General features: G+C 40.5%; 1 protein-coding gene across 1 annotated transcript; it reads left to right on the top strand.

The window, feature by feature from the left end:
• Positions 1 to 26,986: 26,986 nt before the first annotated feature.
• Positions 26,987 to 36,000, top strand: LOC124089308 (melanoma inhibitory activity protein 2-like). Its single transcript, XM_046439290.1, is given in 4 exon segments — positions 26,987 to 27,043; positions 27,045 to 27,714; positions 34,584 to 35,954; positions 35,957 to 36,000. Coding segments are annotated over 4 exon segments (2,142 nt in total).
• The last annotated feature ends 36,089 nt before the right edge of the window (positions 36,001 to 72,089 follow it).

Raw genomic sequence — 72,089 nt, 5'->3', positions numbered from 1 at the left:
TGTGTACCTGCATTGTGTACATGTACATGGCTGGCTGGCTTTTATTATTTAATTTGTTGCAGTCATGTAAAAATAGATAAATTTGAGCTTCTAATGAAAAAAATCACAAGATCATGTTGTCCTAGGCCTTGGACCCAGGTAGGCCTCACCTGGAGTTGAGTAGAGAATACCCTTTGTGTAAGGCCTGCACCTCCCAAGCTCACCAGTCTTCACTACTCCATCATCTCCCCCAAGGAGGTGGAGGGACATTTGTCACTTTATATTATACTTGTGAGGCTGGCTTTCTGATTTTAGATTTTAGATGAAAGTGAGTTTTTCTTGCAGTGTGTTCTCATTCTATCTTCCTGATGGAGATTTCTGTCTCTTTATAGCCCCTAAGAGGAGAAAATTGGATTGTGTTCTGCCAAAAAATATCTGGGTGGACAAGGGTTCCTGAAATCAAATCAGAGGAGAAAAGACTACAGCAAGTGCTAGTGTTTATCCTGGTGACAAGAAGAAGAGGGCCAGGGGTGAGGTGGTGACAGCGCTGTTATGTCTTTCAAGGGCCATCATGTGGAAGAGGGAGATTTGTGCTTTTTGCATTCCTAAAATGGAAGTTAAAAAGGACCATTTTTAGTTCAACATAAAGGAAGGACTGCAGAGGTAGTGAGTTTTTTGGTTAAGCTTTCAGTCAGATGATGGGGTTCAGATCTTAACTCCACCTCCTTTACCACTGGACCTTGGGCAAATTCCTTAACACCTGTGAATTCAGATCCTTATCTACAAATGGGGATGATAATGGTATAGTGAAAAGTTATCTTCTATAGAGATTTGTTCTAATGCCATGTGCAAGGAAAAATGAACATCCATCAAAATAGTCCTGGAAAGTCATTTAGAGGAGACCTGGGGTTTTGGAAGTTCAAAAAGCAGTTGATTAAAAAAGGTTTTTTCCTGCTTTAAGCCATAGGCAAAGGGAAAGTGTTAGTTTAAAGGAAATGTTGAGGGGACCTGAGCTAAGATGGATTTGGGTAGCTCCCTCTTATTCTTCTCTGTTTCTTCTGGTGAAAGTTTCATCTGGTGGCAATCCAGGTATTCTGAGCATGTCTAATGGAATTGTTATATCTGTTTGTTATATCTGCATGTGACAAAGTCCTAATGTGGAATTTGGGAAATGATTAAATGATAATGTATATCTAAAGGACATCACAAAGTGTTTGACCTGTCATATTTCAATGTTGCATGGATAGATGTGCATATCTGTATCTATATTCATACACATGTCCACAATCACATCTACAAATCTTAACCTCTACTTGGTTGTAAGGGCCACAGTATCCATGGCTGTGTCTATGCTGTTCCCAGCCTGAGCACAGTCTGGAAAAAGTAAATGTTGGTTGAATATACAAATGAGTGAATGCTAGAGATTCCTGGAGGTGAGATAAGATACCATTCATGAGTGGTTTTCTCATCTTTGTGGGGCATCTCCACCAAATTTCCTGTTACTGGAAATCTTCAAGGAGAGGTGGAGGGGGCTCTAAAGCCAGAGGACTTGGTGATGGGTGGAGACCTGAGCCTGGCCTTTGGTTCACCTTCTTCTGCTCTCCTGGGGATATTCCATTCTGCAACATGTCTTGATCATCTGCTTGTGGAGGGCAGTGCATACAGAGCCCCCAGGAGCTACCAAGATGGAGTGCATCTGACATGTTCCCTTAGCAGTTTTCAACAGCATATGAGTATTAAGAGGCACTATTTGTTGAAAATTTACTAAGTGCCAAGTACTATCATGATAAGGACATTAGCACTGTTGACCCTCTTCATTGTCACATGGGCTTTTAAGTGAGGCAATATGAGGGCCTGGAATTTGTACACAAGGAAATGGCATGTAGAAAGGCAATGCCACTCCCTCAAGCTCTAGTGGATATGGGGATTGCAGTCCCTTCCAGGGCTCTCAGACCTTCACATAATGAGTGTCACTCTAATGTCATGTACAACATTGTGTGTGGGAGGGCAGTGACCATCAGGGAGTCTCTTGATGATGGCTTTCTCTGGATCTGCAAAGGACTTGTTTCCATCCACAGCATCTGGAAGGCATATATGTTACTTCCTGTTGCTATAGCAGATCACCGTGAACTTGGTGGCTGCCTGTGGTTCTGGAGATGGGAAGCCTGGGAGAGGCCGATAGAGCCACCTCCTCCTGGAGGCCCAAGGAACACCTGTTTACTGCCTGTTCCAGCTTCAGAGGCAGGCTGCCTTCCCAGATCATGTCCCTCCACCATCTCAAAGTCAGCGGTGTGGCACCTTCACCTCTCTTCGTGGCCTCTGATCCCATAATCACATCCTCTTTGGCTGTAGCTCTCCTCCTACCCTTACAAAGACCTGCCCCAGTCAAGGTTCTTAAACATCTGTGACATTCCTTTGCTACACATACTGCTCTCCTAGGGCTGGTGTCACAAGTTATTACAAATGCAGTGACTTAAACAATAGAAATTTATTCTCCGGTAGATCAAAAGTCTGAAAGCCCTGCTTTCTTCAGGGACTCTAGAGAGGGTCCTTCCTTGCCATGTGCAGCTTCTGGTGGCTCTGGGCATTCCTTGGATTATGACCAATTCACTTTAATTTCTGCTTTCCTTGTCATTGAATTTGGAGTCACTCTGATTCAGGATGATTTCTTCGTGAGATCCTTAAGGTTTACATCTGCAAGCCAATTTTTCCAAACAAGGTTGTGTGTGTGTGTGTGGGGGGGTCTTTTTCTTTTCTTTTCTTTTCTTTTTTTTTGCATTTGCAGTTGTATCATGTCAATGAGTTGTGGCTTCCAGAGCCACTGTGGCCAGTCATGTTCCTTAGCAGGGGATGAACTCTTACATGCTCTTAGAGAAATAAATATAAGCACAAGCATCTCAAAATGGTGCCTTCAACTTATGGCTACTATCACTAAGTTTCTGGCCTCCAGGTATCAGCTGGACTCATAATAATGAGATATTAAAAGGCCAATGAAAGAATATTAACATATGAAAGCCTTACCTACCCAGGAAGGATCTTGTTTCCACAGGTGGTCTGTGAGGGGTCAGGTAAGGCAGTGGATGTCAGGAGAAACAAAGTCTGATGCTGAGTAGCCTGTGGGCTGCTGGTCACCAGACAAAGCCTAGAGGGCCCAGGCAGCACCTTGGAGAGCAGCCTCACTCCTTGGATCAATGTATCCCTTTGAGGGCTGCAAGGAATTTCTCCCAGAGGCTGGACTTTCAAAACAGGATGGGCTGGATGATGGTGTGTTCTCAATGGATCCCTTACAGAGAAGAAATGGCTGAGCCAGGCACCTCACTCTTCAGTTGTCAGTGGTACTGGTCAGGGTGGCAGGTCTTGGGATCAGGCAGAGCTAAGCTGCACTCCTGGGTTGGTATGGATTGTTTTTGTTGTTGTTGCAGATAAGAGAAAACACGATCCAACTGCCCCTGACTAATGCTAATTCTACTTGGAAGAACAGAGAAAAATTCCGTAAAAAGATTGAATGTCATTTTTTCTCCTTTAACAATGCTTCACAAAAATTCCTCCCAAATCCTTAGTTACTCTATTTCTGGGCATGATTTTTTTTTTTTTCTTCATGCACTGCCAGGAGCCATGCAGCCCAGAAGAAGTTGTCAGGCAGTTTTGAAGTTATTGCTTAATTTTGTCCTTCTTTATACTGGTAATTTGGACTTTTATTGTTCCATTCTAATTGGAGATGTGTCATATATTTTCTGTTGGCCAGGGATGGGTACTGCTGCCTTCTCAACCTTCTGTTTCTGTCAGCTTAATTAATATTTCAATATTAATCAGATCATTTGTTCATCTCTGTCTTTGGCATCTTAATTAAAAACTAACACCCTAGAGCTTTTTCTGGATAATTCTGGGAGATCCTGGAGCAATCCCACATGAAACTGCACACCTCTGCCTTCACTTGCCCAGGACGCATGTCCATAGTCCCTCTCTCCCCTCCTGGGAGACCCTCATCTGCTCTTCTCTGGCTAGGCCCCACTTTCTACAGGGTTGGGGATTTGCTGGAGATGTGGGGCTGTGACTGCTACAGACTTCAGGCCTGGTCAGGTACAATCCCTAGTGTCCTGTGTCTCCTGGGGACATATTTATTCTGTGTTCAGTAGTGGGGAAGAGAGCCCTCCATTGTGCTTGGGTTCTTGGTTCACAATTTAAACTCATGCCGTTCAGCTTTGGTGGTGGGAAGGGTGTGCTGCCTCACTGGGCTTCCAGAAAAGGTTCAGAGGAGCTAAACAAACTTCATAAATTAACTGTATTATGGAACTATGAGACCTAGACACAGGTAGGCATGGATCCAGGCATAGAGGCCATGTGTTGAGGCTGCTGCCTCCCTCTGCCATTTTCCTATCTAACAGCTTCATGACAACACAACTGACACTCAATGAACTGTACATATTTCATCTTGCTAGGAACCCATGATGTGACAGGACATCTTCCAGGAGCACCCACCCCCAGAAAAGGAAAGTTCCCCTCCCTGAAGTGGGTGCCATAAACAGGGAAGAGCACTGTGGAATGTCATGCCTGGCTTGGGGTGGCAAGTTTTGCCCCCCAAATCATGACTTTGGTCTCATGAGCTCATAGCCAGGTTACATGAGTGAGGCTCTGTGACAGACACTCCTGAGACTCTCATGCCTTCTCAACTCCTTTGGACCATATAAATAAAAAGCATGTGTGCAGAGCTGTTTGAGGGGAGGGGAGCAGTGGTTGGCAATGTGAGGGAGAGCACAGGTTGGCCTACAGACAACACAGTGGGAAAGTGCTGCTTGGGTGGTTCTTGGCTCCTGTGAACCTGGTTTCAATCATCTGTAATGAGGAAGCAGCCCGTGTGCAGACTCACTCACTTAAGTAGACCAACACAGGAGACACTGGTGTTCGTCTGCCCAGGTTGATAATTATCTTTCCCCCTTTCTTTCTGGTAATTTGTTGTTTGGTGTGATGCTTCACTGAGCCAAACTCCAGGCTTTTGTTGTTGTTGGCTTACTTGTTTATTTAGGGTCTGTAATTAGAGCCTCTCTCCCCTCCTGTGTGGGGTTCCTACTGCTCCTCAGAGGGCACAGCCTTGGTCATGCTCATAGCCTTCTGGTAGGACAATGGGATCTGCCGTGCTCTTCCACTGCCTAGTACTAGAAGTCTCTGCTAAGCTGTCTGAAATTCAAATTCTAGCCTTGCAAATCAATCTATAGATGTTGCTTCAGAGTTTCTTCAAGCCTGGCATGTGTGCCACTTCTGGTACATAACGTGAGACTTGGTGGACTTAAAACAAATAGCTATCGGATTGTTTTAATGTATTCAGGAAATGATGTATTTAGTGCAAGAAGCCCATTCCTGATGGATGCATTCCTTCTGGGGGCTTAACTACATGGTCAGAACTGAGCTATTACTGGTCATTCCCAAACTGAGTGATCTGGAGGGACAGGAACAGGTCATGTCTGTGAAAATTATGAACCTACAGCAAGTGACTTCCTGTGAAAATTATGAACCTACAGCAAGTGACTTCCTACCGGGATTGTTGGAGAGATGGAGAGATTGAGGGTATGGGTCACCAGCAGAATTCCTCCTGCTTTCATTTCAAAGCATTTAAAGCTCTGCTGGGTTGTCTTTCCCAGTGGGAAATGAAAGTTGTTTATGATGCAAAGACATGGCAGAGCCTGTGACCACACCACACAGATAACCAAAGTTTGGGAGACTTGGCCTGAGAAGCCATTAGTTCAAACCTCACATGAACTTAAATCTCCATTAATCTTGTTACTTTACAAACACGTACTATGCTGCCAGGTGCTAGAGCTGCACAGATGATTAAGGCCTGGCCCTTAGCCTCAATGGTCACGATTTAGAAATGCTCCTTTAAGATGTGTGCAAAGTGATATGGGGACAGGAAAGTAATGGCTGACAGGCAATAGTGACTTCCTGGAGCAGTAGTGTTGGAGCTGTGTCTCAAGGGAAGTGTAGGAGGTGTGCAAGTCATTTACAGTAAGAATCCCTGTAATTTCACCCTGGGGGCTACTTCTCAGTTGAGCCAGAATCAGAAATGTAGCCAGGTTTCAATCAGCACGTCCCATACTAGAAAGGAAAGAGTCAATCAAGGGGTGGATTTTGGTGACTGACTGGGCCACCAAAGCCTGCCTAAGCACCAGGCTTTCCTCTCTGACCCTGGTTGGGTTCTGGTTTTCTGGACCTCCCCAAAATCTTTACCTTGTGAGTGTGGGTGTCCAGACTTCTCTTGGCAGCAGGAAATACATCTTGCCTCTTCCAGGTGTTCAGCATGGGCCTTTCTATGACCTGGAGTAGGTGGTGTGAGGCTACTTTGCTTCTTTTCCTAAAATCTCAGAGATAAAAATTCTTAGCTTCTGATTTTACATGTTGACAGTTCACACCATTTACACATTTACACCATTCTTTTTGCAAATCTTACTTTTCTTAAAATTTCTTTTTTCATTGTGGTCGTACACATCTAATGTACGACTAATGTAGTGGCTTGGGAGGCTGAGGCATGAGGATCACAAGTTCAAAGGTAACCTCATCAACTTAGAATTTAAAAAAAGAGCTGAGGATGTGGTTGAGCACTCCTGGGTTCAATTCCTATTACCTCCCCGCTAAAAGTAGTTTCAAAACAAGTTTGAAAAACACAAATAATTCTATCCTTCAGTATTCCTCTCTTTCTAAGACTATGCTAATCCTCCAAAATATTTGTCTTTTATATGACTGATTATATACCGACCCTGAAGACTTAAGCTTGTGGTCCCAACACCTGTGCATGTGGCACATGGCACCTATGCTCCAGAGATACTTCCCAGAAGCCCTGGACCATGGTCACAACTGTGCAGGATTCTGGCAACACCTTGTGCTTCTGGACTCATGAGGTGGACACTCTGTCCTTCCAGGCATATGAAGCACAGGACTCTTAAATGAATCTGTAAGTGTTGGTGGTACATTTTAAATCTTCCCTGTGAATGGATAAAGTGCTTAAATGAAGACATCTCATATATAAACACATGATAAGGTTTGCACCAAATCAAAACCTTGGGCCTTGGTTGCTGGCATAGTCTTGATAAGGGGCACTATTTTGGTAGTGCTTGTCTAAAAAGGTAGAATTGAACTTTGCTGAATGCAATTTGGGCAGGGATTTCTTTAGAAGAAAAGAACTAGCTTTTTGTCCATTTTTTCCTCTTAGAGGTGGTCCAGCAGTAGGGGATGAGGGACAAAGAGTCTCTTTTAGCAGGAGATGTCATGGGCATCTTAAATTAAGGTGAGAAGCATCCCCTTGTTGTTTGGATGGACTGAATGTAGCCAGCAAGGCCTAGGCATCTCCTAAGCACAGAGAGTGCACATGTGATTCCATCTAGGTAAAATTCTAGAGAATGCATAGAAGTCTACAGTGGAGAATGCTCACCAGCAGTTACATGGAGCTAGGAACTCAGGGAGTGATGGATTAAAAAGAGGCATTCAGGGTCACAGGAATGTTCTGAGCGTAGGGTGATTTCATAGATATGCACAGCATCAAATTCACAGTCCTGTACCCTTTAAACATATGCATGATATTAATTATAAATTAATTTTAAATTATATATTTGCAAGGTTGGCTAAAGGTCCCCATGTGTGCATGTAAGTCTTGCCTTTCCCCATCAGCCTATGGTCCTCTAAAGCCAAGGTCACATCTTCCTTGTGTGGGCCACACCAAGGTGGCAAAGCATTGCACCCAGAAGGCCTCTGACACAGAGCCCCAGTGTGAACTCACACTCTGCATCTCCCAGCTGTGATCACTGGAGAGGCAGCCTAACCTGGGCCTCAGCTTTCCCATCCATAACATCAGGACACAAACCCTAATAGAATATTTGGAGAGCGTAATTGGTATGATTCTAAGTAAACCTTTGAAAACAATTGCTATATAATAAAAATACATGATAGCTATTATTATTCCTTTTTTATTATTTGGCAAAAATTCAAATAAAATAAATAGTTTGGGATCTATTGTACCTTAGAATGCACTTTGCTAAATAGTATTACATACAAAGTGTTCAGATTTCAATTGAGTGCTTTTTTTGGCTGTTTTGATATGAAATTTTAATATATTCTGGGAATTTTGTGAGAAACATACTACCTGATTCTGTAGTGTTCTTTCCTTCTAACTTAGTGACACAGTTCTTAAGTTGTAGGAGGTGTCATAAGGAAGAAGTTTAATGCACAATCTCCCATTTCAAACTGATGGGTCAATGGTTTGGCAAACACAGAGCATGGGTAATACAGATGAAATCCCTGCTGCTTTCCCAAATAGAAAATGAAGAAAATTATGTGTTCTCTGAACCACTGTGTAGAGAGTACACACACCCATCTCATAGGCTTTAATCTCAATCCTAGAAACAGCCTGTTCTGGTTTTTTTTTTTTTTTTACTCAGGAGACAATTCAGAAGTGAATTGCTTGATGCTACCCACTACCGTGTGCCAGAGCCGGGATTCAAACCCTGTCCTAATGGCATGAGCCTCCTGACCTGTGCTGCACTGCCCTTCCCTTCTCTAGTCGTCTCTGCAAGAGTTGAAAAAGAATGCAGAGTGTCTATCCCCATGGACCTCCTCAGCTGGGAATGTGTGCGTGGAACAGATGACTCAAAGTTTTCACTGCAGTGTACATTTCCACCAATGACCACAAAATCTCTCTGAATGTTTCTTCTGGGGTTACAAATAATTTTTAGAAAGTGTGAATTTACAGAAACAGAATCCATTAGTAATAGGGCATGCTGTAACTTGGTGAACCCTTGGAGTGGGGAACTCTGGTTTTTGTATATCTGATATAGCCCCTGTATGTTATCATGTACTCAGATGTTAGCACTCAATATGATAAGCCTTATTTGAGCTGATTTTTGAATTACACAGGGATAGAGAACATACATATATAAAGGGTATTTATGTCTTATGAGAGATAAATGATAATAACATACAGAATTGCTAAGTTCATTCACTCTGTTCCATTTTTAGTTAATGAATGAATTAATTATTTTTCCATGTCATTATAGATCAATTCCTGAAATACAGGGCAGGGTTAAGTCTGCATGTGCTCTGAAATGATGCAGAGTCACTTCATTATGATTTCAATTCAAATGACAGAAAAAAACCTAATGGTTTCAAAATATGGTGTGTTCCTGGCAGTGGGATGTGGTTCAGAGTGATCTGAAGTGGAATTAGTTGGGGGTGGAAAGCCATTGACAAAGAAGAACCAGAATTTTCCATAAATGCAGGAGAGTTGAGGTCTGTACTCTAGAAGGTAGGATTGGGGAAAGTCCTAGCAATAGGTGACAACTACTTATACCAGGGAAAAGGTGAGGGCAGAATGGAACTTTCTAGTGTGTGCACTGCAGCCTTCTGATTGGCAGGGAACCTGATTCTCTGGATATGGTCTGCATGGCATGAACAGATTACATTCTTTTTCTTGCTGCAGAGGAAGGGTTCTTCTTGAACTTCAAATTGCCCCAGAGCAGTGCTCCCATAGGAAGAGGATTTGCTCTGTAATGGGACTTCTGTTACCATTCCTAAGTATACAGATGAATGACATCCAGGCTAAACTTTGTGTCAGCATCTTGGGATTTAAAAATAAGAGCATGACCCTCCATTCCGTTATAAATAAATTAAAATTGTATTCTGATTGTTCCCTTTACAATACTGGGCAAAATAATACAGATTCAAGTCCCTCAAACATGCCCCACAAAACTGCTGATTTTCTTGGTTATTCATTTTCTCCCTTTAAAAGAGTAAAGCAGAGAAGATGTGAAAGTATTTTTCCCTCAAATTTGAAGAGTCAAAAGAGATGCCTTCTTCAGCTCAAACTGGGATTATGGGGCTAAGAGACATGTTAGTTACCACTATACACTAACATCTTTTTTAAAAAATTAATTTGTTCTAGTTATTTATACATGACAGTAGAACACATGGTTTATAACTTCTCATTCTTCTGGTTGTACCTGATGTAGGGTTATACTAGTCATGTAATCATATATGCACATAGGGTTATAAAGTCTGATTCATTCTACTATCCTTCTTGCCCCTACACCTGCTCCCCTTTTTACTCCCCATCTAATCCAAAGTCCTTCCATTCTTCCCTAGCCCTTTATTGTGAATTAGCATCCACATATCAGAGAAAACATTATACCCTTGGTTTTTGGGGGGATTGGCTTATTATTGATATTCTCTATTTCCAGCAATTTACCAGGAAATACCATAATTTCTTTCTTCATTAAGCTGAGTAATATTCCATTATGTCTCTATACCACATTTTCTTTATCCATTAATCCATTGAAGGGCACCATTTTTAGTTAAATCCATAGATTATTAGGAATTGTGCTATCATAAATATTGATGTAGCTGCATCACTGTAGTATGCTGATTTTAAGTCCTTTGGGTATAAACTGAGGATTGGGATAGTTGGGCCAAAAGGTGGTTCCATTCCAAGTTTTTTGAGGAATCTCCATACTGCTTTCCATAGTGGTTGCACCAATTTGCATCCCCACCAGGAATGTATGAGTGTACCTTTTCCCCAGCATTCTTGACAACATTTATTGTTGCTTGTATTCTTGATAATTGCCAGCATCATCATTTAAAAACAGTATTATTTATTTTACGAATTCATGGGTACTATGTGATAATCTGATGCTTATATATAGAATATAATGTTCAAATCAGGTTAGTTAACATTTCCACCTCAAACATTTCAAACTTTAAAGTAACACAACAATTATACATATTTATGTGCTACAATGTAATATTTCAATACATGTGTACAGTGTGTGCTGATCAAATCAGGACAATTAGTATTTATGTTCCTCTCATTCCTCATAATTGGGGCCTTTTAGCTCTTCTCTGGTTAGACAAAACAAAATAAGTTATTGCAAAGAATTGTCCCCCGACTATTTTGTAGAGTACCAGAACTTATTACTTCTATCTAACTCTGTTTTGGTACACATTATCTAATCTCCCACTATCCACCCCTTCAACACTTCCAAGTCTCTAGTAATCACTGTTATACATTTAGATTGACTTTTAAAAACTCACACCTATAAGAACATGCAGAATTTGACTTATTTCTCTGAATATAATATCCTCCAATTCCACCCATTTTGCTGTAAATGATAGAATGTCATTCTTTTTTAAAATTTTTAAAAATTTATTTTTAGTTGTAGTTGGACACAATACCTTTATTTCACTTATTTAATTTATGTGGTGCTGCACATCAAACTGAGAGTCTCACATGTGCAAGGTGAGTGCTCTACCACTGAGTCACAAGCCCAGCCCTAGAATGTCATTCTTCTATGTCTGAATAATATTTCATTATATACAACTGTGTGTATATAGTACAGTATCTTTAGCCATTCTTTCACTAATGGGCATCTGGGTTTATTCCATATCAGCTATTGTGAACAGTACAGCCATGAACATGGGTGTCAGGTATCTCATTTCCTTTGGAGATATACCCAGAAGTGCATTATAGAGTAGATCAACTTTAGTTTCTTGAGGAAGTTCCATCTGTTCTCCATATAGCAGTGTTAGTTTGTGTTCTTATCAATAATGTATGAGAGTTCCCTCTCACTCACACCTGCCAGAATTTGTTTTCTTTTTGGTAATAGCAATTCTATCTGAGGTGAGATAGTGTATTTGAATTCTTATTGCCATGAAGGCTAAGTAAGTTGAGAGCTGTTTTTTCTTTTTCATGAATTTCTTGGCCATTTGAATTTACCCCTTTAAAAACAGACATGCAGAGCAGTGGAACTGAATAGAGTCAGAAATAACCCTGTGTACTTACAGGCAAATCATTCTCAACAAAGGTACCAAAAACATGTTGGAGAAAGGAGAGTAATTTTGATAAATAGTGCTGGAAAACTGGATATTCAAAAGGGGGAGATTTAAATTTGACTTCTATTTCTCACTATGAAAATCAGCTTGAGGACTGGGGTTGCAGCTCAGTGGTAGAGCACTTGCCTGGCCTGTGTGAGGCCCTCGTTTCCATCCCCAGTAACACAAAACAACAACAACAAAATGACAATAAGAACAGAATGGTCAAAAACTCATATGTAAGACTTGAAACTCTGAAACCACAAGAAGAAATCAGAGGAAATACCTTGTTACATTTGTATAGGCAATTAAATTTTTCATAAGCCCCCAAAAGTATAAGGAATAAAAGTAAAAAGAGATAAATAGTATTAATCAAACTAAGAAGCTTCTGTACAGCAAATTTTCCATACAGGAAAGAGAGAGGCTGCAAAAGGAGAGAAATATTTTGCAAACTATTAATGTGACAAAGAGTTACTATGTGGAAAATGTAGAAACCTAAAACACTCAATAACAACAACCACATCAGCCACATCATCAACAAAAAATACTCCACAAATAATCCACTGTGGTGCTGGGGACGATTTGCTGCTTAGAAGAGCAGATACTGGAGAGAAGGGGACTTAGCTAGACCCAATTGCTCTCTGGCAACCTCTGTGCATTGCTTTGTGGACCAGGGTTACCCAATCAGGGTCACTGTGATTTCAGCTGATCTTCTAGATAATGACTTAAGTGAAACACACTTACAGATTTCCTAAGATGATACTGATTTTGTGAAGTGGAAATGACAAAGGTCCTTCTCTGTAACTGGGATGAAGGTGAGAGTTTGGTTTCAACCTATGGTCACCTACTACATCCAGAAACATGGCTGGTGGTTAGTGGAAGGCCACCACTTCCTCCTCAGGGAGCACATTTATAATGGTACCATTTTGCAGGGGAAGCTGTTAATTTGTATCAAAAGACTTGGAGGTTTTCTCTGAGTGTGGAAGTTGGTATTTCTTATGTCACTCTTGAGCCATTCACCTGATGATCCTTAGCAGGCAGATGGGCTCCTGGTCTGAGACTTGGAGAGGTCTGAGCTGCAGCTCTAGATCCAGGTAAAGAGGGGAGGAAGGGAAGTGTCAGATCCTAGTTGCTGTCTTGTCAAACTGGCTGTGTGGAGGCATCACTGGTTGAGTTGTGAGCCTTGCCAGAAGTCCTAGCCTGACACAGACTTTTTAGAAAACAGCTCTGCCAATTTTAACCAAGACTAATTTTTGGACTTTTGACTTCTGGAACTTCAAGATAATAAACTTATTTTAAGCTTTAAAAGAAGTAGTCAGTGGGGCCGGGTAGTGGCTCAGTGGTAGACCACTTGTCTAGCATGTGTGGGGCGCTGGGTTTGATACTCAGAACCACATAAAAATAAATAAAATAAAGCCATGTGTCCAACTATAACTAAAACAATGAAAAAAAATGTATTCTGGGACCTTTAGCCAATTATGGCATATTGCTAACCTCAGTTTCTTCATCTGCAAAATGAGATCATGGCCCCTTTGTAGTTTTGTGATTGTGTTGTGAATTGATGGTTTATTTCCTGATGTCTCTTCATGACATGATGCCTACTCTTTTCTTTTTGCCCATCTATATATTTTTCTGTTGGGCCAGGAGAGCAAGGCAGTAGCATTTTTTTTTTTTTTTTTTTGCTTATCTTGAAGACGTAAATTGAAATGGAGCTTTATATTGCCTAAGTCTGAATCTATGAATGGATCAATTAGAGGGGGTGCCTCTAAATGCTGAGACAAAAGACCAGGCTAAAGTGCTACATTCTTACCACTATTCTGCAAAATTATAGTTTAATGGGGCAAAAATAATTGCATCTATGTTTCTAGCACATTTCATGAGTGTTTTGCCTCATGGATTTACCAGGATTTTAATCTAGTGCAAACCTCTCTTGGTTTTTCAGAAGATGGTCTTTATGGCTTGAGTTAAATATGTTTTTACATGACAAAAACCTTTTGTGCATCTTCTAATGTGGTGACAGAGTGAAATAAATTGTACCTGGGGTTTTATTACTGGTAGTTTGAGTTAATGGGAAAAGGTAAGATAAAGAAAAAAACACATTGCAAGGTTATGTGACTTTATTAAATTATGTTTACAGGTTTACTTGTTGGAATTTTGTAACAAAATGGTTTTTCTGGCATCTGTTTATCAGTATTTGTCACTAATTAGTGCCTGCAACTTACCTTTTATGGGAATCATGTTCTTGCAATCATATTGGTGTCTAATAAATCAGAGCTGTCACAGCTCACGTGCTTTCTGTTGTTAAGTTTTGCTTGTGCTTTTCTGGCTGGTGTATCTCCTGATTCTCTCTTTCCCACAGGTTTCCAACAATGGTTATTCCATTTTTGTGAATGGGAAGGAAATGGAGAGTAAAGTGGAGAGGCCATGGTTGTGACTCAGTGGTAGAGCACTTGCCTAGTATGCATGAGGCACTGAGTTTGATCGCCAGCACCACATAAAAATAAACAAATAAAATAAAGGTATTGTGTCCATCTACAACTAAAAAAATTTAATAAAAAAAGAGCAAAGTGGACATAATAGTGAACTCCACCCACCAGCATTTTACCTCCCAGGTGGAGGTCATTGTCATGGTGTCCTGACTCCTCTTGCAGATTGAGATCTCAGACACAGAGCTGAGCCAGATCAAGGGCTGGAGGATTCTGGTGGCTTCCAACAGAAGGTGAGGATCACATCATAGTGGGTTAGAGTGGTCTGTGCTTGAGGTTCAGATAAATCTGACTTGAGACTGACTCACACTTTAATATTAACACTTCCTAGGGTAGTTGTGGGGATGAAGTGAGATGACAGATGCACCTGGCATGAGATCTAGCATTGGCTATAGCTGTTTTCCATCCCCATCTCATTCCTGTCTATTCCTGTGTTCCTCTTCCTCAGTCCCCCTGTTAGTGGATGTTGACCATTTTTCATGCACACAGTGCAGATATTAAGACTGTGAGCACTGGAATGAGGCTTCCTGAGTTTAAACCCTGGTTTTCCCACTTAAAGCTTTGTGAACTTATGGCTTCACCTATCCAATCCTCAGTTTATTTGTCTAAATTGAGAAAAATAATATTACTGAAAAGTTGTCTCAATAATTCAATGACATGATACATACTCCAGTAGACAGAATTCTAAAGATGAACTTCTTGCTCGCTAAGAATCCCATCTCCTGCTTTACCAAACACTGATCTGATAGTGTGGTGAGGGGACTTCACAGAAATAACTACAAACAACTTATCAATCCTATGGAGAGTACCCTCCTTGTGGGTTGGACCAATCAGATAAGCCATTTGAGAGCAGGACATTCTCCCTAGCCTCATGGCCACACCATCCAGTGTATGGCCCACAGGCTTGGTCCAAGAGTGTCTTTGACTTCTTCCACTTCATTTACTTAGTAACTCACTTTCATTGTATGTGACACCAGTGTTGGTGTGCAACAGTTTGGAAGGCTTAAAAGTCATCCTTCAGCCTGGAGACAGGAGAAACCCTGGACTAGATGTCCTGTCACTACACAGCAACTGGGTGTTCCTTGCAGCAAGACATTAGGAACAGCAACTCTTTCTAGCTCATTAACAGCACTCAAGATGGCTTCTTCTACACTCACAATACCATGATGTATATCAACACTAGCCTTCTGAAGACAGAAATTGGCAGCGATAGAGCAAACTTGCACACCTTACTCTTTGGCAAATACTTTTCCCATTAAGTCCCAGAAATTGACTGTACTAATTAAGTTCATCTTGGCTAACCTCTGTAAATAGGAAAGCCTCCTCCTAAATCTGATCAGGAGCTAGAGAAGTAGCTCAGTGGAGTGTCTGCACATAGCATGAAGAAGAACGCTCAATTCAATCCCAGCACCAATAAATATTTTAAGTATTTATTAAAAATTTAATTTTAAGCAACTTCCCATTATGGTACTATCAAAAAGGAAAGCAAAGCATTATACTGGATTCCCCATATGGCCCCAGGACATGACTCAAGGGAGTCAAAGCCAACCTCACAGGTGCTACAGACACAGGAAGTGGGTCAGACTCCACCTTCAATGTTCATCTTCCTCCCACACAGGCAGGTCTACTCCTGATTTCCAAGAGCTTCCCCATCAATAAAAAGTCATGAGGCCAGGCCCATGAACAAAGAGCCTTTAGATGCCATGGTCTAGTCCCTGTTTGCTGCTTACTAATTGTGTGCTCATTGCCAAATCGAAGCACATCTTGGGGCTTCTATTTTCTCTCCTATTCAATACAGTTCACCATTATCCAAGGTCCTTAGGAGGATGGCAGAGCACAGTGAGTGCAAAATCCTGCCACAAGGGACTACACACAGTGGTCACCAGGACCATCCCCTAGAGCCACTGACACACCACAGACAGCAGCTCCCTGAGCTGAGTGTGTGAGGGAGTGGGTCAAGAGACAATGCCTGAATTCAACCCGGGTTGACCCACTCCTGAGATGTGTGACTTGGACATAACACAAGTCATCTCTCAGTGACAGTTTCTCTTCTATTACATATGATTCTGCACATGCCAGAATCTAACTGTTAAACTCAGAAAAAGGTCAGAAGTCCCAGAATAAGAAGGAGCTATTTGTATCAGATTGTATCTCTGCCCTTATCCACACTCAGGGTCTGGAGAGCTTAGCTACCACCTCTTGATTCATACCAGTGAGTGCCAGCAAGCCTGACATCACTGCTGGACCCTGAAACCTTCCCACCAACACCTGAACTGCTCTGGCCATCTGTGCTTCAGTCACCACTTAGCAGTTGCCACTGCATGAAGATGTGGCTTTTAATCTATGGCTATTGAGCAGTAATGGCTCATGAGCTGGTGGGTCAGGAGCCCTGCCTCTCCTATTGGCACCTCTCACCAAGTGTCCCAGGAAGGTCTTCAGAGGTGTTTTCAAGCTTCCCCCACACCCCTGTGTACCCCTAACCAACAATTTCTTTATAATGTGCCCAAATATGCTTTCTCTAGCTCAGGACAACAGGATTCTGGGTCAGTCTCTAGCCACAAATGACAGTGGATTTAAAGGAATTCCTGACTGCACCCATCACAACCCCATTGTCAAGATGGTCTAGAAGAAAACGTGCAGGTGATTCCTATCACTGCATCCTCTCAGAACAAAGGTGTCCCTTTGCAGAATGCAACTAATCTTTAAAGCCTCCTGGGTCACCTGGGCCTTGGGCAAAAGGCTGTGAGAGAGAAAGCTGATTCTGATACCAGTGGGCAGAGGAAGTGAGAAAAGTGAGTGGCTGGCACCTAGATGGCCTTCAGCCTCCATCAAAGTGTAACTACTGCCTCAGCAAGGGAGATCCTGGGTGCTACATCCGGCTAATGGAGCCGAGTCTGGCGAGGGACGGCGGGGTTAAAAAATACACAGGACACCAAGGTTCTTCATCCAGGAGGGAGCGTGTGCGCGCTTTATTGCCAAATTTGTTCCCCTTATATATCTTTTGAACAGCTGCGGGAAATCACTCAAAAGTGAGGAGGGAAGAGTAATAACTGCATCCTTGGGTTACCGTCACGTCACCGTCCCCTATCAGGAGGCTCGAACAGGTCAAGATGTTCCCGAGAGACACATATGCTCCAGGCAGATAAACAGGGAACCGCAAGCCCGGTCACGGCCTTGTGAGCTGGCCACATTGACATGCATAACAAAGAACTGGGGGTTGAGTCCCCAGGGGCCAGGGCGGGCCTGCTACCAGCAAGTCCCCCTTTTTTGTTTTTTGCATGTCAATGGGAATCAAGTAGCCCCTGTCTTAGGTCGTCCACCGCCCCTGCACTGCTTACCCATCTCTGGGGAGGCCGCATTCCCCTGGCTTAGGTTGCAGTGCAAGCGTGGAAGTTGCCCGTCACTGGGTACTACAAGATCAGCTCTTGTCCTACGTAAACGGACACTTTTCAGTTAGGATGTCATGGCCAGCAGGACACAACTGCGGATCCCAGTCATCATCTTTGCCAGTGGGATAGCTATGACCAGGGAGCTTTCTGAACGTAAGGGTCTGGGATGACGGCACCAAGTCGGCAGGGTAATTAGGGACCTGGGCAAAAGCAGGCATACATAGGAGGGCTCGGGTATTGGCTCCTGTCCAGTTACATCTCATCTCCGGATGGGTCGTAAGTACACCTCGTGGGCGGAGTCGTCCATCTCCAGGCGTTGGTAGTGAACCTGTATTGGCTTGGAGGTCAAAATGTTAATCTGGTCCTTAATGAATTGAGTTATCCTATTTGCAACACAAGGTCCCAAGGTTGCAATCAAAAGAAGACCCAGTAAGGGCCCCAGGAGGGGAAGAAGGTAGGGCAGGAACCCATTCATCCCAGTCCAAAGAGGGTTCTCGAATAATTCTTTTCTCCTTTTCTCTAGGTCTTCTTGAAGCTCCTTGATTTTAGTGCAAACTATGCCCGATTTATTGGCATAGAAGCAGCACCTTTCTCCTAAGGCTAAACAGATTCCCCCCTGATTGGCAGTCAGTAAGTCTAGGCCTCGCCTATTTTGGAGGACCACTTCTGCCAAAGAGTCAATTTGGTCTTGTAGGTCCCTAATAGTGCCAGATAGGGTCTGCACATCATCTATAAGCTGCTGAGATAGACGGCGATAAGAATGTATCACTGTACCTAGTCCAGCTGTGCCTGTGCCCACAGCAGCGGTTATCCCCAGTGTGGCGAGTAACGGTAGAGCCTGTATAGCTCGCCTGTGTCTTCTCACTAGAGTGTCTAGGCTGGGGATGGGCAGGGCCTCATCTCCTGAGATAATCGTGATATCAGGAAGCAGTAATGCCAGAACGCAACCGCCAGTCCAATTTGCTGGGAGCCTGGGAAAAGCTAAATTTCCACCACACATAAAAACTGTACCATTAGGGGGACAAATGGGCGGAGTAGGTGAAGAGTAATTCTTTACTAATGAGCAGTTCCCAAAGGAAGAGACTCCAACATCAACATCATAGGTATTATTTTGCATCATGCCCAGAAGGCAAGACATAAAACCACCTAGAGGCTGCACCTTAAAGGGTAGCCCAGATTGACATGTGTTGTCATCATCAATGGTATAATTAATGGGGATTGCCAATGGCATGACTGCACCTGCCGTCATGCAGAGCCAGCAATCACCAGCAAGAGTAGGATCAGAGTTGTTAAGTAAGAAAAGGGTGGTTTTTAAGATATCCCACGTGTTGGCATCCAGATCTGGGAGCTGAGACTTAGGCAGCACCAAGGGGTGGTATATGAGGTCAGGGACCTGTGGTTTCAAAAGCCTGATGATTTGAAGATGTTTAACAGAATCCGTGCCCCCCCCCCCGTCAGAGATCCCTGTGGGGGCTTCAGTGGGCCAACAGGAGGGCTTACCGACTTGACCCTGGCACTCAGCCAACTGAAGATAGGAGTCAATTTCCCCCTGAAGTCCCAGGGTCGTTGCTCCTTCCCGAGTCTGCGTCTACCGGTCTCGTGCAGCGTTCCGGGACCCAAATGGGTTTTTCCGTCCCTGGAGGGAAGACACATACAGCTCCTCTCACTCTAGCCAAGAGTGGAGCAGGGGGTTGCCACTTCCCTGTAGCCAGATCCTTCCATCTTATCTGTGCTTTTTGTATGGTGGGAGGGGAAAAGTGACGCTGCGCCGCTGTACGGCCTTCGGCGTCAGTGAGCAAAAAATTTAAAGTGAATAGAGTTATGCTTAGGAGTGCTTGTGGTCCCTGACAATTCTGGTATATCTCCCCCTCTTTTGTTTTTTGCAAATAGGTTTTAAGATGTTGATGGGCCCGTTCAACAATGGCCTGTCCTTGGGGGTTATATGGGATTCCTGTTTTGTGTATAATATCCCACTGTGAGCAAAATTTTGGGAAGGTTTGACTAATATAAGCTGGGCCATTATCTGTTTTTATACATCGAGGGGTTCCCATAAAGGAAAAGGTTTTAACATAGTGCTGTATCACGTCCTTAGCCTTTTCTCCTGAATGTAAAGTAGCGGAGATAAAACCAGAGAACGTGTCTATACTGACATGCACAAAAGACAGTTTTCCAAAACTAGGAATATGAGTTACATCAGTTTGCCAGATGTCGTTTGGCTGAAGGCCCCTTGGGTTGACTCCCAGAGAAGGGGAATGGATAAAAGGTGCACAAGTAGGACATAGGGAGACAATTTTTAAAGCTTGATCCTGGGAACATCCTGAGCGGAAGCGCAAAGTTTGTGCATTTAGGTGAAATTTATTATGAAGTTGTAGGGCCTTATCATACTCAGTTATTGCATATATAAAATTAGTGGCATGTGTGGCAGCGTCTGCCATGGCGTTGCCCGCCGCCAGAGGACCTGGAAGTCTGGAATGACTTCTAATGTGACCTATGAAGAGGGGGTCTGCTCTAGCCCATATAAGAAGCTGCACTGTTTGTAGTTGATCCATGATAGTGGATTGTTTTCCAATATAAGGTGCCGTCTCAATCGCGGAGGCGAGCCTGGCGATATAGAGACTGTCTGTGAAAACATTAAGGGGCACCGAGCTATAGATCTGTAAGGCCAATATTAAGGCTGCAACCTCTGCTTTTTGGGCCGAACAATCGGCCACTCTCTTGTGGATGACTTGGGTCCCATCTGAAACGACAGCAAACCCATTTTTGGCCCTGTCAGTGAAGACGGTTTGTGCCCCCGGGAGAGGATCCTTTTTTAGGATCTTTGGGAAAATTATTGGACATGTCTTTAGGCTTTTAAGGAGCCTGCTTTTAGGGTAGTGATTGTCAACCTGTCCCATGAAACTACAGAAGAAAAGTCACCAGAGATCATGTTCCTGTCTTAATTTAGAAAGAATGTCTTGATTATATGGTAATATGAGAACATCAAAGGTTTTCCCAAACAAGGCATCTCCTAGATATTTTGCTTTCCAAACTAATTGTATTACCAGATCATGGAAAGGTATCAAGACCCGGGAGGGGGATGCAGGTAAGTGAATCCAATAAATAGGACCAGTCTGCCAAAAGACTCCAGTCGGGGTGAGTTTTGATGGCAGAACAATGAATAACAAGGACTGGGAGTAGTCCACCTGCATCACCTGCATCTCTTGTAAGGCTGTCTCTATCAATCTAAGCGCCTTCAAGGCTTCTGGAGTAGGTTTTCGCGGGGAGGTGGGTGAGGGGTCTCCTCTCAAAAGGTCATACAGGGGTTTAAGTTCACCAGTAGGGACATGGAGGGAAGGCCGCAGCCATTGGATTTCCCCCAGAAATGTCTGCCATTGGTGCAGGGTTTTGAGCTGGTTCACCTGAAATTGAGGCCTCTGGGGAGTGATCCCTACCTTGTTAATAGTATATCCTAGGTAGTTATAAGGATACTGAATCTGCACCTTCTCTGGGGCTATAATCAGTCCGGCCCCCTTTAACAGGGACTGGAGGACTTCATAAGACCGGAAAAGTGCTTTCCTATCAGGGCCTGCCAACAATATATCATCCATATAATGGACGAGGTAAAAGTTTGGGAATTGTTGCCTAAGGGGTTGCAGAATTTTTGCTATAAAGTACTGACACATAGTAGGGCTATTGACCATTCCTTGAGGTAAGACAGTCCATTCAAACCGCTGATAGGGTTCCCTAAAATTTATTGAAGGTAAAGAGAAAGCAAAACGTTTACAATCCTGGGGGGCCAGGGGAATAGAAAAGAAGCAATCTTTTAGGTCCAAAATAATAAGATGCCAATCTTTAGGGATAGCCGTGGGGAAGGGTAGTCCTGGCTGTAAAGGTCCCATGGGCTGCATGGTATTATTAATAGCCCGCAGGTCTTGGAGAAGCCTCCATTTTCCAGACCCCTTTCTTATGACAAAAATAGGAGTGTTCCAGGGGGAAGTGGAAGGCACTATATGCCCCACCCTAAGCTGTTCCTGAACCAGAAGGGTTGCGGCCTGCAATTTGTCCTTAGTTAGGGGCCACTGTTCTATCCACACAGGGTCATCTGATAACCAAGTAATAGATAGAGGACGTGGCCGCATTTCAGTGGCCCCTAGGATAAATTTCCTAGCCCCCTCCGATCTCCTCCACTTCTGGTAATTTCTTCTGTAGGGTCCACAGGCGTTGCCCTTCCCTCATGTCTTTTCCCCAGTCCTTTTCCGGGAAGCCATCCCATATCTAACATCATGTCATTAACAAATTTATTACTCCCTTTTAGGGTCTGAGTGGTGAGGATAGCTCCCATTTGTTGAAGTAGGTCCCTTCCCCAAAGGTTTGTGGGGAGTCCAGCCACTACGTAAGGCTGAAAATAACCACTGTGTCCTTCCTCATCTCTCCATTTTAGAAAGGAGGCACTTTTTTCTGGTCTCGTCTGCCCAATCCCCTGTAATACAGCTGAGGGATCTTGGAGAGGCCAAGCAGATGGCCATTGTTTCTTAGAGATAACAGAGACATCAGCTCCTGAATCTAATATCACCTTGAAGATTTTATCCTGTATTTTAATGGTTAACTGTGGTCGGGAGTCCAAGTGTGCTACCCAAAAGGTTTGAGGGGTGCCGGTGGAACCAAAACTGCCATTACCCCGGGCTGCCTGTAGGGCGCGGCTGGGTAGGGACGCCGCCGACAGCAGCAATAATTGTGCTATGCGTTCTACGGAGGAATAATAACGATCCCTTGGGTAGCCTCGGCAACAATTTTTAACTCCCTGTGGTAATCACCATCAACCACACCTGTAAGAATTCTGAGCCCTTTATGCAGAGTGCTGCCTCTTCCCAGTATCAGTCCCACAATTCCCTCCGGCAAAGGGCCAAAGGCTCCAGTCGGCAGGGTCTGGGGACCCATCTGCGGAGTCAGTACTGCTCGGGAGGTGGAACTGAGGTCCAATCCTGCACTTCCCGGTGTTCCCCTGGGGAGTTCCCAGATAGAAAGGGGTTGGTCAGGGGGAGGCGGCGGAGACGCCCACTCCCCGGGGCACTGTTTCGTCCCTGCACTGCCCCGTACACTTTGGCTTCCGGGGCCCGGGGCGGGCCCCTGCTCCCATTTCCCGACGGTATTGGGTTACCCTGGATGTCAAATTTTGACCTGCACTCACTACTCCAATGATTTCCTTTATGACATCGAGGACAAATTCCAAGCATCCCTCTGCCAGCACCCTCGCTCCTTTCCGGGCAGTTTCTCCTTATATGTCCCTCTTTCCCACACTTAAAACACCCCTTAGAGCGGGTTCCCCTGTTATCAGATTTTTGCATTCCAGTCTTAAGGGCAGCAGCCAAAACCTGACCAGTAATATGAGGCCCATCTATATCTTTGCATGCTCGAATCATGTCATCTATACTTTTGGCCCGGGAGGACTTAATAGCATTTTGGCAGTAAGTGTTAGCGTTTTCATATGCCAGTTGTCTAATAAGTGGCATAGCCTGTTCCAGATTAGGGAATATTTTTCCAGCCGCCTGCATTAGGCGGGCTATAAAGTCCGAATAAGGTTCAGAGGGCCCTTGAGAGATCTTGGAAATTTTTGCTTCAGTCTTAGAAACGGGCAGGGCTTTCCAGGCATGGACCGCAGCTGAGGCTATTTGAGCATAAACACCTGGGTCGTAACTAATTTGTTGGCCTATGGTGGCATACTGCCCAGTTCCTGTTAACATTTCAGCATTTCGCTGTTGATGGCCCGCATTCAGGTTAATCTGAGCCAGCTCGCGGCACCTTTCATGATATTCACTTTTCCACAATAAGAAATCCCCTCCAGATAACACAGCCCTGCAAAGTTGTTGCCAATCACTAGGTGTCAGTTGATTGACAGAGAAAGACTCGAAGAGAGTCAATGTAAAGGGGGCATGGGGTCCATAATTAGTAACTGCCTCCTTTAGTTGTTTAATATCCTTAAAGGCTAAAGGAACATGCGCTCTGGCCGGTTGTCCATCGGCACCCAAGTTTTCAATCACCGGAAAAGTTTGGACTGTCTTAGGCTGCCACTGAACACCCCCATGCCTTCTGGGGTTGTCTTCGTCCCAATCGGGATTATAAGGAGGAAGTGCAACAGCGATCGGGGCCGTAGGCGTTTTTAATCTTGACTTCCTCAATTGACCCTCTAGTTCTTCTATCTCTCTTTCTAATCCCTCCTCTTCCTCAGAAAGAGAACTGAGGTCCTCAAGATCCTTTTCGGACTTAGAAGTCTGGAGGCGTTTCTTACCCCCTGAGCCCGAGCCCTCAAGAGGACCCTCATCCTTTAAGGATTCTGCCATTTGTTCCTCCTGCACCTGATTAAGGGCCTGTTCACATTCAGCAAGTTGTTCCTTAATCTTTACTTTGTCACTTAAAAGAGCATCCTTAACCAATCTCCATAGAGAGAAAGTAGCAATTGGGACTCTATCCGGACCCTGGTCCCTCAGTAACTTCTGAAGGTCATGTCTCACCAGGTCCCAGTCACTATTATTGAGAAATCCTCCTGTCAGAAACCAAGGACAAGCCTGGGCGATAACTTCAACGAATTCGGTTGCAGTCTTAGTTTTTATTCCTGTTCCTTGTGTATTTAACAGCTCTTTTAGTTCGTTGGCCAGACAAACCTTTGCTGTTGAGTTACCCATGGTACGTACCCTGTCTCTTTAAATTATCTTTAAACCAATCCTCCCCCTTCTACCTTTAGAAGGTGAGCCCCGTATGCTTACCCCTACTTTCCGGATCTCGGTTGGAACCTCCAGATGCCGCGTCCGGCTAACGGAGCCGAGTCCGGCGAGGGATGGCGGGGTTAAAAAATAGACAGGACACCAAGGTTCTTCATCCAGGAGGGAGCGTGTGCCCGCTTTATTGCCAAATTTGTTCCCCTTATATATCTTTTTAACAGCTGCAGGAAATCACTCAAAAGTGAGGAGGGAAGAGTAATAACTGCGTCCTTGGGTTACCGTCACGTCACCGTCCCCTATCAGGAGGCTCGAACAGGTCAAGATGTTCCCAAGAGACACATATGCTCCAGGCAGATAAACAGGGAACCGCAAGCCCGCATCACGGCCTTGTGAGCTGGCCACATTGACATGCATAACAAAGAACTGGGGGTTGAGTCCCCAGGGGCCAGGGCAGGCCTGCTACCAGCACCTGGGCACAAGGGAGAAACACTTGTCTGGCAACAATTGCTAAGACTCAACCCCATAAGTTATAGCTCAAAGGTGACCTACTGGGTAGCTCCAAGGGCAATGCATTCTGTAGGGTCAAGGTCAAGACAGCCTGCTTGGAAGGCTGAATTTCCTGTCTGGAGAAACTCCTCCTCAATTCCAGTTACTGCAATAGAAGCCCTCAGTGAACTTTATGGCATAGAGGTGGGATAGAAGTGAAATCCTCCAAAATCAGTGCCTCGAGGTGCCCTAGAAAACAACCACAACCCAGGGATATGGCATGAGGTCAGGGCCTGGAATCAGGGCTGACTGTCCTAGCTTCGGAGGCCATTCAAAATCTCTGCATCTTAGACACTAGAGGTGCTGCCAGGGAGTTGGTTAGAATAGCTAAGAGGAAGGGGATCCTCCAAGGGATCCAGATGTCAAGTTTTGCCCCCCTTAAGACTTTTCTCCACACAAGAAAACAGTCTGCAAAGTGGTCAGCTGCCAGGCAGGAACTTAAGAACACGTGTGATTGCAGGTAGAGGGCTGCTCACTGCTATCACTTGAAGTTGTTTCTTTGTTTCAGAAACTGCTCTTTTGAAAAGGCCTGGAAGAACCAGCTTAAACCAATCAAAGATACACAGCTCCTTTTCTAAAGTGACCTAGGGTAAACTTTACTCACTCTAACTCATTATAATACTAAATTCTCTGCCCTAAATGAAGTTCATCTGTCATTTGTTTGGTTTGGTACTGGGAATAGAAGCCAAGGGGTGCTTTACCACTGAGCTACATTTTGTGGTACAGATTTCTCAGAACAAAAGAAAGAGAATATGACGCTGTCTGTATCATTGTGAGCCCTCTGGAAATCAGTTTTGAACATTCTTGCTACTTTGTAGTATAGAAATAGAATGCCCAAACAGGAATGTGTATTACCTTATATGAAGACAAAGGCTAGTATGTAAAAGGAAACTAACTAGAATATATAAAGGATCATTCCCTACACTAAATGCTGAGCCTTTGAATAAGAATACACTGAAGCTGGATGCACACAAATAAACACTGCTTCCTATTGAATACTTTGGTGTCCCCTGTCTCTGTATGAGAATCCCATGCAATATTTTATTCTGTTTTGTTTGATGCAAACACTGACTTATCTTATCCTTTTCATTGCTATATATTTATAATGACCAGTTTGCTTAGAAGTATTTACATCCTATGAGAAGTGAAAAGAACATCTGAAAAAAGATTTGGATGACTCTTAAATAGTAGTCTACAATAACTGACATGAAAACCAACTCAAGTTGTAAGCTCCTTCTTTTTAGAAACATTGCATATGCTGTAATTCTTAAAAATAACTTATCAAAACTGATTTGTGCCCATGTTTGCACTCTTCTAAAATTACTTTTAAAATAGTCTAACATGAGAAGTTTTCTATGGCTTCTACAGAAATTCACATGGCTTCTACAGAAAGTGTCAACAGGCCTGGAGATATAGCTCAGTGCTAGAGAGCTTGTGCAGCATGTACTAGGCCTTCAAATTTAACTACCAACACTGCAAGAAAAGGAACTGAAGAAGGAAGGAAGGAAGGAAGGAAGGAAGGAAGGAGATAGTGGACAGGAGGGGAGGGAAAGGAATGAGTCATTAAAACAAAAGGACAAGTGGTACAAATATAAATATATGACATACTATCTCTTTAAATTTTTTACAGAGCTTTAGAATTTTAGTGACATCAAGCTGGGTGATATTATGACTGTACAGAATGGCACAAAATAAGTTCTGGCCTAAACCAAACCAATGGGTGGGTGACCTGGAGAGGAATCCTCTCTGGCTTGATTGGGACAGGCTTGAACCTTTGCTGCTTCAAGATTCACAGCACAGTGAAGGGCAAAGACTTCTCTGACAGGCAGCATGAGTGTGCTAGGCCCCTGGGAGACCATGACCAGGGTTCCCCATGCCCATGCATGGAGCTGCCCCCAACCACTGATTCACAATGATCTGCTCCATTGCCTGGTGCAGGTTTGTTCCTGACCAAAGGCCTGAGTGTCCACAGCCTGTTTTGGCATGGCTGGGCATGGTGTGGTAGCAGAGGGAATAGCCAAAGTAGCCTTATCGTGATGGAAGGGCAATGGCTGCCCCTCAGCCCTACTTGGGGGTGGTCCTGGAAGAAGTAAGCAGGGTTGTGGTCTGCCTTGTCTGAAGACATGGAAACACACCCTAGTCCTTATGGCTGTCCCTGGGAATTGATGATATGTACAACAATTGGATTTTTTGTTGTTCTCTTGTTTTTGTGGAGAAGTTATCAGTCTGTGAGAAGCAGGCATTACATGAGAAGAGAAAAACAGCTTGCTCTAAAACTTTCTGGACTAATTGAAGAAAAATGTGAACTACTTGAAAAGGTTAGTCTTGTTCAAAAAGACTATGAAGACTTAGAGTCATCTTTAAAGGATACCATTTTGGAGAAGGAGTCAATAAAATCAGAAAATTTGGAGACAATATATGAAAACCTGGATAGGTCCATATCTAAACTTGAGGATGAAATACTCTTTCTAGAAAAAAAGCTAAAAGAAGAGAAAACTAAATATTTTCAACAGGATGAATTGATGGTGGATATATTAAAAAGAATTAAGTCCCTAGAAGATGAATCAAAATCACTCAAATTTCAAGCTAAAACAACCTTGAGAATATTTAAAATGAATAAAGAAGCAGTTACAGTAGCAATAAAAGAGGCTTTGAATGAAAATTTCTACCTTCAGGAAAGTCAGAAACAGCTTTTAGAAGAAGTTGAGGTATGGAAAGAAAAAGTGAATGGCCTCAATAAACAGAAAATGGTACTTGAACACTCTAAAGATCATGCAGGACCATCTTGGAGAGCTGAAGTAACCACCGCCACTCTCTGACAGATTGCAACAATAAAACAGGTGTGTTTTACTCAGCTCCTCTCCCATACAGCAGGGAATTCGCATAAAATCTCTCCTAGGCTCTCTGGGGGAGCGATTATCAGAGCAAGCCTGCATAAAGACGTGGGGAGAACTAGAGACACCAGACCTTCAACTCCCCCTCCCATCAGCGGGGAAAACGAAACCTGTATTGTCAGCGTGGGGGGAGGGGCAAGTGGAAAAAATCAAAACAATAGAGTGCCAGGGGGTTTTCAATAGCCACCCTCCACGCCCAACAAACGGCAGGCCCAGAGTACAGTTTGAACTGCCTAGAGGCATCACTCAGGGGAAAACTGGTCTAGCAGGAGAAACCAGGACTAGCAGGAGAAACCAGGGGACTAGAGGCCAGGCCCTCACAACTGGGCGGCTGGAGAAACTCCACCCGCTGCCTGCAGGACTGGGTGGCTGGAGACCTCCCCCCCGCCTTTGACCGACGGCACCACTGGGCAGCTAGAGATTGCCCTCCCACCAGCAACAGCCGGCCCATTGCCCCTGCGACTGGGTGGCTGGAGACCGCACGCCCACCTGCGACAGCCGGCCCATTGCCCCTGCGTCTGGGCGGCTAGAAATCGCCCACCCACCAGCGACAGCCGGCCCATTGCCCCTGCAACTGAGCAGCTGGAAACCACACGCCCGCCAGCGACCAATCGCCCGCCGGCTGCCAGCACGACTGGGCAGCTGGGGACCGCCCGCCCGCCTGCAACAGCCAGCCCGCTGCCCGTGCAACTAGGTGGCTGAAGACCGCACACCCGCCGGTGACCGATCATCCGCCCACTGCTTGCGCGACTGGGCGGCTGGAAACCGCCTGCCTGCTGGGGACCGACCCGCGACTGGGCAGCTAGAGATCACCCGCCAGCCAGTGACAGCCCACCCGCTGCCCAAGCGACTGGGCGGCTGGAGTCCGCCCACCCGCGGGTGACCGATCGCCCACCGGCTGCCAGCGTGACTGGGCGGCTGGAGACCACCCAGCTGCCGGCGTCTGGGAGCTGAAACCAACCAGAGACAGTACAGTCCAACCCCTCCATTCGGACACCCCAGTAAGGAGCCTGGGGCCCGCCATAGCAGGGAGGTGACGTCACTGGAGCTTGGCCGTCAGAATTCCTTCTCAGTGGAATCCACTTTAGCAAGCATAGTCTACCAACACAAAAGAGAGATAACAGAGATATAAAAACCAAAACAAATTTATAGAAGAGAGCAGAAACACAGCAATCAAATAGAACTGGAAAGTAGCATGAACATCATGAAAAAACAAGGGAAAAAAGGAGTACAAACAATGCAGGACAACTTAAATCTACAGGAGGACCTAGAAGCATCAGAAACAGGGATAGGGAAAGAACTCAAGGCATACCTAACTCAGATGGAAAGGAATATTAGAGAAGACATGAGACAGCAAGTCCAAGCAATAAAAGTATATTTTGAAAATGAATTAAACAAACAAATTCAAATGGCAAAGAACGAGCTTTACCAGGAGATAGAGATCTAAAAAAACATCAAACAGTAATCCTAGAAATGCAGGAAACTATAAACCAAATTGAAAACTCAAACGAGAATATTACAAATAGACTAGATCAAGTAGAAGTCAGAACATCAGATAATGAAGACAAAGTTTATCAACTTGAAAAGAATATAGTCAACACAGAAAAGATGCTTAAATCCCATGAGCAATCTATTCAAGAGATATGGGATGTCATTAAAAAAACCAAATCTGAGAGTTATCGGGATAGAAGAAGGCACAGAGAATCAAACCAAAGGAATGGACAACCTACTAAATGAAATAATTCTAGAAAACTTCCCAGAGATGAAAGATGGAATGGATTGCCAAATCCTGGAAGCCTACAGGACCCCAAACATTCAAAACCGTAATAGACCAACTCCAAGACACATAATTATGAAGATAGCCAACATACAGAACAAGGAGAGAATATTAAAAGCTACGAGAGAAAGGAGGCAGATTACATTCAGGGGCAAACCAATTAGGTTAACGACTGATTTTTCATCACAGACTTTGAAAGCAAGAAGATCCTGGAACAATGTATTTCAAACGCTGAAAAATAATGAATTCCAACCAAGAATACTGTATCCAGCAAAATTAAGCTTCAGATTTGACAATGAAATTAAAATCTTTCACGATAAACAAAAGCTAAAAGAATTCGAGGCCAGAAAACCAGCACTGCAAAGCATTTTGAGCAAAATACTACAAGAAGAGGAATTGAAAAATAGTGCCCAAAACTAACAGCAGGAGGTATCTCAGTAAAGGGGGAGGAAAATAACCAAAAAGTAAAAACTAGCCAAACTAAAATAAATAAATAAATAAACATGACTGGAAGTACAAATCATATTTCAATTGTAACCTTAAATGTTAATGGCCTAAACTCACCAATCAAGAGACATAGGCTAGTAACCTGGATCAAAAAACAAATCCAACAATATGCTGCCTTCAGGAGACTCATATGATAGGAAAAGACATACACAGGCTGAAGGTAAAAGGTTGGGAAAAATCATATCACTCACATGGCCCTCGGAAGCAAGCAGGAGTGGCCATACTCATATCGAATAAAATCAACTTCAAACCTAAGTTAATCAAAAGGGATGAAGAAGGACACTATATACTGTTAAAAGGAACCATCCACCAACAAGACATAACAATTATCAATTTGTATGCACCAAACAATGGAGCTGCAACGTTCATAAAACAAACTCTCCTCAAGTTCAAGAGTCAAATAGACTACAACACAATAATTATGGGTGACTTCAACACACCGCTCTCACCATTAGACAGATCCTCTAGACAAAAGCTGAATAAAGAAACTATTGAACTCAATAGCACAATCAATAACCTAGACTTAACTGACATATATAGAATATATCAACCATCATCAAGTGGATACACGTTCTTCTCAGCAGCACATGGATCCTACTCAAAGATAGACCATATACTATGCCATAGGGAAACTCTTAGTAAATATAAAGGCATAGAGATAATACCATGCACCATATCTGATCATAATGGAATGAAACTGGAAATCAATGATAAAAGAAGGAAGGAAAAATCCTACATCACATGGAAAATGAACAATATGTTACTGAATGATCAATGGGTTACAGAAGACATAAAGGAGGAGACAAAAAATTCATAGAGACAAATGACAATACAGACACAACATACCGGAATCTATGGGACACAATGAAAGCAGTTTTAAGAGGGAAATTCATTTCTTGGAGTTCTTTCCTCAAAAAAAGAAAAAACCAACAAATAAATGAACTCACACTACACCTCAAAAACCTAGAAAATGAAGAGCAAAATAACAGCAAATGTAGTAGAAGACAAGAAATAATTAAAATTAGAGCAGAAACCAATGAAATTGAAACAAAAAAAACCATTGAAAAAACTAAAAGTTGGTTCTTTGAAAAAATAAACAAGATCGACAGGCCCTTATCCATGCTAAGGAAGAGAAGAAGAGAGAGAACTCAAATTACTAACATACGGGATGAAAAAGGCAATATCACAACAGACACTACAGAAATACAGAAGATAATTAGAAAGTATTTTGAAACCCTATATTCCAATAAAATAGAAGATAGTGAAGATATCAATAATTTCTTAAGTCATACGATCTGCCCAGATTGAGTCAGGAAGACACACACAATTTAAACAGACCAATAACAAAGGAAGAAATAGAAGAAGCCATCAAAAGACTACCAACCAAAAAAAGCCCTGGACCGGATGGGTATACAGTGGAGTTTTACAAAACCTTCAAAGAAGAATTAATACCAATACTTTTCAAGCTATTTCAAGAAATAGAAAAAGAAGGAGCTCTTCCAAATTCATTCTATGAGGCCAACATCACCCTGATCCCGAAACCAGACAAAGATACTTCAAAGAAAGAAAACTACAGACCAGTATCTCTAATGAACTTGGATGCAAAAATTCTCAATAAAATCCTGGCGAATCGAATAAAAAACATATCAAAAAAAATTGTGCACCATGAACAAGTAGGATTCATCCCCGGGATGCAAGGCTGGTTCAATATACGGAAATCAATAAATACTATTCACCACATCAATAGACTTAAAGACAAGAACCATATGATCATCTCGATAGATGCAGAAAAAGCATTTGACAAAGTACAGCATCCCTTTATGTTCAAAACACTAGAAAAACTAGGGATAACAGGAACTTACCTCAACATTGTAAAAGCTATATATGCTAAACCTCAGGCTAGCATCATCCTAAATGGAGAAAAACTGAAGGCATTCCCTCTAAAATCTGGAACAAGACAGGGATGCCCTCTATCACCACTTCTATTCAATTTAGTTCTTGAAATACTAGCCAGAGCAATTAGACAGACAAAAGAAATTAAAGGCATAAAAATAGGAAAAGAAGAACTTTTTTTTAAAGAGAGAGAGAGAGAGAGAGAGAGAGAGAGAGAATTTTAATATTTATTTTTTAGTTATTGGTGGACACAACATCTTTGTTTGTATGTGGTGCTGAGGATCGAACCCAGGCCGCACACATGCCAGGCGAGCGTGCTACCGCTTGAGCCACATCCCCAGCCCTGGAAAAGAAGAACTTAAATTATCGCTATTTGTGGATGACATGATAATATATTTAACAGACCCAAAAGGGTCTACAAAGAAACTGCTAGAGTTAATAAATGAATTCAGCAAAGTGGCAGGATATAAAATCAACACGCATAAATCAAAGGCATTCCTGTATATCAGCAACAAAACTTCTGAAATGGAAATGAGGAAAACCACTCCATTCACAATATCCTCAAAGAAAATAAAATACTTGGGAATCAACCTAACAAAAGAGGTGAAAGATTTATACAATGAAAACTACAGAATCCTAAAGAGAGAGATAGAAGAAGATCTTAGAAGATGGAAAAATGTACCCTGTTCATGGATAGGCAGAACTAACATCATCAAAATGGCGATATTACCCAAAGTTCTTTACAGGTTCAATGCGATGCCAATTAAAATCCCAATGGCATTTCTTGTAGAAATAGATAAAGCAATCATGAAATTCATATGGAAAAACAAAAGACCCAGAATAGCAAAAGCAATTCTAAGCAGGAAGTGTGAATCTGGAGGTATAGCGATACCAGAGTTCAAACTGTACTACAGAGTAATAGTAACAAAAACAGCATGGTACTGGTACCAAAACAGGCAGGTGGACCAATGGTACAGAATAGAGGACACAGAAACCAATCCACAAAATTACAACTTTCTTATATTTGATAAAGGGGCTAAAAGCATGCAATGGAGGAAGGATAGCATCTTCAACAAATGGTGCTGGGAAAATTAGAAATCCATATGCAATAAAATGAAACTGAATCCCTTTCTCTCGCCATGCACAAAAGTTAACTCAAAATGGATCAAGGAGCTAGATATCAAATCAGAGACACTGCATCTGATAGAAGAAAAAGTTGGCTACGATCTACATACTGTGGGGTCAGGCTCCAAATTCCTTAATAGGACGCCCATAGCCCAAGAGTTAATAACAAGAATAAATAAATGGGACTTACTTAAACTAAAAAGTTTTTCTCAGCAAGAGAAACAATAAGAGAGGTAAATAGAGAGCCTACATCCTGGGAACAAATTTTTACCCCTCACACTTCAGATAGAGCCCTAATATCCAAAATATACAAAGAACTCAAAAATTAAACAATAAGATAACAAATAACCCAATCAACAAATGGGCCAAGGACCTGAACAGACACTTCACAGAGGAGGACATACAATCAATCAACAAGTACATGAAAAAATGCTCACCATCTCTAGCAGTCAGAGAAATGCAAATCAAAACCACCCTAAGATACCATCTCACTCCAGTAAGATTGGCAGCCATTATGAAGTCAAACAACAATAAGTGTTGGCGAGGATGTGGGGAAAAGGGTACACTTGTACACTGCTGGTGGGACTGCAAATTGGTAAGGCCAATTTGGAAAGCAGTATGGAGATACCTGGGAAAGCTGGGAATGGATCCACCATTTGACCCAGCTATCGCCCTCCTCGGACTATTCCCTGAGGATCTTAAAAGATCCTGCAGATACTGCCACATCAATGATCATAGCGGCACAATTCACAATAGCTAGACTGTGGAACCAACCTAGATGCCCTTCAATAGATGAATGGATAAAAAAAATGTGGCATCTATACACAATGGAGTACTACGCAGCAATAAAAAATGACAAAATCATAGAATTTGCAGGGAAATGGATGGCATTAGAGCAGATTATGCTAAGCGAAGCTAGCCAATCCTTAAAAAACAAATGCCAAATGTCTTCTTTGATATAAAGAGAGCAACTAATAACAGAACAGGGAGGAAGAGCATGAGGAAAAGATTAACATTAAACAAAGACGAGTGGGGGGAGAGAAAGGGAGAGAGAAGGGAAAGCATATGGAAATGGTAGGAGACCCTCAATGTTACACAAAATTACATAGAAGAGGATGTGAGGGGAAAGGGGGGGAAACAAGGGAGAGAATTGAACAACAGCAGATGAGGTAGAGAGGGATGATGGGAGGGGAGGGGAGGGGGGATAGTAGGGGAAAGGAAAGGTAGCAGAATACAACAGTCACTAATATGCCATTATGTAAAAATGTGAGTGTGTAACCGATGTGATTCTGCAATTTGTATTTGGGGTAAAAATGGGAGTTCATAACCCAATTGAGTCAAATGTATGAAAGATGATATATCATGAGCTTTGTAATGTTTTGAACAACCAATAAAAAAATAAAATTAAAATTAAAATTAAAAAAAATAATAAATAAATAAAGATCATACAGAACAAGTTCTAAGAGATAAAGAAAATCACATTAAATCTCTGACTGAACACTTGCTGCAGATGAAATATTGGGCTCCTGTGCTTGCAGAAGTCCTAAAAGATGATGGTAACTTGGAGTTGGAAATGGAGAGTGAATCAGAAATTGGTGCTCACTTTGAAGATCAGCCAAAAGGGGCTTTGAAGAAACTGGTTTATGTTGCAAAGTTAAAGGCCTCTTTTAAATCCTTAGAAAGAGAAGGAAATCAAATTTTTACTTTATTATCTGAAGTAATTGAGACAAAGGAAGGTGTTATAGGACATATTAAAAATCTTAAGACAGAACAAGCATCTTTGCAAGCAGAAAATACACAATTTGAAAGTGAGAATCAGAATCTTCAGCAGAAATTTAAAGTCATGATGGAAATATATCAATAAAATGTAATGGAACTCCAATGGAAACTAATAGGAGAGAAAAATTACCAGGTAGAGCAAGAAGTGAAACTTTCCAAAGTGGAGGAAAAGATTAGCCATACAACTAAACCGCTGGAGACCTATAGAAAATGAGCCAATGATCTTGAAGAAGAATTGAAGAGAACCATTCATTTTTATCAGGGGCATGTTAAGTACTATGAGAAAAAAACACATGGTAATGAGTTGGCAGCTCAGAGTGCTGAAAGATACCTCAATGATTTAAGAAAACAAAATGATCACAACAGACAAAAATTAACTGAAATGGAGTTCAAATTTAAACTTGCAGAAAAAGATCCTTCTGCACTTGATGTTTCAAATACAGCCTTTGGCAGAGGTCATTCTCCAAATGGTCCCTCACCATTGAGTCAACCTTCATGTGAAATGAGACCTTATGTGGAAAAGAAGGGTCCACTCATACTCTCACCTTTGGTGACAGTGGGAGAAGGAAGAGGCTCAAGGGGCCCAGAGAATTCTCTGGATCATCCAACTAGCAATGAAAGAAGAGAATCAAACTGCAATAGGTTAACTGATCCTCAGAGAGCACCTTCTGACACTGGACCCCTGGCACCTCCATGTCAACAGGCCCATATGATAATGATCCCTCCACCAAGCCAAACATATTCTGATCCACAGCTTCCTCTACAAAGGCAAGATGGATGTTATTATAATTATGGTACACCATCAGAATTCAAAAGTTCCACTATGCTGCCTTTGGAAAAAATGGAGGGGTCTACGTCTTCAGATATTAAATACAGTAGAAATGATATCAAAGTCAATCTTGGTGATTCCAATTTGCCTGATTCATCTCTCCCTCCTGAAAATGAAGTAAGTGGCTCTGGATTTGCTTTCTCACCTTTCCTTCCAATCAGAGGTCCATTGTTTCCAGTGGATCCAAGGAGTCAGTTCATGAGAAGAGGACCTTTTTTCCTCCACCTCCTCCAGGAAACATGTATGGAGCATCTTGAGGATATTTTCCACTGGGCCCACCACACCCTCCATTCCCAATGGGACTGTGGTGTTTTCCTCATTATCTCCCCCCAAGAGCTGGATTTCTTCCCCCTCCTCCCACCCCCATATTCTGAAAGTAGAAGTGAGTTCCCTTCAGGGTTGATTCCACCTTCAAATAGCCTGCTATTGAACATCCAGAAGCACAAAGGAAACCTGACTATATTTTGTATCTGCCTTCAAAAGTAACTTATCTCTCATTTATAGTTTAAGTAACTGCTTTTATTTAAATGATTATACTTTTTCTCCAATTGAAGCTTAATGGGATTACAATTCTTAGTAGTTTGTAAATAAACATGGTTTAAATATGAATCCTATGAGTAAATTATTTCCATTTTATCTTATTCTAGAGACTATAACATTTAATTTGATTAATGCACTATTATATGAACAAGAAATTGAGTTTTATATATGCAATCTTGCAGTTGGGGATATTTTAAACTCCAAACAAAGGCTGTCCCTTTATACAAAGAAACATATTTACTGTGATTGTAGCAAATGTGAAAGTAACTTTATGCTTAATGAAAGATTTTAATTGATATAAAATATTGTTTGGCATTGATAATAAAAATCAGCTAGTTTTTCCATAAAAAATACTAGAGCATATTAAGAGTAAATCAGAAAACACAATTATACATGTCATGGAAATAGAAGATTTCAAATAAAAAAATCAGTTATCAGAAAACTTGTAGAAATTGGAAACTTCACTCTGTCTCTGTTTTCCCTTACATCTTTTTTTTTTAATTTGTACCCATTTTGCTGTGGTTCACTGATATTGGGAGTGTCCTAGTCTTTGTTTTGTCCTAGTCTTTGTTTTAAAATAGAAATGAATTATTAGGACACTGAAATGAAGAAACAAAGACATAACTTCAAATTTTATTATTGGTAGATCCGATAGTCATAAAATGACTCTGCTAAACTACTATAAATGTTTGAATTTCTTAATCTCAATTTCTATATCATTGCATATAAGTAACAATTTACAAAACTGCACCAGTCTGGAGATGACACTTTGAACAATGTTTCCCTGTTAGAGACCAAGAAAGAACATTTATTAAAAATACCCTAATTAAGAATTAGTGGTTAAAGTTTTTTTTTCAAGTGTTAAATATGCTCTTCAGGTTTTTGTAAAGAGTATACATTTAAGTCTAAAATAAATGCCATAATATAATTTTCTTCTTAAATATAAGAAGCAGCTTTGTCACAATTGATGGCCAGTGGAGACTTTCAGTGATACTTGAGCCCATGATTAATTTAAATGAGAAAAAATGTTGGGCATTGAAAAAGAAACACTACAAGTTCAATAAATCTAATCTGTTTTCCCTCAAGAGTAACGCTGGTTGTTAAATTAATCCTATAATTTTTACTTTCTAGCATAAAACATTATTTGCTCTAAATGAATGGAAGACAAGTCTACATTCATGGTCTATATAAAATGGACTGATGACCCCCCACTAATGTTAATTCAGAACTACTTCTGCTCTAACTACTACAGGAGAATAGTTCCTAGTATATTTCATGTTTGACACCAAGAAACTGGAAGTAAGGTGATTTTAGGTTGAAAACAGAACTGAAATTCCTAAATACCATGATACAGTCCTATAAAAGTTATAGTTTCAGAAGAAAAACCTGAAAGGACCTTCTAAATATGACACCATTTATTGAATCAGGTTCCAACTTTGTTTGCAGCTCTGAAAATGACAGTTAAATAAAATAAAAACAATATTAAAAATTGGCAACTTATAGAAAAATAAGAAAGTATTAAGTCCAAAAATGAAGTCATATACACAGTACATATCTATATGCACTTTACCTAAATAATTGGGCTATTATTATAAAAATCAAAATTCTCACAACTATAAAAGAGTCCTGCTCCTGATATTTGAGATGTCATAATTAAAGTAATAGTCTTTTTTACATGACTTATGTGGAAAAATATAGCACCAGTGAATGAAACTAATAAGTATATTATTGTTTTATTTATAAAGGTTTTTTAGTTGTGGATAGACATTTACTTCATTTATTTATATGTAGTACAGAGAATCAAACCCAGTGCCTCACACATGCTGGGCAGGAGCTCTGCTACTGAGCCAAGACCCAAGCCCATGATTATGTCTTAACAACCACTAACAATAATCTAAAAAGGAAATGAGTATATCTCTATTATCAAAGAAATATAAGCCAAAAATACATAACAATAATAGTTAGACCTGAATTATTTTCTAATGTTCTACTTATTACAGGGATTCTTTGATTCTATAGTGGCTTTATCAAAGGCCTGAAATATTTCCTAGCACTTGGCCAGCATCTACTCTTCTACAATAGAGGAAATTGGTATGGTAGAATTCATTTCATGAATTAAATTCATATACTCAGGGGATATCAATATTCCTCAAATATGCTTATGGACCTGAGAGTACTGATATTCAATAAAAGGATTATGTTTTTTAAAAAATGAGGGCTGGGGTTTTTACTCAGCAATAGAGTGATCACCTAGAACCTTCAAGATCCTGGGTTCGATCCTCAGCACCACATATAGATAAATAAAGGTATTGTGTCTATCTATAACAAAAAATGTTTTTTTTTAAAAAAATGGTAAACATGGCAAATTTCACATCATGTATATTTTAACCACAACAAAACATTTAAAATGAAAAACAAAAAAACTGAGGGGTGCCAGTGAGGGAGCTGTGAGTTCTCACTGAGGTGGGTTCTCAGTGAAGATGGCAGGTGGCCTGATTTCAATAGGTGTTTTAGGTGGTGCCACATCCTGGGATATCCAGTCTGGTGAGGTTTCCATTTGAGGATTCATTGGGGAGGGCTTTATTGGTAATGGAATGTTGTTCATAAATCCTTGCCTGAAATTTTGGATGAAAGAGTCATTGTGCCATTAGCTATATTAATATTGGGTAAGAGGACAACTTGCAACTTTTTATTTTTTTGTCTTTTTTTTCAACATATAACTTTATGAAGGTCAAAAATATGACAAATGTGGCCTCCTATTCTTAGAGTGTTTTAAAGTGACAGATTCCTGGAAATAAGAAATGACAACTTTCTTTGGGACATGTAAACCTGTATTCAAAATATGAATATACTTTAGGTACCCATAGGAAAATTCCATGATATAAATTACATGATGCATTTTTTTCCTGAGTCCCCTCTCTTCTGTTAGCCCATGCCTCTAAGGACAGCACCTCCTGGAGGCTGCAGGGCCTGCTGCCTGAGAGCAGTGAGCTCTGTACTGAGGAACCTTGAAAGTGGCTCTCTGGTGAGGTCCAGAGGAAGGCAAGAATGAGAAGTCTAGGCAGGACAATGGCATGGAATGACAAGGAATATTCTGAAAGATGCTGTCTTCTGTCTGGAGGACCTGCTGGAGGAACAGGTGTTGAAAGGAATTGTGGCCCCAGGGAACTTGGGGGAGGAACTATGGAAAGCATGCTGTGAAACCTGGCTTCTCCTAGGAACTTTTCAGTAAGCCTGTCTCTAACTGTGCCTGGAGAGGTGTGTGGCTGTCTTCACATGGGACAAAGTGCCAAGTGGCCCTTCCTTCATCAAGGATAAAATCAGGGCCTTCAGCAACTTAGTTAAACCCTGTCTTTTTGTGACTGGCTTTTTGAGTTGGCCTAATATTTTCAAGGTTCACACTTGTTGTAGCATGTTATCAGTACTCCATTCCTTTCTATTGCAGAACAACATTACACTAGATGGATATGCTGTATTTATTAATCTATTTTGTTATTTGACTGAGTCACTTGTACTTTTTGGCTATTTGAATACACTGATGTGAACACTCATATACAAACTTTTGTGTGCATGTCTAACTTTGTTTCCCACATCTAGGAGTGGGATTGCTGAGTCACTTAGTAAGTCTCTGGTCTAACATGGAAGAAGTTGCCAGACTCTGCTAGAAAGCTGCCACGTCCTTTACATTTTCTTCCCCAGGTCACTGTGTGTTTCCGTTCCTGAGAACATAAGCTATTGTCCATGTCTTTGATTGTAGCCATCCTTCTAGCCATTAAGTCATCTCTTATTATGACTTTGATTTGAAATACTTTAATGATAAATGATGACTGTTTTGCAAACATAATGATCTTTAGAGAAGTGCATATTCAAGTCTTTGGACACTTTTGGGGGGATTTTCTTTGTTGCTTAGTTGTAACAGTTCTTTCTATATTTGGGGTAAGAGTAATTTCTGAGTTATAATCTACGATTTGCAAGTATTTTCTTCCATTCTGGGAGTTGTCAATTCAATTTCATAGTGCATTCTTTGATGCTCAAAAGCTTTTATTTTCAACAAAGTTCAAGTTACTTATTACTTCTTTTGTTGCTTAGCTGGTGCCTTATATTAGTAAACACTACTAAATGTAAGGCCAAAATGATGTATTTCTATTTTTTTCTAAGAGTTTATAGTTTTAGCTTTGCATTGAGTTCTGATATATTTTGAGGATGTGTGTGTGTGTGTGTACACGTGTATGTGTGTACACATGTGTGTGTATATGAAGTGAGGAAGGGAATCTAACTCTATTCTTTTCTATATGTTCATCTGTTCTCACAGCACCCTTTGTTGAAAAGGTCCTTTATCATTGACATGCCCATGCATCTTTGGTGATGCCTTAGCACATCATATTACCCTTATGACCATACACATAAGGGTTTTCTACCAAAACTCATTCATGATTTGCTCTTCAGAAAAGGAGCCATGATAGAGCATTGGTGACAGGTTTGCTCACTATAGCCTTCCCAGCTCACTATACAGTGCCCACCTGCAGGTATAGTTACAGTCTGCACTTGCAGAGGCTGGGCTGTCTCTTGGTCTCAGGGCCTGAGGACTCCGCTTCCAATGAGCTTTCATGCCCATCCCTCTGTGTTCACATGACAGGTTAGGAGCTATGCCAGATGACACCCTAGTTGCTACTTGACCAAGCACATATCCATCTAGACTGGCCAGAGACATGGGCACATTGAGCCCCAAATGGACTGTTAGTCCCCTCAAGTGCATAGATACAGATGGCTATCACACAGGTCTCTTCCTAGGATGTCATCCAAAGGGGGACAGCTGCACATTCTGTCCTAATCCATCCATGTAGCAATCAGTTATTGATTGTATGGGCAGGGCCCTTGATAGTTTGGACCTCAATTCCTCTGGTGAGAGGAGTGGATTGAGTCTTCTGAATTGATTACTTTGAGGCAGGGGACAGGTTTGAGTTGGCACAGGGAGAAGTTAGCAGCCAATTAACTGGGCCCCTATAGGCTGGCTTCCTGTGTGAACCTCCCCAAGACCCTGAAGGGGTCCTTCCTCTTAGGATAGCACTTGGAGCCCTCCTACCCACACACTTAGGACTCTACAAGAGCTAACTCTGTACCTTGCACCTGCTCAACTCTGGAAATGGATCACCTATTCATCTTTGTGCACAGAACTTTCTGCTCCATTTCTATCAGGATCGACTGCTTGGCAGAAATTCTGCTTTCGCTGCTCATATTTCCCCTCAAAATTTGCAAAGACAAAGAGTGCGATTTCTATTTTTGGTATAATTTGAGTTAGATCATCAAGCAAACTTTATTTTTCTGAAATATATTTTATGTATGTAATTATGCCCATAATTGTATTTGTATTTTAACTTTTGATCAAAATTTCACTAATGTTTTTATATGCCATAGCTCAGAGAGCATACTAGGCTTCACAAGCATTAATAAGAACCACCATTGTATTTTAAATATTAGATTTCTTCAAGATGTGAATAGGTCTTAAATGTAAATATCACAGACTCATAATTCCATGACAATTAATAAGCTTTTAGTTTCCATCCCATATTTAGACATCTTACATTTAGTGGAGTTTCTTAAGCAAGGAAAAGAGAATGGAAACAAAATGACCCACTTACCTGTCACCCTCAAGACTGGAATAGCTTCACAGCACTTATGCCTCCCACGTGACATGGCAGCTCTGATGAAGAGGAACAGTGAGGCTGAAAACAGCTTTCCAGGTCACACAGATCCCCATTCCTAAGATACAATTCGCAGGCTCAGCACTGCCACTTCTGAGACTCCACAGTGTTAGGAGTGTCCTCTGCACTAGGCTTTAACTAAGTAGGGTGAGCATTACCTTCATTGGCAGATCCCAGACTCAAGGGTGGAGTCATCCTCAGACCAAACCTAATTTAATGTAATATGACAAAGTTTTAAGAAATGAGTAGCATATCTGATTTCTACAAATTATTTTAGAAAATGTCCTTTGAGATAACATCATTTTAACATATTTTTATTCAAGTCTAAATTAACTTAACAATAACTTATAGCTGCATACAGTGGTTTGTGTGTAACAGACAAAATGAATACATTATGTAATAACAGAATTGGGAGAAATGCAACTAAGGAACTTCCCAATGATAAATAGTTCTTGGAGCTGTATTTCAGAAAAGCCTACAGTGTACATAGTAATACATAGAAAATTCAAGTTAAGTGCTGAATATGTATGGATATGGAGCACTTTTTTTTGGTACTGGGGATTGAATTCAGGGGCATTCAACCACTTAGCCACATCCCTAGCTTTGTTTTGTATTTTATTTATAGAAAGAGAGTTTCACTGAGTTTCTTAGTGCCTCACTTTTGCTAAGGTTGGTTTTGAACTTGGTATCAGCCTCCCTGAGCTGCTGGGATTACAGGCACACGCTTTAGTGCCTGTCAATGTGGAACACTTTTTAGTGTGTTTAAGGGCCTGGGCTTAATCTCCAGCCCTGTAAAGAGAGAGGAAAATCAATTTAAGTTACATACTTTGAAAACTTGGGCTAGGATTGTGGCTCAGCAGTAGAGTGCTTGCATAGCATGTGCAAGGCCCTGGGTTCGATCCTTAGCACCACATGAAAATAAATAGATATTGTATCTAACTATAACTAAAAAAATTAAAAAATAAAATATTTTAAAACTCAATATCTATATGAAACATATTTTAGACTGCATAATATTTTAGTGCAATGATCATTAAAAGTTCTCATCTTGCTAGAGACATGCCTGTAATTTCAGTGAATTGGGAGGCTAAAATAGGAGAATTACAAGTACAAGGGCACCTTTAGCAATTTAGGCCCTAAGCAATTTAGTGAGACCATGTCTCAAAATTTAAAAAAGAAAAAGGGATGGAGATATGGCTCTTTGATAAAGGATCCTTGGGGTAAATTATCATTACAAAAAAAAATTCAACTGAGTGAAGTTTAACAGGTACACAATCCTACAATCCCATTTGCTTTGGAGGCTGGAGAGAGAATGGAAAATTCAGGGCCGCCTAGGCATCATATAGAGATCCTGTCTCAAAATAAAAAAAAAATAAGTGTGGGGATGTAGCTTAGTGGTAGAGTTCCCCTGGGTTTGATCCCTAATATAAATAAAATTCACAGGAGACATTGTTATATGCCACATGAAATTAAAATAGCTCAAAATGTAAGTCAAGCACAAAAAGAATTATGAGCACAATATCACAGAAAAAAATTCTCAGATACTTGATCTCTTGGATGATCTTGTACCTCTTTAAACTTCAATGATAATCAGTGTATTTACAATTATTACAAAAGAGATCAGTGCTATGAGGATACTAATATTCACTGAGCAGTTAATTTGATATTTATCTTTAATTAATTCTATCAAGATCAAGGATGCTTTCTAAATTCAGGTCAGTACATTAAAAAAAGTTTGGGATTGATGGTAAACTGGCATGTTTATTTTACAACAATACAATCGCTTACCCTTTAAATCTTTGTTCAACAAGATATCATTATCAGGGCTGGGGTTTAAGCTCAGTGGTGGAGCACTTGCCCCTCACATGAGAAGCACTGGGTTTGACCCTCAGTACCACATAAAATTAAATAAAATAAATAAAGATATTGTGTCCATGTTTTAAAAAATTATAAACAAAGATAACATTGTCTTCTGAAACTGTACATTTCTACTCTTACTGCATGTTGAATACCACTGAAAATCAAACATTTATTTTTCTTTTAATGGATTATTTGTAATGTTGGTTTATGTTGCTGATCGCTTTGTACACAATCACAACTAAATCCTAGGAATTTTATCTTCCAGCAAGTAGTATTCCTAAACACTGAAATAAAGAACTGTTCTTATGTTTGATAGAAAACTATTCAAAATCAATTTATGCTGATTCATCAGAGAACTGTAGGTATATTTTAAAGGTAATGTGGATAGACCTTTCTGCTTTAATGGACACCTAATAAATATCTGACTCAGCTATGAGACTGAATATTAAGTATTGATCAAATCCATTAATAAAATCATATTAGTAAAGAGCTTTAGCTCTCATTAAATATTCCAGGTATTCAAAAACATTAACATCAAGTTGACTTTGTAAGATGGTGGTATAAACTAGGATAAAAAGTCCTATTGTAGGGTATTCCCCAAAACCCTCTGCCAACTCCTGTCAGTGAGGATAGCAAATAGAATCTCACCCACTCACCCTGTGCACAGGCTGGTGGGTAGTCACTAGCTCAGTGGCTACTGGCTCACAGCCGTACATTTTTGGACTGTCTATTTTTCATAATAATAATCTAGACCTAATGTTAGGATTAAATATCCTTGTCATACAATAATGATGATTTTCCCCCTGCAATACTGGGGATTCCAGGGCCTCTCACTAGGCAAGTGCTCTGCCACCAACCTATATCTCCAGCCTCTTTTAAATCTTATTGTGAGACAGTGTTTTTCTACATTGCACAGTTTGGACTCAAATTTGTAATACTCCTGTCTCAACATCCTGAGTCACTGAAATTATAGGTATGTTCTAACATGGCTGGCATGATGAGCTAAATGTACTATGAAAGTTCAGTAAAAGACTGGCAGGTTTTGTACCTTTCTATACTTTACTAAGCACAGAGAAGTGAATGTGATCTATAGTCATCATAAAACTATTAGCAACATAGCCACAGTGCAGATGTAGGGGGCACCTGTGAAGTCACGTCAGTTAAGCTTTGTTTTAACACTGCTATGCTGTCATTCAATTTGTCTTCAGTATAATAGCTGCCTTTAGGTTAGACACAAAGAACTGAGCATCAGTCAAACATTTCAAAATCTTGAATACATTCCAAGTTTAAAATGGAAAACAATTTTTGGGGGGTAGGTCAGTTTAAAACACAAGCCACACCACTATCCAAATGTAAATTTTAGTTAGGTGAGTGTTTCCTTCCAATAATGTCAGGTAGTGAATTACTTCACAATACATCTTTACCCTTTAATCCTGCCTCTCCTTTTTGTCAAAATTCCTGCTGCTTGCAAATAATGATGAGAAAGGTATGATTACTTTCATAATTTGTAAATTTGAGCCTATTTTCAGAGTTACTAAATTTGTATTCCCTTTTTTAGTGTTATCTGCACTAGAGTAGATTATTTCAAGAAGTCAGTATATATCTCCCTATGATAATGTGGGAGAACACAAACTCAGTTGCATTTAATATGTGAGACAGCATTCAAACTGAGAGCATTTAGTTTTAAAAGCAAGCTCATACAGTGTTGTTTTTTTAATGTGATGGCGTATTACCAAGATCATAGTTTTTTGAATGATAACTCAATGATTAGGCTTTCACGGTGACATAATGAAATGTGATGTGGGGTGTCATTTCAGGAGTTCATTCACTGAGCAGGGAGGAAGAAGAGAGTTGAGGCTCCACCAATCAGCATGAACTAAAATTTGCTGAACATTAAAACCCAATAAAGATGGCTGTGATGTGACTTACAGAGAGGAGGCTGATAATCTCTTCTTCACATTGAAGTCATCATTTTGACCTTGCCTGCCTCTCAGGTGGTTTGGGAGGCTCCATCAAAGAAAAAAAGAGTGCATGAACAGCTCTTCTCCCTGGTGATCACATATTAGATGAAGAAGGTAAAATTAATTCGGAAGGTGTGAAGTACCTGAATGAACTGATAAGTCAGTGACAGTGACCATGGGAATAAACTCATGCAGCCAAATGTTCCCATATGAAGATGAACAGGGCCCACACCAAAGAGAATGAAAGGCCTCCCACTGGACCTGCTTCAAAAGGATCCCATGGTGCCCTAGCAACACACCATGCTGTCAATGCTGCCTGGGAGCCACTACCCATTTCACCTGGGGCAGAAGAAGAGTGGTTGAGGGAGGTTGAGAAGAGGTGCGAGAGGAAGGCAGGAGGTGGATGGGCTCAATGAGCCTCCACATCCCCCTCTCCTCCCTCCATGGGGCCTCCTGCACTTCCCTCTCAGAGGCCCAATTATAACTGACAGAGGTGGGAGAGCTGGGGTCACAAGAAGCTCAAAGGATATTTCTGGTGGGAGCAGCAGAAGCAGTTGGGTACCCCACAGGAACACAGACTCCTGGATGTTATTCACAGACACAGCTCAGATCTTCTGCCCTGTGTGTCCTCAGCAGCCAGCTAGGGGGAAGGATACAGACCCAATATGATACAGACCCAATATTGTCTAATTGTGGACTCAGCTCAGGTCAGCAGCATCCTGGGAGCAACATATGGCTGTCAGCACCATGGGGTGCTGGAGATCAGGCTGAGCTGGAAAGAAATGTGCAAAGACCAATGACAGTATGCCAGAGCAAGAAGCTTACTGGAGACCACTTTCCCCCAGTGGCCCAGTGTTGATGAGAAAGCAGAAGCCCAGAGAAGGAAAGGGATTCCCTTCAGACTCATGGTGAACTTTAGATTAGGCCTAGAATCACCCTTCTGCTCCTTGTTCAGACACAGCTTATTTCCTGGAAGAATCCCTGGGTGATACCTGCTGGCCAGAAACACTGTAGGTGGTGAAAATCCAGACAGGCCTTTCCAGGGAATTTTGGAATAATAACAGCTCCAGAATGGTCTCCAAGGCCACATAGGTGTGCCCTGTTTCTCTTGCTGAGCACATCTCCAGCTGCTTTCCTCCCTACTGCCCTGCTACCTCACCAGCCACCTTACCAAACAGGAGTGTGCACATCACAGATTTTGGGCCAAATAGGGCTTTCCACTGGTATTTTCAGGCCTTCCAGCTAAGATTTTCTACTTAAAATATTCTAAAAGAAATACTAAATGATGACAAGAAAAATGATATGAAATTTTTAATTCAGTGTCCTTTAACCAAATCATTATTGGAGCACATTCATACCTGGTCATTTAGGGGTTGTCAGTGCCTCTTTTTCAATGACAGTGACAGAGTTGATCAGTTGCCACAAAGGGTATATGGCCCTCAAAAGCTGAAATGTTTACTATCTGGCTTTTGAAAAGAAAGAGTTGACCATCTGTTCTCTGGGAAGCCTATGTTTTTTCCCATATCAGGAGCATTGGAATAGTTCCCTTCTGCCTGGGACACTCTTCCTCTGATGGACACATGACCTGTCCCTTACTTCCCGTTGTGACCTCCTCATAGGCTCTATCTCTATCTATGTCCCTGCACTTCTATGTACACTTAGATTATTTACCCCCTTTTCTCACATGAACTCACCCACCTGACTTTGACTTCCAAAACTAACGATGACCTTACAAAGAACAAGTACTCAGTGAATAATTGTTGACTGAATAACTGATGTCACATGACACAAGGTGCAGGTCTAAGAGCCAGGAGCAAAAGCCAAATTCAGCCTTCACAAAGAAAACCTTACTACACTGTGGTGGTAAAACACATGTATGAAGGGAAGAAGTGCTGCCACGAATTCCTCTGTGAACAGAAGACAGTGGGATGTGGGATGTCAGCACAAATGGGCACAGCACATAGGATACAGCATCTCCACCCTGAACCCTGCTCACAGGCATCTCCACCAGGAAACATGGTAAGATGTTCCAAAGGCACCTGGGAGGCAGAAGGTCACATAATTGCAATCTGGCCAATTAGAAGAAACCATCCTGCCAGGACACACTGATTGACTATGGTCTGTGACCAGTCAAGCTGTATAGGTCAGGACTCAAGGTGGAACCATCAGGGAGGGTTGCAGAGGGAGTTAGTGTTCATCCTGTCACTATAAAGGCATATCCCTCAAAAAAAATGACACCCAAATCAGAAGTCAGCAAGCATGTCAGAAGAGATCACTCCTGCTGACCTCACCAGCAACCAGATGCAGCTTTGCCTCAGGCCATCTGCCACTGGACTTCTTACTTTCTTAGATCATTCTCCCTGCATTCTTTGCCTGCTCTGCCATAACAATTTGAACTCATTTCTCTGTCACTGTTCATCTGAAGATTCCTGAGAGTTTCCACCAGCTGTGTAAATGGAGAACTCTGGAACATTAATTACCACCAATAAACTGGAATGGTGGTTTCAGCGATTGTCAACAATAAAAACAATCACCATGAACTAGACCTGGCTTTAGTAAAGCAAACCACAGGTGTCAACTATATTATCCACAGTAGTAATGACTGTATTAGCATTAATGGGGGTGGGGAGCAGTGGACATATAATCCCATTAGTTCTGAAGGATGGTAAATATACAGTTGATTAGGTAAAAAGAAAACGTTTTAGGAAGTTAGGAAAGAGTTTTCAATTTCAAAACGTGAACAGAGAATGCAGAACACCTGCAGCAGATTCTCTCTCTATGGAAGGAGGGGGAAAATAGAAGCAGCAAGGTATTGGGAAATAGGGAAAGAGCAACAGAATTTGGCCCTTAGTAAAAGAAGAGACAAAGAGAAACAAGAGGAAAAAAACAAAGGACACTAGTACAAAATGAAACCAACATATATAATCCAAAAACCCAAACACCTACTAGAGAATGCTAGGAAATAATAGGTACATTTTAAAATGCTAAAAATGAGAGAAGAAATAAGTGTATGTATACATGAACCAATCAACATAGCCAGAATTCACTTGAGAATGCACACACATTCCTACCACTAACTTTTTTAGTGAGAAAAAAATTATGAAAAATAAAAATAAATGAAAATTTAGAAAACCCAACATCTTAGTGTATAATGAAGAAACTATCTTCACTGAAGTGGTCAAAATAGTTGATTGGATTTAGTGGTCACTTTCTATGCCCTAGTGTCTTTCTTTCCATTTCTTCTTGAGTTAAGTACTGACAGAGCAAGGGGTAGGTGGTGTTAACACCATTCTGTCTTTGTGTTGCTCTCTGAGTTGCCAGTTGGAATGGCTTGAGATTGAGGTGTTTGATATAAGACTCATCTTCCCTTCTCACCAGTATGAGGTGGGAGGAGTTATGAAGTACTGTCAGTGGTATCTTCTCCATTCACCCCAGTTTGGTACACAGTGGGGTACTCAGTTTAGGTATACTCAGGGTACCACTTCTGCAGCACTTGGTGAGAGGAGTTCCAGCAGGTGGAGCTTAGGTCTAATCAGACCTAATGGGCTTTTTTAGGTGGTGCCACCTTGAAAGGCATTAGATTGACTAGGACCTAGGGTAGACAGTAGCCCATCTCTGATGTGGGTCTGGCCCTCAGGAGACTCCCTAGAAAACCAATTGTGGGGCAGAGGGCCAATCCTCTACTGACTGCTGCCCATGAGCACAGCATTCATGGGTTTAGCCCCTGAGGTGTTCACCCTGCCAGCTCAGACTCCCAGCTCACTTCAGCTGGTCACATGAGCCACCAGACACAAAGGACAAACGAGTTGAGCTCCTCTTTGCTTTTCTTACTTCAATCACACAGGGTGAAGTGCACTCTGTGCCTATTTCATTCAATTGGCCACACTTTGGTCACTCTATAGGTGTCAGCCAAAATATTGCAGCTGTGGTCTTATTTTTCCCCAGATATCCCAAGACACCCAGTCACCAGGGCAGTGATCTCTCCCAGAGGTGGCTCGTGCTTCAGTTCCCAGAGGCCAGATGAGATACAGAGCATACTTTTTAAACTCCAACACACGCTGAAATTTCTGCATCAGCTAAGATCAGGGAGCATTTTTACCATCTCAGGCTTTTCTGAACCCAAACTCTGTTCCCTTCCTCTGCACTCATAGGGCAGCCAGGCCAACACTGGTGTTGTCCCTCATTTTTGTTTATTGTACCAAAATTTCTGAGTCCTTAAGCTACTCTGAGCGTCTAATATAAAATGTTAATGACATCCCTCTTTCACAGACCATGCTGAGAAGCTGTACACCACTACTTTGATCCTGAGGCACATCACAGCCTGGAATACAGCTTTCTTTCATTCCACAGTCTTCCATCTCTTAGTCTGTAGTCCATCTATGTCATTTATATAAGGTGACCATTGACATGAGTCCCCAGCTGCCAAACTATGCACTCAGACCCATGGTCCCTGAAGAGAAGTTGCAGCCTAGCAGTGAAATGTAAAAACAGTCATAGAATGGCAGCCCCAGGTGAGTTGGACACAATTGGTGAGTGTGGGCATGAGACACAGTGGGCCATCCCTTCAGGAGAGCCAAGGCACACTGACCTGTCATACCAGCAAAAACCAACTCCAGCTGGCTCAGTGCACAACCCTGCTTTAGGCAAGGCTGCAGCTACAGAACCTCAGCACCCCCTGCCCCACCCACTGAGCCTGTGGGATTCACTACCTCAACCTCTTGCCAAGAGAAGAAGCCAAGAGAAAATGGAAATAAGGAAAAAGTGAGTGGGATTTAGGGCTAAGCAATAGCATTAGTACGTTTCCTAACTCTATCATAAGTTTGGACCAGCAGAATTGGTATTTTGTTCAAACCCTAAATGGCATAAGTATGGAAAAATAGCATTGACCCAAGTGCTGTACACTCCCCTACACTAGCACAGGAGGACACAAAGCCTCTCACTGGTTCCCCTCTCACAAATGAAGAGTACTGTTCCTGTTTCTATTCTTCAATAAATCCTATTCTTACCCTCACTCATCCATGTCTGTGGATTTCATTGTTCAATTCAGAAGAAAAGAGTGCAGAAAGCAGTAGAAATGGACAGTCTGTGACTAGGGTCTGCTGCAACACGGGAGGGCATGGCACACCATTAAGAAGTGCAACACTTCTCAGCTGCAGCTAATGCAGACCCCACCTGCCAGCAGAAGTGTAAACATTCCAATTTCACTGTCTTAATGATAGAAAGCTGATTAAGGCAGAAAATAAGGATGTAACTGGAAGACAGAAGGACACCCATATCTCACTCCATCAAACCTCCCTCCCATCCTCAACCCCTCCCTACCAGAGTTCAAGTTTTATGAAAGTAAGACCATCAGATAAATTCCATTGAGTAGTTCATCATTTGGGGACCAGCTGAAGATCACAGATCAGCCATGTATGAGATGAACTGGCAAATGGCTGGTGGCAATGCATTTTCAGCACTGAGGCTCTCAGGCAGAAGGAGGCAACAAACCAAGGACCTGGAGAAACAAGAACAAGGATCAGAATCTGAAGGAGTCAGGGGGAGGGAATGTACAATCTACAGTTTCTTTATATGTATTGTGAAGTGACACTTCAGAGAAGTGGTACCATAAATATTCCCAAAGAGCAGAGTGCAAGTGTCCACACAAGTACAGGTTCAGTGGTCTCCATAGCTAGTTTCACACCCAATATAATACTGTGGAGGGAAAAGATCCACAACCACAGGGCAACCACATCAAAACCCAGAGAAGGAAGTCTCTACAGCTGTTCCACAGTAGTCATGGACCTGTGAGCATGGCATCTGATTTGGACCTTGCATCTGATTGGGCATGAAATAGTGCTTCTTGCCTATCCACTTAGCAAGGATTCAGACCAAGTATTCTAGTCCAGGTGGTGGGAATGCAATGAGACCTGACCTCTTCTTTGCTATTCTTTGATCAATATTTATATATGGCACCACTACTCTGGCTAATTAGGGAACCATAAAATATATATGCAGTAATTCCACCTCTGGTGGATCATGAAAAAAATATTTAGAGGTACTGACAAAAGCTGATGTACTAAGTGTTCACTGCAGTGAAACTTTGTTTTTAGAAGATCCAAACTTGGTGAGCTCAGTGAAGCTGGGTGTAAGATGCATCATTCCATGTGTCAAAAAAATCAGACCAAAACTACTTTGGAGATATTTCAGTACATGTGTATTCAACTGCTTGCTCCTAAAGTGTTCACAGAAATAGTTGTCCTTTTCTACTTCAGATTAGGGCAACTTCAAAGAAAACAAACCAGAGATTGTGCACTGAAAACTGATTAAGTGAGTGAACTTTCAAGTAGGTAGCACAAATCTTGTTTGCTTACCACCATCATTTACATACATCTGTATAGGGCAACATGAAATGAAACATGAACCTTCAAGGGAACTGTTGAACCTAGAACACCAAAATTGGAGAATCAAGTATCAAAGTAATCCAAGAAAAATGAACCCTAAACCTAACACTAACCCTAATCTTAACCCTAACCTAAACCAAAACTTAACCCTAAAATATTAGTGAACATTTGAGCATAGAAGACCCAAACTTGGGGAGCCTACTGGGGCTAGGTAATAGATGAATTCTGCCCAGTACCAATGAAATCTGATCATAAAAATTTTGGAGATATTTCAGTACAGGGTATTCCCCTGCTTGCTCCTAAAGCACTCACAGATGAAGCTTTCTATTTGCTCTTCAGCTTAGGCAATGAAATCTATGAACAAACCAGAGAGTACACACTGAGAACTGATTGAGTTTGTGAAGTTTAAATAGCTAGCACAAAACCTGTTTGATTTCCACTTTATTTCCAGTCATCCCTATAGGACACAATGAGGTGAAACATGAAAATTCAAACTCTTCCTACCAGTGAACCATTGAACCTAGAAGACCCAAACTTGGGATCCTAGTAAGACTAGGTAAAAAATGAATCTTGCCCAGTATCCAAAAAAATTGGACCAAATTAAACCCTAACTCTAACCCTAATGCTAACCATAATCCTAACCTTAACCCTACCCCTAACCCTTACACTGACCTGTTAGAGGAAACTTTGATTCTAGAAGACCCAATCTTTGAAAGCCTAGTGGTACTAGGAAAAAAATGAATCCTGCTCAGTGTCAAAGAAATCCAAATAAATTTAACCCTCACCCTAACACTAACCCTGACCCTAACCCTAAAACAAACCCTAACCCTACCCTGTTAGTTAATCTTAGAACCTACAAGACGTGAACTTCAGGAGTCTAGTGGGGCAAGGTAATGAATAAATTCTGCCCAGTATTAATAAAATTCGACAATAAAAATTTTAGAGCTATTTCAGTACAGGGTATTCCCCTACTTGTTCCTAAAGTGCTCAAAGATGAAGCTGTCTCTTTCTACTTCAGCTTAGGGAAAATTCAATGAGGAAAAAAAAACAGTGCAGACTGAGCACTGACTGAGTGTGTGAAATTTCAAGCAGCTAGCACACATTCTTTTTGATTTCCACATCTATTTTCATTCATCACTAAAGAACAAAATGAAGTGAAATATGTATTCAAACTATATCTTCCAGTGAACAATTGAATCTACAAGACCCAAATTTTATGAACCTAGTAAGGCCAGGCAAAAGAAGAATCCTGCCCAGAATCCAAGTAATTGAACAAACTTAATCCTAACCATAATGCTAACCCTAACCCTAACCCTAATCCTAACACTAAAAGTAACCCTAACATGTGAGCGAACCTTTGATCCTAGAAGACCCAAATGTGGGGAGCCTAGTTGGGATAGGTAAAAGGTGAATACTGCCCTGTGTCAAAGAAAACCGACCAAAATCTTTTTGGGTCATTTTCAGTATATGTGTATTCCCCTGATTTCTCCATCACTCACAGGTAAAGCTGTCTCTTTCTACTTCAGTTTGGGGCAACTTCATCAAGGAAAAAACCAGGGAGTGTGCACTGAAAACTGAGTGAGTTACTGAGATTTCAAGCAGCTACCACAAATCCTGTTTGATTACCACCTCCATTCCATTCATCTCTATAGGGCAAAATAAGTAAAACCTAAAATTTCAAACTCCTCCTGCCAGGAAACTGTTGAACCTAGAATATCCAAAGTTAGGGAACCTAGTAAGGCTAGGAAGAGAATGAATCCTACCAGTATGAAAGTAATCTTACCAAACTTATCCCTAACCTTAACACTAACCCTAACCCTAATTTATTAGGGAACTTTTGTTCCTAGAATACCCAAAGTTGTGGAGCCTATAAAACTAGGTAAAAGATGAATCCTGCCTACTGTCAAAAAATCTGACAAAAAATTATTTGGAGCTTTTTTAGTACAAGTGTATTCACCTGCTTTCTCTTAAAGTGCTCACAGATAAAACGGTCTTTTTCCACTTCAGCAAAAAAAAAAAAAAAAAAAAACTTCCACTTCAATAAATAAACAAACTTCAACTTCAACAAAAAACAAACAAGATAGTGTTCACTGAGAACTGATAAAGTGCATGAACATTCAAGCTGCTTGCAGAAATACTGTTTCATTCCTACTTCAATTTTAATTCATCTCTATAGGGCAAAATGAAATGAAACATGAAAATTAAAACTGTTTCTGACATGGAATCATTGAACCTAGAAGACCTAAACATGAGGAACTTAGTAAGGATGGGTAAAGGATGAATCTTCCCAGTATCAAAGTAATCCAACCAAATTTAACCCTTACTGTAACGCTAACCTAACCCTAACCGTAACCCCAAACATAACCCTAACATGTTAGCAAAACTTTGAACCTAGAAGACCCAAATGTAAGGAGCCTAGTGGGGATAGGTAAAAGATGAATTCTTCCAAGTATTAATGACATCCAGTCATAAAATTTTTTGAGGTATTTCAGCACAGAGTATTCCCCTGCTTGCTCTTAAAGCACTCAAAGATAAAGCTTTCTCTTTCTACTTCAGCTTAGGGAAACTTCAACTAAGAACAAACCAAAGACTGTGCCATGAAAACTGATTGAGCGTGTAAAGTTTCAAGCAGCTAGCATGAATCCTGTTTGATTTCCACTCTACTTCCATTCTTCCTTATAGGACAAAATGAAGTGAAACATGAAAATTCAAACTGATCCTGCAAGTGAACCATTGAGTGTAGAAGACCAAAAATTGTGGAAACTAGTAAGACTTGGTAAAAAATGAATCCTGCCAAGTCTGAAAAATTTTACCAAATTAAACCCTGTTCCAAACTATACTCATTATCCTCACCTAAAACCTAATGCTAACCCTAACTCTAGCCTTTTAGAGAACCCTTCACCCTAGAACACCCAAATTTTGAGAGCCTAGCAGGGCTAGGTAAAAGATGAATCTTTCCCTGAGTCAAAGAAATCCAACCAAATTTAACCCTAACGATAACCACAACCCTAACCCTAACCCTAGGTCCAACCTGTTATTGAACCTTTGAACCTAGAAGACCCAAAATTGGGGAAAGAAGCATCAAAGTAATCCAACTAAAATTAACCCAAACCCTAATGCTTACATGATCCTAACCCTAACCTGCTAGTGAACTTTTAAACCTAGAAGCCCCAAATTCGGGAAACTTAGTAAGGCTCAGGAAAGGGTAAATCCTGCCCAGTATCAAAGTAATCCAATCAAATTTAACCCTAAACCTAAAGCTAACCCTAACCATTACCCTCACCCTAAACCAAAACCTAACCCTAACCTGTTAGTGAATATTTAAACATAGAAGACCTGAACTTGGGGAGCCTACTGGGGCTAGGTAATAGATTAATTCTTTTTGGTATTGATGAAATCCAATCCTAAAAATTTTGGAGATATTTCAATACAGGGTATTCCCCTGCTTGCTTCTAAAGTACTCACAGATAAAGCTTTCTCTTTGCTCTTCAGTTTAGGGAAACAAAAACAAACCAGAGAGTACGTACTAAGTCCTGATTGAGTGTTTGAAGTTTATAAAAGCTAGCACTAATCTTGTTTGATTTCCACTCTATTTCCATTCATCCGTATAGGGCACACTGAAGTGAAACATAAAAATTCAAACAGTTCCTGGCAGCCAAACATTGAATTCTAGAAGACCCAAAATGGCAATCCTAGTAAACTAGGTAAAAAATGAATCCTACCCAGTATCCAATAAATTGAACCTATTTAAGCCCTAAGCTTAACGCTAACACTAACCCTAACATTTACCCTAACCCTAACCCTAACATTGACCTGTGAGTGAACCTTTGATCCTACAAGACCCAAACTTTGAAAGTCTAGTGGGGACAGGGGAAAGATGAATCCTGCCCAGTGTCAGAGAAATCTGATCAAATTTATGCCTCACCCTAAGACTAACTCTAACCCTAACTCTAAACCTAACACAAACCCTAACCCTAAACTGTTAGTGAATCTTAGAACATAGAAGGTGTAAACTTTGGGAGTCTAATGAGGCTAAGCAATGAATGAATTCTGCCCAGTATTAATAAAATTCAACCATAAAACTTTTAGAGCTATTTCAGTACAGGGTTTGCCCTACTTGCTCCTAAATTTCCCAAAGATGAAGCTGTCCCTTTCCACTTCAGTTTAGGGCAAATTCAATGAGGAAAAAAGCAGAGAATGTGAACTGAGCACAGATTGTGTGTGTAAAGTTTCAAGCAGTTAGAACATATTCTGTTAGATTTCCACATCTATTTCCATTCATTGCTAAAGAACAAAATGAAGTGAAACATGTGAATTCAAACTCTTCCTGCCAGAGTAACACTGAACCTAAAAGATCCAAACTTGGGGAACATAGTAAGGCTAGGTAAAAAAAGAATCCTGCCAAGTATCCAAGTAAATGGACCAAATTAAATCCTAACCATAACACTAACCCTAACCCTAAACCTGTCCTAACACTAAAATTAACCCTAACCTGTAAGTGAAACTTTGATCCTAGAAGATTCACACATGGGGAGCCAAGACAGGCTAGATAAAAGATGAATACTGCCTAGTATCAAAAAAATCCAACCAAAAATTTTTTGGTCTAGTTCAGTTCATGTGTATTCCCATGATTGCTCCTAAAGTGCTCACAGTTAAAGACAGCTCTTTATACTTCAGCTTGGGGCAACTTCAATAAGGAAAAATCCAGGGAGTGTGCACTGAAAACTGATTGAGTTCTGAAGTTTCAAGCAGCTAGCACAAATTCTGTTTGATTACCACCTCCATTTTCATTCATCTCTATAGGGCAAAACAAGTGAAACATAAAATTTCAAACTCCTCCTGCCAGGGAACTCTTGAACCTAGAATATCCAAACTTAGGGAACCTAATAAGGCTAGGTAAAGAATTAATCCTACCAATATCAAATTAATCTGACAAAATTTAACCTTTAACCCAAACACTAACCATAACCATAACCCTAACCCTAACTTCTTAGCCAACCTTTGGTCCTAGAATACTCAAACTTATGGAGCCTATGAAACTAGGGAACTGGTGAAACCTGCCCACTGTCAAAAAAATCCAACAAAAAAATTTTTGGAGCTGTTTCAGTACAAGCGTATTCCCCTGATTGCTCCTAAAGCACTCACAGATAAAGCAGTCTCTTTCCACTTCAACAAAAAAAATGAACTTCAACTTCAACAAATAAACAAACTTCAACTTCAACAAAAAACAAACAAGACAGTGTGCACTGAGAACTGATAAAGTGTATGAACTTTCAAGCTGCTTGCACAAATCCTGTTCCATTTCTATTTCAATTTCAATACATCTCTATAGGGCAAAATAAAGTGAAACATGAAAATTCAAAATTTCCTGACAGTGAACCATTGAACCTAGGAGACCCAGATATGGGGAACTTAGTATGCCTGGATAAAGGATGAATCTGCCCAGTGCCAAAGAAAGCTAACCAAATTTAACCCAAAATGGATTGCTAACCATCACCCTAACCCTAACCCTAACCTAAAACCCAACCCTAACCCGTTGGCAAAACTTTGAACCTGGAAGATGTAAGAGTAAGAAGCCTAGTGGGCCTAGGTAATAGAGGAATTCTACCGAGTATCTATGACATCCAATCATAAAAATTTTGGAAATATTTCAGGATAGTGTATTCCCCCTAAAGTACTCAAAGATAAAGCGTTCTCTTTGTACTTCAGTTTAATGCAACTTCAACAAAGAACAAACAAGAGAGTGTGCCCTGAGAACTGATTGAGTGTGTGAAGATTCAAGCAGCTTGTAAGAATCCTGTTTGATTTCCCCTCTAATTTCGTTCATCCCTGTAGGACAAAATGAAGTGAAACATGAAAATTCAACCCTTTCTTGCCAGAGAACCATTGACCTTGGAAGATCCAAACTTGAGGAACCTAGTAAGAATAGGTAAAAAATAAATTCTGCCAAGCATCTGAGAAATTTTACCAAATTAAACCCTAACCCTAACACTACCCATTATTCTTTTTAAAGCCTTCTGTAGACATTATCTTACTTGATTCTTTTTTTATTTCATCTTTTATTATAGAGTGAATTGAAAATTGGGTCTATAGAAAATTCATCTCATTGAATGTTAGCTGAGCACTTCTTTTGTAGCAAGAACCTCTTTATTCATTCACTTTTTAAATTGTTTTAATTAGTTACACATGACAGTACAATGATCTTGACATACCATACATTTGAATCAGATGGGATATAATTTCTCATTTTTCTGAGTGTACAGGTTGCAGAATTACATTGGTGATGCAGTCACATACATACACACAGCAATAATAATGTCTATTTTATTCTGCTGTCCTTCCATTCCCCCACTTCCCCTCCCCTCCCCTCCCACCACTTCTCTCTACCCAATCTAATGTGACTGACTTCTTTTTTTCCCTCACATCATCATACCTGTATTCTGTATAACAATGGGGCTCTACTTCCCTCTTCCATGCAATTCCCCTTCTCCCTCCCTTTCCCTCCCACCTCTCTTCCATATCTAGAGGTAATTTTCTTCTGATACTCTTCCTCCTTACCCCATTTTGAGTCACCTCCCTTATATCAGAGAACACATTCAGCATTTGTTTTTTTTTGGGGGGGGAGTGGCTAACTTCACTTAGCATAATCTGCTCTAATGCCATCCATTTCCCTGCAAATGCCATGATCTTATTATTTTTTAGTGCTGAGTAATATTCTATTGTGTATAAATGCCACATTTTTTATCCATTCATCCATTGAAGGACATCTAGGTTGGCTCCACAGTCTAGCTATTGTAAATTGTGCTGCTATAAATATTGATGTGTCTGTGTCCCTGTAGTATGTCGTTTTTAGGTCTTTTGAGTAAAGTCCGAGAAGAGGAATAGCTGGGTCAAAAGGTGGTTCCATTCACAGTCTTCAAAGGAATCTCCATACTGCACCAATTTGCAGTCCCAACAGCAATGTATGAGTGTACCTTTTTCCCACCATCCTCACCAGCACTTTTTGTTGTTTGACTTCATAATGGTTGCCATTCTTATTGGAGTGAGATGGTATCTTAGAGTAGTTTTAATTTGCATTTCTCTGATTGCTAGGAATTTTTTTGTGTGTGTATTTGTTGATTGATTGCATATCCTCTTCTGAGAAGTGTCTGTTCAGGTCCATGGCCCATTTGTTGATTGGGTTATTTGTGGGGTTTTTTGTTGTTGTTGTTGTTGTTTGACTTTTTGAGTTCTTTGTATACTCTAGAGATTAGAGCTCTATCTGATGTGGGAGGGGTAAAAATTTGTTCACAGGATGTAGGCTCCCTATTCATTTCACATATTATTTCTTCTGTTGAGAAAAAACTTTTTAGTTTGAATTCATCCCATTTGTTGATTCTTGGTTTTAATTCTTGGGCTATAGGCATCTTATTAAGAAACTTCAGGCCTAACATCATGTGATGGAGATTAGGGCCTACTTTTTCTTCTGTTAGACAGAGTCTTTTGTTTGATTCCTAGATCCTTGATCCATTTTGAGTTAACTTTTGTGCATGGTGAGAGAAAGGGATTCAATTTTATTTTGTTGCATATGGATTTCCAGTTCTCCCAGCACCATTTGTTGAAGATGCTGTCCTTTCTCCATTGCATGCTTTTAGCACCTTTGTCTAATATAAGGTAGTTGTAATTTTGTGGGTTGTTCTCTGTGTCCTCTATTCTGTACCATTGGTCTACCAGCCTGTTTTGGTGTCAGTACCATGCTGTTTTTGTTACTATTGCTCTATAGTATAGTTTAAGAGCTGGTATAAGGATACCACCTATTTCATTCTTCCTGCTTAGAATTGCTTTAGCTATTGTGGGTCTCTTATTTTTCCAGAAGAATTTCATGATTGATTTTTCTATTTCTGTGAGGAATGCCATTGGGATTTTGATATGAATTGCACTGAATCTGTAGATTGCTTTTAGTAATATGGCCATTTTAATAATATTAATTCTGCCTATCTTTGAGCAAGGTATATCTTTCCATTTTCTAAGGTCTTCTTCTATTTCTCTCTTTAGGATTCTATAGTTTTCATTGTATAGATCTTTCACCTCTTTAGTTAAGTTGATTCCCAAGTATTTTATTTATTTATTTATTTTGAGGATATTGTGAATGGGGTAGTTTTCCTCATTTCCTTTTCAGAGGATTTGTCACTGATATACAAAAATGCCTTTGATTTATGGGTGTAGATTTTATATCCTGCCACGTTGCTGAATTCATTTACTAGTTTTAGAAGTTTCTTGGTAGAACTTTTTGGGTCTGCTAGGTATAGGATCATATCATCAGCAAATAGTGCTAGTTGAAGTTCTTCTTTTCCTATATTTATGCCTTTAATTTCTTTCATCTGTCTAATTGCTCTGGCTAGTGTTTCAAGAACTATGTTGAATAGAAGTGGTGAGAGAGGGCATTCCTGTCTTGCTCCAGATTTTAGAGGAAATGTCTTCAATTTTTATCCATTTAGAATAATGCTGGCCTGAGGCTTAGCATTGATAGCTTTTAAAATGTTGAGGTAAATTCCTGTTATCCCTAGTTTTTCTAGTGTTTTAAACATAAAGCGATGCTCTATTTTGCCAAATGCTTTTTCTGCATCTATCAGGATGATCATATGGTTTTTATCTTTAAGTCTATTGATGTGGTGAATTACATTTAATGATTTCTGTATGTTGAACCAGCCTTGCATCCTGGGGATGAAACCCACTTGATCATGGTGCATGATCTTTTTGATATGATTTTGTATCCAATTTGCCAGAATTTGATTGAGGATTTTTGCATCTATATTCATTAGAGATATTGGTCTGAAATTTTCTTCTTTGAAGTGTCTTTGTCTGGTTTTGGAATCAGAGTGATATTGGCCTTGTAGAATAAATTTGGAAGTACTCCCTCTTTTTCTATTTCCTGAAATGGATTGAAGAAAATTGGTATTAATTCTTCTTTAAAGGTCTTGTAAAACTCTGCTGTATACCCATCCTGTCCTGGGCTTTTCTTGGTTGGTAAACTTTTAATTGCTTCTTCTATTTCCTCACATGATATTGGTCTGTTTAAGTTGTGTATATCTTCCTGACTCAATCTGGGCAGATCATATGACTTAAGGAATTTATCAATGCCTTCACTATCTTCTATTTTATTGGAGTATAAGGTTTCAAAATAATTTCTAATTATCTTCTATATTTCTGTAGTATCTGTTGTAATATTGCCTTTTTCATCCTGTATGCTAGTAATTTGGGTTCTCTCTCTTCTTCTCTTCATTAGCATGGCTAAGGGTCTGTCAATCTTATTTATTGTTTTAAAAGAACCAACTTTGTATTTTTGTCAATTTTTTCAATTGTTTCTTTTATTTCTATTTCATTTATTTCAGCTCTGATTTTAGTTATTTCTTGCCTTCTGCATTTGCTGCTGATTTGCTCTTCTTTTTGTAGGGCTTTGAGATGTAGTGTGAGATCATTTATTTGATAGCTTTTTCTTTTTTTGAGGAATGAACTCCATGCAATGAATTTTCCTCTTAGAACTGCTTTCATAGTGTCCCATAGATTTTGATATATTGTGTCTGTGTTTTCATTTATCTCTAAGAATTTTTAAATTTCTTTCTTGGTGTCTTCTGTAACCCATTGTTCATTCAGTAGAATATTGTTTATTCTCCAAGTGATGTAGGAATTTTTCTTCCTTATTTTATCATTGATTTCCAATTTCATTCTATTATGATTGGATAAAATGCATGGTAATATCTCTACTCCTTTATATTTGCTAAGAGTTGCCCTATGGCATAATATATGGTCTATTTTTAGAAGAATCCATGTGCTGCTGAGAAAAAAAGTGTATCCACTTGATTTTGATTGATATATTCTATATATGTCAATTAAGTCTAAGTTATTAATTGTGTTATTGAGATCTATAGTTTCTTTATTCAACTTTCGTTTGGAAGATCTGTCCAGTGGTGAGAGAGGTGTGTTAAAGTCACCTATGATTACTGGGTTGTGGTCTATTTGTCTCTTAAACTTGAGAAGAGTTTGTTTGATGAACATAGCTCCACCATTGTTTGGGGCATATATATTAATGATTGTTATGTCATGTTGGTGAATGGTTCCCTTTAGCAGTATGTAGTGTCCTTCTTTATCTCTTTGATTAACTTTGGCTTGAAGTCTATTTTATTTGATATGAGTATGGAAACCCCTGCTTGCTTCTGAGGTCCATGTGAGTGGTATAATTTTTCTCAACCTTTCACCTTCAGTCTGTGTATGTCTTTTTTTATCAGATGAGTCTCCTGTAGGCAGCATATTGTTGGATCTTTTTTTAATCCAGTCTACTAGCCTATGACTTTTTGATTGGTGAGTTTAAGCCATTAACATTTGGGGTTACTATTGAGATATGGTTTGTACTTCCAGCCATGTTTGTTTATTTTTGTTATTTAACTTGATTTGTTTTCCCTCTTTGATTAGTTTTTCTCCTTACTGTACTATTTCCCACTGTTGATTTTCATTGTTATTTTTCATTTCCTCTTCGTGTAATGTTTTGCCCAAGATGCTTTGCAGAGCTGGTTTTCCAGCTGTGAATTCTTTTAACTTTTGTTTATCGTGGAAGGTTTTTATATCATTGTCAAATCTGAAGCTTAATTTTGCTGGATACAAGGTTCTTGTTGGAACCCATTATCTTTCAGCATTTGAAATACGTTGTTTCAGGACTTCTAGCTTTCAGTGTCTGTGATGAAAAATTATTGGTTAACCTAGTTGGTTTACCCCTAAATGTAATCTGCCTCCTTCCTCTTGTACCTTTTAAAATTCTCTCCTTGTTCTGTATGTTGGACATTTTCATTATAATGTGTCTTGGTATGGGTCTCTTGTGGTTTTGTACATTCAGCATCCTGTAAGCTTCTAGGATTTGGATTTCCATTTCATTCTTCATGTCAGGAAATTTTTCTAAAATTATTTCATTGAACAGATTGCTCATTCCTTTGGTTTGGAGATCCATACCTTTCTCTATCCCAGAAACTCTTAAATTTGGTCTTTTCATGGTATCCCAGATTTCTTGAATGTTTTGCTCGTGGTTTCTTATCAGCTTTTCTGTTGTTTAGGCTCTTTTTGAGTTGATATATTTTGTCTTCATTGTCTGATGTTCTGACTTCTAATTGGTCTATTTACTGGTGATACTCTTATTTGAGTTTTTAATTTGGTTTATAATTTCCTTCAATTCCAGGATTTCTGGGGTTTTTTGGTTTGTTTGTTTGTTTGTTTTTTGTATAACCTCTATCTCCCTGTAGAGTTGATCTTTTGCTTCTTGAATTTGTTTATGTAATTCATTGTCAAAGTGAACTTTCATTGTCTGCTTTTGCTGTCTAAGGTCTCCCTTGATATTCCAGATCATCTGAGCATGTATATCTTGAAATCTTTATCTGACATTTTTTTTTTTGGCTGCAGCTAACAACTCCTCTATTGTTGAGTTGTCCTGCATTGCTTGTGATCCTTTTTTCCCTTGTTTTTTCATGATGTGTATAGCTCCAAGGTCTCTCCTTTGTGATTGGAGATAATGCCTAGAGATGTTGGGTTCGATTGTAATTTAAAGTAAATTCATTAGCTTCATAAAAGGCATATAGATTCTGGTGGCGTATAGAGAACTGAGGGTCAGATTTAGGGCTTTATATTTAGGAGGAAAGGTGTGAGGATATGGGGGTTAATATATCTTAGCTACTTTGGAGGAGAGCTCTAATGAAGGGGGTTATTAACAGGAGAACAGATAGGAGTATTTTGGGGTAGCTAAGTACTTGGGAGGACTATAAGAAGCATAGAAACATTCACCTATTTGCATTTAGTAAATTACACATAGTTGAAATAGTAACACTTGGGAGGTTGGGAGGGGAAGAGAAGGGGGAAGAAAAGTAAAAAGAAAAGAAGAAGAAAGTTAAAGAAAGAAAAAGAGAAAAAAGGAAAAAAAAGAAAAATGATAAATACACACTTAGAGTTCTGTTTTCTTCTTTACCAGTAGATGACATTGTGCATTCCAGGTTGAGTCTCTTCCCTCAGGATGTAGGAAGCAATCCATATGGGGTGGTTCTCCCTCCCTTGTCTGGCACCTCTCCAATCCCAGTCTCTATCCCCCTCACTCTCCTGCTCACCAGGCCCCAGTCACTGGGGCTCCTCTCCACAACCCCGGGTTCACTCTGGGCGGGTGGCACCCTGGTGGCCCCCCACTCATGATCAGCTGAAAGCTCTTTGTTGGGCACTCACCAAGTCATCACAGTTGATCTGTCACCAATCTTGCTCTCCATGAGATCCGCCCAAAGTATTTCCAAGATGAGGACCTCCCGTTTCCACGCTGGGGTGTCGGGTGAGTTTGAGGGAACTGGGCTGTTTCTCCACTAAGTCCAAACTTCAGTCCTTGGTCCAATGCCCCATGGAGATGTGAGTCACAGTCTGGCATGTTCTATCGCCAAAGGACCTGAAACTCTGTGTCTCTAAGCTGCCAGAACTCCGCAGCATTCAATTCCACTGGCAGCATTCAATTCCACTGGGCCAGTTTCCACACACAGAGCAACTCAGAGTTTCTCACATTCTGGACTGTGTTTGTGACCAGCCCCTGTTTATAATCCTGTCACAGGCTCCATGAAGTTTAAATTCATGGATGAAGGCTCCTATGAGAGGGAGCATCTGTCCACCAACTCAGGGTCACGTAACGAGTTCTCTAATCTGCCATCTTGGATCTCATTCTCCCCCTACCCATTATTCTAATATAAACCCTAACCCTACCCTTACCCTAATCTATTAGCAAACTTTTGACCCTAGAATACCCAAACTTTGAGAGCTTAGTGGGGCTAGGTAAAAGATGAATCTTTCCCAGTGTCAAATAAATCTGACCACATTTAACCCTAACACTAACCATAACCTGAACCCCTACTTTTATTGAACCTATGATCATAGAGGATCCAAATATAGGGAGCATAGTGAGGCTAGGTAAATGATGAATCCTACCCAGTTGACCAAATTAAACCCTAACCCTAACACTAACCATCACCCTAACCCTAACTCTAACCAAAACCTAACCCTAACCTTTTAGCAATCCTTTGATACTAGAAGACCCAAATGTGAGGAGCATAGTTGGGATAGGTAAAAGATGCATCCTGATCAGTATAAAAGAAATATGACAAAATATTTTGGAGTTATTTTACTACATGTTTATTTCCCTGTTTTTTCCTAACAAGCTCCAGATAAAGTTAGTTCTTTCCTCCTTCACCTTAGGGATACTTCAACATGCAACAAGCCAGAGGGTGCACACTGCGAACAGATTGAGTGTGTGAAGTTTCAAGCAGTTTGATTTGCACCCCATTTCCATTCATCACTACAGGTCAAACTGAAATGAAAATAAAAATTCAAACTGTTCCTGCAAGTGAACTCATGAACCTGGAAAACCTAAACTTGGAAAAACTAGTAAGGCTATATAAATAATGAATCCTGACAAATATCAAAGTAATCTGACCTAATTTAACCCTAAATCTAATGATAACCATAATCCTAAACTTAACACTAACCCTAATATGTTAGCAAAGCTTTCTTTTTAGAAGATCCAAATTTGGTGAGGCTTGTAGGGCTAGGTAAAAATGAATCCTGTCCAGTGTCAAAGAAGTCCAACCAAAAATATTTTGGAGATATTTCAATACATGGGTATTTTCCTTCTTGCTCCTAAAGTGCTCAAAGGTAAAGTTTTCTCCTTCTATTTCAGCTTAGGGCAACTTTGACAAGAATCAAACCACAGAGTTTGCACAGAGAATTCATAGAGTGTTTAAATCTCAAGAACCTAGCACAAATCCTGTTTGATACCCATGTCTATTTCCATTCATTACTATAAGGCAAAATGAAGTAAAACTTGAAAATTTAACCTATTTCTGCCAGGAAACCATTCAACCTAGAAGACCCAAACTCAATAAACTTTGTAAGACTAGAAAAAGGATTAATCCTACTCAATATCATAGGAATTGGACAAAATTCAACCCTAACCCTTATGCTAAACATAACCCTAACACTAACCCTCATCTAACCTAAACCTAACCTGTTAGAGAACCTGTGTATTCAGAAGATTCAAACTTAGTGAGCCTAGTTGAGCTGGGTAAAGATGAATCCTACCAGTGTCAAAGAAATTTGACCAAAATACTTTGGAGATATTTCAGTACATGTGTATTTCCCTGCTTGCTCCAAAAGCACTCACAGATAAAGCTGTCTCTTTCTACTTCAGCTTAGGGCAACTTCAACAAAAAACATACCAGAGACTGTGCACTGAAAACAGATTAAGTGTTTGAACTTTCAAGCAACTAGCACAAATGCTGTTGGATTTCCACCATTATATTCAAACATTCTTATAGGCAAAAATGAAATGAACCCAGAAAACTCAAACTATTCCTGTCCAAAAGACATGGAACCAAGAAGACACAAACTTGGGGAACCTAGTGAGGCTCAGTAAAGGATGAATCCTGCCCAGTATCAAAGTAATCTGAACAAATTTAACCCTAACCCTTATGCTAACCATAATTCTAATCCTAAACCAAACCCTAACACAATCCCTAACACTAAACTTTTAGTGAATCTTTGAACCTAGAAGAGGCAAACTTGGGTAGTCTCCTGGGGCAAGGCAATGAATAATCCAAACTTAGGGAACAATATTAAGACTAGATAAAGAATGAATCCTACCCAGTTTCCAAGAAATTTGATCAAATTAAAATTAACCCTAATACTAATCATAACTTTAACCTTAACCCTAACCTTAACCCTAACCCTTACCTGTTAGCGAACCTTTGATCCCAGAAGACCTAAACTTTGGGAGCCTAGTGCTGCTGGGCAAAAGACAAATCCTGCCAACTGTGAAAGAAATCTGACAAAATGTAACCTAACCCTAACCCTAAACTTAAACCTAATCCCAACCTGTTATTGAACCTTTGAACCTAGACTATCCAATCATGGGGAGCCCAGTGGGTCTAGGTAACAGATGAATCCTCCCCAGTATCAATGTAATCTGTTCAAATTAACCCTAATCTTAAAGCTAACCAAAACCCTTACCCTAATGCTAAACCTATGCTTAAATCTAACCTTAACCTGTTAGCGAGCCTTTATTCCTAGCAGACCCAGTTTTCAGAGCATAGCAGAACTTGGTAAGAGATTAATCTTTCCCAGTATCAAATAAAACCAACCATAAAAATCTTGGAGCTATTACAGTTCAGGTAATTCACCTGCTTGCTCCTAAATCACTCACAAATAAAGTTGTCTGTTTCTACTTCACCACAGGGTAACATCAACAAGGAACCAAAAATAGAGTGTGTTCTGAGCACTGATTGCGTGTGTGAAGTTCAAGCAGCTAGCACAAATTCTGTTTTATTTCCACATCTATTTCCATTCATTCCTATAGTGAAAGATGAAGTGAAAAATGAAAACTCAACTGTTCCTGGCAGCGAACCATTGAACCTAGAAGCCCCAAACTTGAGATCCTAGTAAGGCTGTGTAAAGTATGAATCTTGCCCAGTATCAAAACTATCTGACTAAATTTAACCCTACCCCTAATGCTAACCATTACCCTAACCCTAACAATAACCCTAACATTAGCCCGATAGCAAACCTTTGAACTTTGAATATGCAAACCCTAACCCTAACCTGTTAGCAAACCTTTGAATCTTGAATACGAAACATGGGGAGCCTAGTGGGTTATGCAAAAGATAAATCCTTCCCCGTATCAAAGTAATACAACCAAATTTAACCCTAACACTACAACTAACCATACCCCTAAAATTAACAAAAACCATAAACCTAACCCTAACCTGTTAGTGAACATTTCAACCTAGAATATCCAAACTTGAGGAGCATAGTCTGGCTATGTACACGATGAATCCTGCTCAGTATCAAAAAAATCTGACCCCAAATTTTTTGGAGCTATTTCAGTACATGGATATTTCCCTGTTTTCTCCTAAAGTGCTCCCAAATACAGTTGTTTCTGTCTGCTTTGGCTTAGGGCTACTTCAAAAAGGAACAAACCAGAGAGTGGGCACTGAAAACTGATTGAGTGTGTGAAGTTTCAAGCTGCTAGCACAAATACTGTTCAATTTCCACCTTCATTGTCATGCATCCCTATAGGGTAAAATGATGTGAAACATGAAAACTGTTCCTGCCAGCAAACCATTAAACCTAGAAGCACCAAACATAGGTAACCTACTAAGAGTAGGTAAAAGATGAATCCTGGAAGTATCAAAGTAATCTGACCATTTTTAACCATTACTCTAATGCTAACCATAACCCTAACCCTAACCCTAATCCTAACCTGATAGCGAAACTCAGTTCTTAGAAGACCCAAAATTGGAAAGCCTAATGGGGCTAGGTAGAAGACCAAATTTAACTCTAACTCTAATGCTAAACATAATCTTAACCCTAACCCTATCCCTGAACTTTTAGCCAACCTTTGAACATAGAAGTCCCAAATGTGAGGAGTCTAATGGGCCTAGATAAGAGATGAATCTTTCCCAGTGTCAAAGAAATTCAAACAAAAATATTTGGTGCTATTTCAGTACATGGGTATTCCCATGCTCATAAAGTGCTCACAGATAAAGCTGTCTCTTTCTACTTCAGCTTAGAACAAGGAACAAATCAGAGAGTGTACACTGAGAACTGATTGAGTGTGGGAAGTTTCAAGCAGCTAGCATAAATCCTGTTTGATTCACACATCTATATAAATTTATTCCTATAGGGCAAAATGAAGTGAAAATGAAAACTCAAACTGTTGCTTGGAGTGAATTATTTAACCTAGAAGATACAAACTATGTAGCCTACTAAGGCTACGTAAAGTATGAATCCTGCCAAGTATCAAAGTAATCTGACCAAATTTATCCCTAACCCTAATGCTGACCATAAACTTAACCCTAACCTTAAACCTAACCCAAACCTGTTAGCAAAACTTTGAATGCAGAAGACCCAACCATGGGAAGCCTAGTAGGTAAAAGATTAATTCTGCTCGGTATCAAAGAATTCCAACCACAAAATTTTTGCAGCCATTTCAGTACATTTTATCCCCCTGCTTGCTCCTAAAGCACTCACAGATAAAGCTGTCCCTTTCTACTTCAGCTTCAGGCAATTTCAACTAGGATCAAATCAGAATGAGCACACAGAGAACTGATTGAGTGTGTGATGTTTCAAGAAGATAGCACAAATCCTGGTTTGATTTCCACCTGCATTTCCATTCATACCTATAGGGCAAAATGAAATAAAATCTAAAGATTCGAACTGTTTCTGCCTTCAAACTGTTGAACCTAGCAGACCCAAACATGGGGAACCTCTTAAGGATGGGTAATGGAGGAATACTGCCCAGTGTCCAAATAATCCCACCACATTTAACCTTAACCATAAAACTAAACATAAACATAACCCTAACCTGTTAGCAGGCATTGAACCTAGAAGACACGAACTTGGGGAGCCTAGTGGGGTTAGAGATGATTTAAACCTGCCCAGTATCAAAGTAATCTGATCAAATTTATCCTTAACTCTAACTCTAACCATAATCATAACCTTAACCCAAACCCTAAACCTAATTCTAACCTGTTAGCTAACCTTTGAACCAAGTATACCCAAACTTGAGGAGTGCAGTTAGTCTAGGTAAAAGATGAATCCTGCTCAGTATCCAAGAAATCTAACCAAAAAAATTTTGGAGCTATTTCAGTACATGGCTATTTCCTTGTTTTCTCCTAAAATGCTTCCACATAAAGTTGTTCCTGCCTGCTTCAGCTTAGGGCTACTTAAAAAAGAAACAAATCAGAGAGTGTGAACTGGGAACTGATTGTGTGTGAACTTCCCAACAGCTTGCACAAATTCTATTTGATTTCCACGTCTATTTCCATTCTTTTTATAGGGCAAAACAAAGTGAAAAATGAAAATTCAAACTGTTCCTCCCAGCAAAGAATTGAACCTAGAAGACCCAATCTTAGGGAAACTAGTAAGGCTAGAAAAAAGATTATTTCTCCCAGTATCAAAGTAATCAGACCAAATTTAACCCTAACCCTAAAAACAACCATAACCCTGAAACTCACCCTAAAACTAATGGTAACCTGTTAGTGATCCTTTAAACTAGAAGACCCAAACTTGAGGAGCCTAGTGTGGCTAGGTAAAAGATTAATTCTGCATCAAAGAAATCCAACCACAAATTTTTGGAGCTATTTTAATACAGTGTAGTCCCCTGCTTGCTCCTAATGCACTCACAGATAAAGCTTTCTCTTTGTACTTCAGCATAGGGCAACTTCAACAAGGAAAATAGCAGAGAGAGCACATTGAGAACTGATTCAGTTTGTGACGTTTCAAGCAGCTAGCACAAATCCTGTTTGATCTACACCTTCATTTCCATTCACCCCTCTTTGGCAAAATGAAATGAAACATAAAAATTCAAATTATTCCTGCCAGCAAACCAATTGAACCTAGAAGACCCAAACTTGGCAAACCAAGTAAGGCTAGATAAAGAATGAATCCTGCCCGCTATCAAAGTAATCTGACCAAATTTAACTGTGATCATATGCTAACCATGAACCTAACCCTAACCCTAAATCTAACCTTAAACTCTTAGTGAACATTTGAACGTATAAAACCCAAATTTGGGGAGGCTAATAGAGCTAGGTAAATGATAAATCTTACCGAGTGTCAAAGAAATCCGATCAAAAATTTTTAGAGCTATTTCAGTACATGGGTATGCCCTGGTTGCTCCTAAAGTTCTCTTAGATAAAGTAATCTCTTTCTATGGCAGCTTAGGGCAAATTCAACAAAAATTTTAAAAGAGAGGGTGCACTGAAAACTGATTAAGTGTGTGAAATTTCAAAATGCTTGCACAAATCCTGTTGGATTTCCACCTTCATTTCAATGCAATCCTATGGAGAAAAGTGAAGTGGAACTTAAAAATTCAAACTTTTCCTGCCAGAAAACCATTTAACTTACAAGGCCCCAACCTGGGGAACATAGTAAGAATAGGTACATAAGGAATCCTCTTTAGTATCAAAGTAATTTGACCAAATTAATTCACTAACCCTAATGCTAACCATAACCCTAAAACAAAACCTAACCCTAAACCTAAACCTAGCCTGTTAGAAATATTTGTTTCTAGAAGACCCAAACTTCGGGAGCCTAGCAGGGTTAGGCATAAGATGAATTGTGCCCAGTGTCAAAGAAATCTGACAAAAAATTTTGGAGCCATTTCAGTACATGGGTATTCCCCTGGTTGTTCCTAAAGCATTCACAGATAAAGAAGTCTCTTTCTATGGCAGGTTAGGGCAACTTCAACAACAAAACAAACTAGAGAGTGTGTACTGAGAACTGATCAAGTGTGTGAACTTCCAAGAAGCTAGCACAATTTTATTTTCCACCTCCATTTCCATACATCCCTATAGGGCAAAATGAAATGAAACATGACAATTCAAACTGTTCATGCCAGGGAATCATTGGACATACAAGACCCAAATTTGAGGAACCTCGTAAGACTGGGTAAAGTATGAATCATGCTTCATATCAAATAATATGACCAAATTCAACTCTACCCCTAATGCTATCGCTAATCCAAACCCTAACCCTAACCCTAACCTTTTAGTGAACCTTTGAACCTTGAATATCAAAATTGGGGAGCCTAGTGGGGTTATGTAAAAGATAAATTCTTCCCCATATCTAAGTAATCCAACCAAATTTAACCCTAACTTTACCACTAAACATACCCCTAACCTTAACACTAACCATAAACTTAACCCTAACCAGTTAGCGAACAATTAAACCTAGAATATCCAAACTTGAGGAGAATAGTGAGATGAATTCCGCTCAAAAACATCTGACCCCAAATTTTTGGAGCTATTTTAGTACATGTGTATTTCCCTGTTTTCTCCTAAAGCACTCCTAAATATGGTTG

The sequence above is a fragment of the Marmota monax genome, unplaced genomic scaffold (genome assembly GCF_021218885.2).
Source record: "Marmota monax isolate L192 unplaced genomic scaffold, Marmota_monax_Labrador192_F-V1.1 WCK01_AAM20220418_F8-fsc00005, whole genome shotgun sequence".
NCBI classification, from domain to species: domain Eukaryota; kingdom Metazoa; phylum Chordata; class Mammalia; order Rodentia; family Sciuridae; genus Marmota; species Marmota monax.
This window is presented reverse-complemented; position numbering and strand designations above follow the sequence as displayed.